This window comes from Artemia franciscana, chromosome 14 (genome assembly GCF_032884065.1).
Source record: "Artemia franciscana chromosome 14, ASM3288406v1, whole genome shotgun sequence".
Lineage (NCBI taxonomy): Eukaryota > Metazoa > Arthropoda > Branchiopoda > Anostraca > Artemiidae > Artemia > Artemia franciscana.
In genome coordinates, this window is record NC_088876.1 from 23,047,207 (window position 1) to 23,119,295 (window position 72,089).

The 72,089-nt window shown below is 35.3% G+C and overlaps 1 long non-coding RNA gene across 3 annotated transcripts; it reads left to right on the forward strand.

The window, feature by feature from the left end:
- The first annotated feature begins 707 nt into the window (after positions 1-707).
- On the forward strand, positions 708-50,571 carry LOC136035832 (uncharacterized). 3 transcript variants are annotated; one of them, XR_010619527.1, is made up of 4 exons: positions 708-856; positions 32,389-32,633; positions 45,950-46,285; positions 49,926-50,571. It is a non-coding gene; the product is annotated as an uncharacterized LOC136035832 (long non-coding RNA). The 3 variants fall into 3 exon arrangements; XR_010619525.1 differs by having other exon boundaries at positions 32,389-32,629; XR_010619526.1 differs by lacking the exon at positions 708-856 and adding an exon at positions 26,592-27,079 and having other exon boundaries at positions 32,389-32,629.
- The last annotated feature ends 21,518 nt before the right edge of the window (positions 50,572-72,089 follow it).

Genomic DNA, 72,089 nt, shown 5'->3' on the forward strand with positions numbered 1-72,089 from the left:
TAACTTTCCAAAAAATTTTCTTTCTGGGAAATTTCGTTTTTAAATTAGCATGTGTTCACCAGCCATATTTTGAAAAAAAAAACTTAGTCACATGCAAATAGTTATACAAATGCAACTTTTACCATTGTTTTAGATTTCAATTTTTTTAATTTTTATGACCCTTTTTGATTTCTTCAATTATTCTGTAAAAATTTTACATATTAGCTGGAATAGCCTATTAATATTTTATATTTAGCTGGAATAGCCTAGCTGCAAATTCGATGCAAATATTAAGACAGAAACAAATGGTTTTACCTATATAGATATTGTACTTTCAGGGGTTGGGTATTTCGGGGGTATTTTTAAGGGGCCACGGTAAGATGAGATATATGCTAATATGTAATCCCGGGAGAAGTACTTTGCTCTAATCTGAGATATCATTCAGTTGTTATTTATACAAACAAAAGCCAGAACTTCATTCATGTGTGCTATTACTCATGTTTGATTATACTTCTTTGATGCTATATAATTATATTTCGGTTGACTAAATTATTTTTACTGTTCCATTCCCATAAAAGCCTGACGGGTTTCAACCCAAAGAATCATTAGTCCTGTGTAGATCCAAAGTCACGAAAGACATCGGCCCCAGAGACGCCTGCCTAAATGCTAGAAATTACTATTTTCCTATGAGCAGGTATCAGTAATTAGTGTTTGGTTGTAGGCTATAATGCAGACACAACTCAAGTTTTATAAGAAGTATTGATACTGATCAACTCGAGTGAAAACAGTCTCAATTTATGTTTTTAATCATCGACAGTTCCTATGAAAAAATCTGTACCGGAAAAGGTGAACTGAATAAAAGGATTTTACAAGAAGTGTAAGTATTTATTAAATTAATCATATGTTAAAATAAGTATTTTTGACAACTTTGTTAAGACTAAAAGAATTAATGACTTTTTGTAACTGGATATAAATTGTCTAATAATTTCAAGAAGTCAATGGAGTAAAAAGTAGCGATTGAATAAGCTTGTGTTGTTATACACAATGCAAACAAAATAATACTTACATTGTTACATGTTTGGACCAAGTATCTAATCTGCTTATATTTGTCAATTCACATGCTTGCTAAGAATAAAGTTTTAGTTTAGCCTAGTGACTATTAAAAATTTCATTGTTGCAGGGCTAAACAGTCTGTGGTAACGAACAACAAGCAAAGAAGAACCCGTGGAAATAGTAAACAGAATTAAAAAAAAAAGTTTTTTAAAACAGAATGCATATCATTTTATGATTTGTCGAAACATGTAAAAATGCAAGCAAGGAGCGAAATTAAAACTTAAAACGAACAGAAATTACTCCGCGTATAAAAGGGGTTGTCCCCTCTGCGACGCCTCGCCCTTTACGCAAAAGTTTGACTCGGTCACAACTCTACTTTTCTAAACAATAAGAAAACTTTAGTATAAAGAGCGGGGCGTTGCGGAGGGGACAACCCCTTTCATACACGGAATAATTTCTGTTCGTTTTAAGTTTTAATGTCGCTCCTTACATGCAGTTAAAATTTCTTTTTTTTATTTAATTTCTGAACGTTTTTGAATTAATGCATGTTTTGGTTTTGGCTCACCGCGCATGAATAATTAAAACGAAATTTGTATATTAGTTTTTTTTGCTAAATGGCTTTCTCATATTTTTGATTGGATGATTTTGAAAAAAAACGGTTGGGGAAGGGGGCCTAATTGCCCTCCAATTTTTGGTTACTTAAAAATGCAACTAGATTTTCTTTTTTTCGTACGAACGTTTTTGTCAGTAATAAAAGTACGAACCTTACGAATTAATTTACGTAACGAACTTCTATATTTGTGTTTTTATTACGTATATGAAGGGGTTCGCCCCCTCGTCAGAACCTCATTGTTTACACTAAGGCTTGAATTTTATCCCACATCTTTAAGAATTACCCCTGAATCACAAAGGCCGAAGAATAAATAGTTAACATTAATAAAATACTTTAGCGTAGAGAGCAAAGGATTGTGGAGGAGACGAACCCCCTTATATACGGTATTAAATGAAGAAAACAAGTTTTTTCAACTGAAAGTAAGGAGCAACATGAAAACCTGTAACGAATAGAAATTACTCCGTATATGAAAGGGGCTCTTACCTCCTCAACGCCCGACTCTTTACGCTAAAATTTTACCCTTTCTCATAATTCTACCTTTTAAAGCAATAAAAAAACTTTAGCGTAAAGAGCAAGGCGTTGAAAAGGTAACAGCCCCTTTCATATACGGAGTAATTTCTGTTCGTTTTAAGTTTTTATGTCGCTCCTTACTTTCAGTTAAAAAAACTTGTTTTTTTATTTAATTTCTGAACTTTTTTGAATTGATGCATGTTTTGATTTTGGCTTTTCGCACAAGAATAATTAAAACAAAATTTGTATATTAATTTTGTTTTGGCTAAATGGCTTTCTCATAGTTTTGATAGGACAATTTTGATAAAAAAGTGGTGGGGAAGGAGGCCTAGTTGCCCTCCAGTTTTTTGGTTACTTAAAAAGGTAGCTAGAACTTTTGATTTTTTTACGAACGTTTTTGTTAGCAACAAATATACGTAAATTACGAATTAAGTTACATGACGAGCTTCTATATTCGTATATTTTCCTCACTTATATGAGAGGGTTCGCTCCCTTGTCAATACCTTGCTTTTTACACTAAAGCTTAAATTTTACCCCAATTCTTTAAAAATGACCCCTGAATCACAAAGGTCCAGAACAAATAGTTGAAAATATAAAAATTGCTTTGGCGTAAAGAGCGAGGTATTTAGGAGGAGATGAACTTCCTCGTATGCATAATAATTTCTGTTCGTTTTAAGTTTTAATGCTGCTCCTTACATCCAGTTGAAAAAAACTTTTTCACATTTTTTTTTTCATTGTTTTTTTTTCAAGAATGCTAGAATGCTCTCCCTTAATGCAAATTCTCTTCCCCCATGATAAATTCTCCATGGAAAGATCGTCCCACGTACCTCTAGTCCCCTAGGGACTCTGGGGGAGTAAGTCACCCCCAAAGACATAGCTATTAGGTTTTTTCGTATATGCTGAACAAAATGGCTATCTGAAAATTTTGATCTGTTGACTTTGGAAAAAAATGAGCGTGGAAGAGGGCCTAGGTGCTCACAAATTCTTTGATCACTTAAAAAGGGCACTAGAACTTATAATTTCCTTTAGAATGAGCCCTTTGACGACATTCTAGGACCACTGGGTTTATACGGTCACCCCCTGGGGAAAAGAAAAAAATAAAAATAAACACGCACCCGTGATCGGTCTTCTGGCAAAAAAAATTTACAAAATTCGACATTTTTGTAGATAGGGAGTTTGAAACTTCTAGTGGAGGGTCCTCTGATACGCTGAATGTGATGGTGTAATTTTCGTTAAGATAATATGACATTTAGTGGATGTTTCCCCCTATTTTCCAAAATAAGGCAAATTTTCTCAGGATCTTAACTTTTGATTGGTGAGAATAAATTTGATCAAGCTTAAATATTTCTAATCAGCCTAAAAATTCAATTCTTTTGATGTATTTAATAGTATCAAAATTCCGTTTTTTAAAGTTTTGGTTACTATTGAACCGGGTCCTTCCTTAATTAAACAAAAAAAAACAAGTTTTTTAAATGAAAGGGGCTTTTCCTTCTCAACGTCCCACTCTTTACGCTACTAAAGTTTGACTCTTTCTCTTAACTCTACTTTTTAAACAGTGGAAAACTTTAGCGTAAAGAGCGGGGCGTTGAGAAGGAAAAGCTCCTTTCATATACGGAGTAATTTTTTCATATACAAAAATTACTCCGTTTATGAAAGGGGCTTTTCCTTCTCAACGCCCCACTCTTTACGCTACTAAAGTTTGACTCTTTCTCTTAACTCTACTTTTTAAACAGTGGAAAACTTTAGCGTAAAGAGCGGGGCGTTGAGAAAGAAAAGCCCCTTTCATATACGGAGTAATTTCTGTTCGTTTTAAGTTCTAATGTCGCTCCTTACTTTCATTTAAAAAACTTGTTTTTTTGTTTAATTTCTGGACGTTTTTGAATTAATGCATGTTTTGATCTTGACTCTCCGAAATTAAATAATTAAAACGAAATTTGCAGATTAATTTTTTTTTGGCTAAATGGCTTTCTTATAGTTTTAATCGGAAGATTTTGAGAAAAAAGAAGCGAGGGAGGAGGCCTAGTTGCCCTCCAGTATTTTGATTACTTAAAAAGGCAACTATAACTTTTAATTTTTTTACGAACGTTTCATAAGTAAAAAATATACGTATCTTACGAATTAACTTACGTAACGAACTTCTATATTCGTATGTTTTTATTGCGTGTATGAGGGGGCTCACCCCTCGTCGATACCTCGCTCTTTAAACTAAAGCTTAAATCTTGTCCCAATTCTTTAAGAATGGCCCATGAATCACAAAGGCCGTAGAATAAATAGTTGAAATTACTAAAAATAAATTAGCGTAAAGAGCGAGGTATTACGAGGAGGTAAACCCCTCATATGCGTAATCATTTTTGTCCTTGTTTTCAGTAGAAAAAACTTTTCATATTTATTTTTTCATTGTTTTTTTTTATAATGCTAGAAAATCATGCGCCCCCTTCATTGAAAGTCTCTTCCCCCATGATAAGTTCCTCCATGGAAAGATCCATCCACGTACCCCCCCCCCCAAACCAAAAAAAAATCCCCCTGAAAATGTTTGTACACTTCCCAGTAACCATTACTACATTTAAACACAGGTCAAAGTTTGTAACTTGCAGCCCCTTCCACGGGGACTACGGGGGAGTATGTCGTCCCCAAAGATTGTTATTAGGTTTTTCAACTATGGTGAATAAAATGGCTATCTCAGAATTTTGATCCGGTGACTTTGGGGAAAACGAGCTTGGGAGGAGGCCTAGGTGCCCACCAATTTTTTTGGTCACTTAAAAAGGGCACTAGAACTTTTAATTTCTGTTAGAATGAGCCCTTTTGCGACATTATAGGACCACTGAGTCGATACGATCACCCCTGGGAAAAAAAACAACAAAAAAAAACAAAAAAACAAGAAAACAAATAAACACGCATCCGTGATTTTTCTTCTGGCAAAAAATGCGAAATTCCACATTTTTTTAGATAGTAGCTTGAAACTTGTACAATTAGGTTCTCTGATACGCTGAATCTGATGGTGTGATTTTCGTTAAGATTGTATGACTTTTAGGGGGTGTTTCTTCCTATTTTCTAAAATGAGGCAAATTTTCTCAGGCTCGTGACTTTTGATGGGTGATACTGATCTTGATGAAACTTATATATTTAAAATCGTCATCAAAATGCGATTCTTTTTTCTTTGCGAACTGTTTGATACAGTTCGTTACCACGAACTGTTTGATATTTTATGTTCGTTTTAAGTTTTATTGCTACTCATTACTTCAAGCTAAAAATTATGTTTTATTTATTTTCTCATTGTTTTTTTAAATAATACTAGAAAATCCTGCGCACTCTTGATGGAAATTCTCTTCCCTCATGATAAATTCCTCCATGGAAAGATCCTCCCACGTAACCCTCTCTCCTGACCCACTCCCACCCCAACGCTAAAAAATCCCCCTGAAAACATCTGTACACTTCATAATAACCATTACTACATGTAGACAATGGTCAAAGTTTGTAACTTGTAGCCCCTCCCCCTGGAACTGTCGGGGATTAATTCGTCCCCAAAGACATAGATATTAGATTTTCGACTAAGCTTAACAGAATTGCTATCTCAAAAATTTTAATGGGTGAATTTGGAAAAAAACTGAGCGTGGTAGGGGGGCCTAGTTGCCTTCTCTCTCTCTCTCTTAATCGAGCTGTTTAAGCTTTAGTATTAATAAATGGACAATGAATTAGTTCCTGAAGTGCGTTTACAGTGACAAATTAAAGCATCGATCTTTAAATATTATGGTCGACGTGTATGAAACCAAATATGCGCCTAAGAAACAATCATTTTCTAACAAACAAAACGACTAGAAAATTTAATAAAAGCCAATATGTTTTTGTGAAATAATTGTTTTTATTCGGCAATTAAAAAAAAACGAATTCTCAAATTAAAGTAAAGGATGACATTCAAAATTAAAACTTACAGAAACTATTTCAAATATATGAGGACCCCCCCATTCAAACTTCTTCTCTGTCCCTCTAATGTTGGACTATTCCTTCAAGAACGACTGCTTAAACATTAGTAAACTCAAAATTGAATTTTTATTAAAAATTAACTTGCAATCCTTCATTTCTTTTCTTGAGTAAAAAATCTGAAAAGTCAACTACAAATAATCTTGTAATTAGCCCTTAAATAAACTAGCCAAAGAACAGAAATAAATTTTTTGAAAAAGCTGCAAAAAATATATTTTTTATGTAAAAGTAAAGAAAAATAGCGAAAAGTAAGAGAGAAAGTAAAGAGAGAAATTAAAATAAAGGAACCAGAATGAGGTCATGCAATTAGTCCAACTCAAATAAACAGAAAGAAATTACACACAAAACAAGCGAAAACACAAATAGATTAGAAAGTTAAATTTGGAAAGGAACAAAAGCTTAGACGAGTAAAGGCTGGGATAGCAAGACATTCCAACCTTCTAAAAGCATACTATCGTGTCATTTCCTCTTCACTAAGACGATGAATACTCAGCAAAATTTCCTGCATTATCATAGCATTCAAATGTTAAATATATCTTAAACTTTCAGGAATTTGTCTTTGACATCATTATATTTTAAACACTACATTAAGTTTATTCCGTCCGTTACAATAAATTTCCATTAACATTTTTTTATTTTTATATAATTTCTTTTCAAATGCAAGGAAAACAAATGTAATTTTATATAATTTCTTTTCAAATGCAGGGGAAACAAATTGCTTCCATAAACTGAACAGATTACTTCAAGAAACTGCTGATGCTTGCTTTCAAAAGTTATATATAGGCATCAGTTTTTATACTTTTGAAATGATTCGTACTAAAATGATTTTTTTTCTCTACCCTTGATTAGCATTGAGACATTATTATTAGAAGAGGTTCTTTTGAAAGTACTAAGAAAAACTTTAGCGTAAAGAGCGAGTCATTGATGAGGGGGCGAAACCCCCCCCCCCCTCATATACGTAATAATTTCTGTTTTGTTTTAAGTTCTAATGGTTCTCATTACTTTCAGTTGAAGAAATTTGTTTTTTTTAGTTTAATTTCTGATCGTTTTTTAAATAATGCTGGAAAATACGGCGCCACCTTCTTGAAAAATTCCCTTCCCCTAAAAAAAATTCCTCCATGGAAAAATCCTCTTGCGTAATCTTCTCCTCCTGACCCCCCACCCCCATCAAAAAAGAATCTCCATACAAACGTCTGTATACTTCCCAATAACCAAAGCTATAAGTAAACAATGGACAAAATTCACGACTTGCAACCCTTCCCCTGTGGGCTTAGGGGGATTAAGTTATCCTCAAAGACATATCTATTAGGTTTTTCGACTATGCCGAACAAAATGGTTATCTCAAAATTTTGGTCGGGTGAATTTGGGGGGAAAATGAGCATTTGAGGGGGCCTAGTTGCCCTCCAATTTTTAATTTATTGAGTGGCTGGTGGTAACGAACTGCAAGTAAGCAGCAACTTTTGTTACCTGTGCTTAAACCAAAAATAAGTTTTAAATGTAATACAGGCCGATGTATTATATAAATTGGATTTTCAGGCTGATTCCAAATATATAAAAGATACCAATCAAAAGTTACAGGCCCAAGAAAATATCCTCAATTTTGGAAAAGGAGAAAAGCAGCGAGTAAATCGTAAGTGATTTGTTTTAAACTGAACCATCAAAATTAAGCATACAAGATTGCAGAGGTTTCAAGCATCTATCTACAAAAAAGTGAACTTTTGCATTTTTTATACGACATTTTTTTTTGTTTGCCCCCCCCCCCCCCCAGGGGTGATGGTATCGAATTAATTATTCAAAAGCTAGGAAAGAAGGCTATTTGGAAAGAAAAATGAATGTTTTACTGACATTTTTATTGCCAGATAATATTTTGGAGAAAAAGAATAGTATTTTCTACCATTTTGTGGCATAAAACGACACAAAAAGGTGGTCAAAAAACCATCAAATGAAAATTTATGGGTAATCAATTTACATTTATCAAAATATCAATATATCGAGGTTTATAGTTTCAGAGACAGTAATAATTTATGATCGCTCATTCGTACTAGAAATTGATTTCTGGCACAGAAATCAGCCTGTATTAACATGCCTAGTGGTACACAGATGGAAAAGTTAGGAGCCTTCCTTGGAAATTTCTACTGAGGTGAAGGCTTGGCTGTTGCTTTCAGGAGCTTTTTTCACCACATTTAAGTGGTAATATTTATCATTATAAATTTATATACAATATTTAACGTCCTGCTATTTCCCTTTCCCTCCTCTACTGGTGTCCGTGTGGGAAATTACTACGCAGTTTTCAAAAAACTGCCTTCAAAACCGTAGAAATTGTCAGTATAAACGTTCTTTTCTATTTTAAAACCCCCATCCTCCTAATAAATATCCGAGGGGTGTATTTTCAAACGATGAACAACAGTCTCGAATCATTGTTTTACAGATCTTAGATTTGAATCTAAAAATAGGAATTGAAAGAAGGATTTGCCACCCATTATATCTAACAGAGTCTCAGGTCAAAGAAGCTCATAGTAACTAACCACCAGTAAAGAGCAACCCTATGTTAATAGAAACAAAACTCTAAAAAATTTTGATTCTAGAAAATGCAACAATAAAATCTATTTTTCATGCTGATTTTGAGAGATGTAAACTATATGTCTTCTGTTGCGCCCTGGGTGACCTCTATATTAGCAAACCATCCCCCTCGTCTCCTAAATTGTCCAGGTCAAATCCAACAAAATTTTCTTTTACTCACAACGTTTTCCATTTATTTAAATATTACTTTTATTACTTTAGCCTCTGCAAAACTATTAATTTTATCGTATAATTATCTTGTTAAGAATGGTGGAAAACATGGTGGAAAACGGAAAATTTCAGATTCAATTTTCTTATACTTAAAATTACAAAATGATTGTAACTGTTATAACTCTTAAAAGTTTTAGAACTGATAAATTTGAAAACTTGAGATTTTGCAAATCTAAAATTTTTGTGCCCGGAGCAGGTGTTGAAATTACAGATGGAACTATCACAATTTTTAGAAATAGGAAATAATTCCTCAATTTAAGAAATAGGAAATAAACTTACTCAGATAAGAGTACCATCTTAATCAAAAACCTACAGTGAAAACCAACATGCATGAGAGACCTGAAGGTGCAGTAAGATATATATATATATATATATATATATATATATATATATATATATACATATATATATATATACATATATATATATATATATATATATATATATATATATATATATATATATATATATATATATATATATATATTTATATATATATATATATATATATATATATATATATATATATATATGTGTGTGTACATATATATATATGTATATATATATATATATATATATATATATATATATATATATATACATATATATATGTATATATATATATATATATATATATACATATATATATATATATATATATATATATATACATATTATGTATATATATATATATTATGTATATATATATATATATATATATATATATATATATATATATATATATATATATATATATATATAGATGTATACATATATATATATATATATATATATATATATACATATATATATATATATATATATATATATATATATATATATATATATATATATATATATATATATATATATATATATATATATATATATATATATATATATATATATATATATATATATATATATATAGAGAGAGAAAATAGACAGGGTATCAGGTAGAAATATGGTGTTTTTGCTAGGAGATTTTGCTAGGAGGTTGGTAGAAATAAGGATAGATGGTATTTTAGCCTAGGTAAATTTGGTGTAGGAAAAGAAAACAGTAATGGCTATAGGCTTTTGCAATTTTGTAGATAGAACAACCTAGTTATAATCAATACGGTGTTTGGTCACAAAATGGCCCATAAGTTGACATGGTATTCACGTGATGGTAAGACAGCAAACCTTATTGTTTATGTTATTGTAAACAGAAGACTAGCAGGATCAATACAAGATACTAGGGTGTATAGGAGTGCCGTTATTGATGTTAAAAGTAAAGATCACCATCTAGTAGTGTCTAAGGTTAATTTAAAGCTGAAATTTCGGAAGGGTAACTCCCTCCCGGAAAGTTATGATGTTGGTAGACTTCAGGATGAAAATTTGAGAAAAAAAATTCCAGGAACAGTTGAGTACTAAACTTGAGGGTTTAAAATTTGACAATGTGGAAGATGGATGGAATAATTTCAGAAAAACAATTTGTGAAGTTGCTGATGATGTCCTAGGGAAGAGTGCTAAGACTGCAACTAGGAATATTAGTGAAAAAGCATTAGGTTTAATAGAGAGTAGAAGGGGTTTGTATAAGAACTATCTGAGTGATAGGTCGTATGAAAACAAAAGGAATGTAAAGAAAGTGGTGAAAGCATTAAAATATGAACTAAGGAGATATGAAGTGGAGGCGATGGATAAAATTGCTGAGGATCTGGAAGATGCGGCTAGACGGCATAATAGTAAAATATTATACTGGCATGTTAATAAATTGAAAGAGAGTAGCCAATTCGGACTAGTCCCAGTTAAAGGTAGAAATGGGGCCACAATTAGTGATAAGGAAAAAGTTAAAGAAAGATGGGTGGAACATTTTGAGAATGTGCTAAACCAAGATGCAGTTGCAGGAAAAGATATAGATGAAAATGAAAAAGTTTGTGATACCTTGGATGTGAAGGAAGATTTGTTTAGTGAGGAAGAATTAGCGACAGTACTAAAAGGGTTAAAAAATAATAAGGCCCCAGGTGCTGACAGTAGGATTAATGGGTTTCTTGAATATGTTGGCTCTGAGGTTAGGAATAAGCTACTGAAGATTATGAACATGGTTTTTGAAAAAGGGGAAGTACCCAATGATTTTAGGAAAACCTTAATTAAACCACTGTATAAGAAAGGTGACAAGAGTGAGTGTCGTAATTATCGAGGCATTAGTCTGGTCTCTGTAGGTAGCAAATTACTGAGTAATATGATACTTTTTAGACTGAGACATGCTGTAGACAAAGTTTTAAGGGAAGAACAATGCGGTTTTAGAAAAGGTAGAGGATGTGTCGACCATGCTTTCACTCTTAGGTTAATAATTGAGAAGTCCCTTTGTTGTCAAACACCTTTGGTCCTTAGTTTTATCGATTATGAGCAAGCTTTCGATTCTGTTGATAGAACAGCGTTAACAAAGGTCTTATCGTTATATGGTATACCAGAAAAATACATTAAAGTGATTTGCGCTATGTACGAGAATAATACTGCTGCGGTTAAGGTAGGAAATGAGGTTAGCAACTGCTTTTGTATTAAATCAGGAGTTAAGCAGGGTTGTGTTCTATCCCCCTTTATATGGATTATTTTGATGGACTTCGTCTTAAGGAGCACACGAAAGGCAATTGGAGACCATGGAATCAAATGGGGAGGAAGAACGCTCCTGGACTTAGATTATGCTGATGATTTAAGCATATTAGATGAAAGTGTGAGCAAAATGAATGAATTTTTAGAGGTTTTACGAGTTCAGGGTGCTAAAATAGGCTTGAAAATTAATGTTAAGAAGACTAAGTCACTAAGGCTAGGAATAAGTGAAGATTAACATGTGACATTAGGTAACGAAAAGATTGATCAGGTTGGGAGCTTCAGTTACCTTGGTAGTATTATTAGTAAAGATGTTAAAAGTAGAATAGCTAAAGCTCAGGGTGTTTTTTCACAGTTAAAAAAAGTTTGGAAGAATAGAAAGATAAGTCTACATACCAAGATTAGAATATTGGAAGCCACAGTGATGACAGTGGTCAAATATGGCTCTGAAGCATGGGCACTCCCAAAAGCAGATGAAAAATTTACTAGATGTTTTCCAGAGAAATTGCCTACGGATTGTTCTGGGAACCCGGCTGACTGACCGTATTTCAAACAGTAGGTTGTACTAAAAGTGTGGTTCAATCCCGCTTTCTGGGGCTATAATGAAAGAAAGGTTGAGATGGCTAGGCCACGTTCTACGGATGAAGGATGGCAGATTACCGAAGATTGTCCTTTTTGGCCAACCGTCTGGGGCTACACGGAAAGCAGGTCGTCCTTGTTTGGGTTGGGGGATGTCAAAAATAAAGATTTAAAGGAAATGGGAACTTCCTGGGAGGTTGTAAAGAGGGAGGCTTTAAATAGATTAGGTTGGAGGAGGAGCTTGCGTGGCTGTGTTGGCCTCAGGCGGCTTGGTGCTGCAGTGAGTTATTAGTAGTAGTAGTAGTAGTATATATATACATGTATAAATATATATATATATATATATATATATATATATATATATATATATATATATATATATATATATATATATATATATATATATATATATATATATATATCAAACAGTTCGTGGTAACGAACTGTAGTAAGGAGCGACTCGGTTCAATAGTAAACGAAACTCTAAAAAACGAAACTTCGATGCTAAAAGATATATCAAAAGAATCAGATTTTCATTCTGATTTTAAATATATAAGTTTCATCGAATTTAGTCTTTGTCATCAAAAGTTAAGAGCCTGAGAAAATTTGCCTTATTTTGGAAAATAGGGGGAAACACCCCCTAAAAGTCATAGGATCTTAACAAAAATCACACCATTGCATTCAGCGTATCAGAGAACCCTATAGAAAAAATTGTCCCCTCCGCAATCCCTCGCTCTTTACGCTAAAGTTTGACTCTTTGCCACAATTCTGCTTTAAAAAAAAAATTAAAAGCTTTAGCGTAAAGAGCGAGGGATTGCGGAGGGGACAACCCATTTCATATACGGATTAATTTCTGTTCGTTTTAAGTTTTAATGTCGCTCCTTACTTTCAGTTAAAAAAAACTAGTTTTTTTTATGTAATATATATATATATATATATATATATATATATATATATATATATATATATATATATATATATATATATATATATATATATATATACCTATATATATATAGGGCGACATAACTGTATAGAGTGACACTCAAACTTAAACCAGATAAAAATTTATGCTTACATCAGAGGGGCTGTCCCCTCCTCAACTGCTCCACTCTTTACAGTAATGTTTAACTTTCTCCTCATATTGTAAGAACGACTACTTAACCACATGACCTGTTTCTTTCGAATAAGAAATATTTTTAAAACACTATACAGCTTTCTTCCTCCTACCAGGAAATAAATATTGCCCAACGTACTCTAAGAATTCCAGGCTAATCTCTTCTTACGCTGTTTCTTTCTACCAAAAAACCTGATGGATTAGTGCTTCCCAGTCCAGAAAATATGCAGGTTTTTGTAATGGGAGTTAAAGTCATCGTTGTTTGGATATATATCTTTGAAAACTTTCCAGATGCCATCAACCATTAATGCCATTAGCCATCAGAACCAGGCTGGAACAAGCCAGAGTTGGGCCTGTAGCAAATGTTACCAAAAGACTCTATGCTTTGTATGATAGTAAAACCGAATGTAACTGTTACAAATAAAATTTTCTTGATTTAGTCTGATCGATTTTAGAGGTAACACTAGAAAAACGGAGGGAGGGTAGATTCGAACCATCTAAAAAGTCAGATTTTGTGGCAAATTATTGGAACCCATAATTTTTCATCTTGAGATAACTAGGACAAAAGTATATACGGCCCCTAGGTGTAAAGTGATAGATTTAGGGAGCAATTCCGTCAGCAGTTGCATCAGTGCTAGCATACCTACTGATTTATCGTGATACCTCACAATTTTCTTTAAAATATCTCGCTCAAAATCTGATCTTTTGATCTATCGATACGTGTTAATATTGTGATTGTTGTCGATCCCAATCGAAATTGGGTTAATGAAATCCGGAACCATTCACATAATTTGGTAAAACTAGCGTCGGTTCTTCGGCACCTGGATCGGGCAGCTTCGGATCTAAAGTTGGGCAGCTGCTGGCTGATTTTAGTACCAAAAGAACTTGATGGTAATTAAAAACATTGATGCCGATTGTTAATTTCAACGCTTGGGAAAACGCAGAGCAGCACAGATGGCATGGGGATATATCACTTGGTGTTGGGTGTCAAAGGGATCATCATTTGCTAAAACCCTTACGCTAAGTAAACAGAGGTACATAATGCATATGGAAAAAGTCACGGATATATTTCTATTGATGTTTTGGCTCCCCACCCCACCCCCTAGAATCAAAATACAAAACCACCAGAATCAAAAATGTATTTTGGTAGCAAGTAAGGATGGCTCCTACGCCTCATGTACAGGAAGGTATTATAATTTCAATTACCACACTTATTGGTTTTCAATACGTACTAAATTAGCTAAATGCTATCCCAACTTTTTCCCCAACTTTTTTACATTTTTTTTCAACATTTTGATTGCAAATTTACCAAGCTGCTAACCAGAGTTCAAATCCGAACGCTTGCCAAACTGGGTACATAAGGTCAGATTTTACTGGGAACAATTTTATTTTGACTTGAAATAGACTAGCTTAAACTTCTATAACCCAAATTGGAGGCCTTAAACCAAATTGAATTTCCAATTTTTAAAAGAAATCAATGAATGTCATTGGAATTTAAAGCACAGAGAAAATGATATCTATGAGGGATCTACCCAAAGCCCCCAACAAGGCCCGACTCTATACGTTAAAGTTCTATTGAAGTTTTTATAAGTTCGATAAATTCGTTCGATATTACCAATAAGTTCGATATAAGTTCGATATACCAATTCGATATTGGTAACTACAAACTTCTTATTTGCCTTTCAATACATTTGGACTGAAAATTTTATTCTGTTTTTAGACTTTTTGTGAATTATTTTTTTGTTCCTTTGCTCTTAGGTTGCAGTAGCTGTTGATTAGATTTTTAAGCTTAGTTTCAAAACTGAAAGATGCCTAAGTGACTCGACCCCTCTAGCCGCAAGTTCTATAGATCATAAGAATAATCAACCCATTAATCGATTCAAGTCACTTTTTGTATGCCAACGACATTCTTCGTTTAGCTGATAATCTTGGGGTGCTCCAGAACACCATTGATGTTGTTTGCTCCAGACGGATTGAAATCGGTCTTTTAGTTCCTACTTCCAAAACCGAGTTTCCGCCTCTGGAACGGAGACTGTCTTCACAGATACAATCAATGTTTGTCAAGATACAATCTCATCTTCCTGTTCGCTTAGGTATTTTGGCCTTTCATTTGGAGAATCGATCCGCTAAACGGCTTATAATTGATTCTTTGAAAGAAAAACTAAAACAATCTTACGGGCTTCTCCCAAGGCAAAGCGCCACTTTGATAAGAAAACCCTCGGTTGGCTGTCTAACGTGTTTTTCGCATCACATGTGTTGTTTTGACACAATTTTAGAAGCTTTTCCCCGCCTTTAATAAAAATCTAGCTCCATTGTTGTCCCTTAGGCTCTACAAGTATTTTCTCAGTATCCCTATTTTGACCCATAATAGTTACAAGTTCCGACGGTATATATATATATATATATATATATATATATATATATATATATATATATATATATATAAATATATATATATATATATATATATATATATATATATATATATATATATATATATATATATATATATATATATATATATATATATACATATATATGTATATTTCTAGATTATATTAGATTATATTTTTATTAGACGCTATATTAGATTATATTTTTGTTTCTTGTCAAGTGCCTAGTGTCGTAATTTGTTAGATTTCTTTGTATTTGATGTTGTTTAATAAAAGTTAAGTTGCCAATAATTGTACATTATTTTTGTCAGTGTCCTTTTCGGTTTTCTTTTCATAGTCCTCTTAGTGCGTCTTACGTATAAAGTGTTTTAGTGCGAACTAAGGGTAACAACAAATTATTATCATCAAACAGTTTGCGGTAACGAACCGTAAGTAAGGAGCGACCTGGCTCAATAGTAATTGAAATTCTAAGAAACTGAAATTTTGATACCAATAGATACATCAAATAAATCAAATATTTGCCTTATTTTTGAAAAGGGGGGAATTACCCCCTAAAAGTCATTGAATCTTAATGAAAACAAGATCTACGCTGAATGGGCAACGTGAGGTGTCGTGGCAACCTTTGTCCGGCTTCGCTGAGAAAAGTGCTGGGAGAGCAACACTTTGGTTTTGTTTCCTCACTTCGATTAAACACTGAAGTTGTTAATCTGTGAGGATGTTAAAATTAATACTAGGTACACCAACTCGCAAAAGTTACAAACCCCTCATTGCAAATAGCAAAAGTTGCAAACCCCTCAAATGATTGTAGCCTAGCATCCGATTATTACTTACATGTCCCCTACATGTCTTACCACTGGAACCGAATCGGTCTTACCATCAAATTAAATAAAAAAAGATTAATGGAAAGTAAGGAGCGGCATTAAAACTTAAAACGATCAGAAATTACTTCGTATATGAAAGGGGCTGCTTCCTCATCAACGCCCCGCTCTTTACGCTAAAGTTTGACTCTTTATCTTAACTCTACTTTTTAAAACAGTAAAATACTTTAGCGTAAAGAGCGGGGCGTTGATGAGGAAGCAGTCCCTTTCATATGCGAAATAATTTCTGTTCGTTTTAAGTTTTAATGCCGCTCCTTACTTTCCGTTAAAAAAAACTTGTTTTTTTTTTCTGAACGTTCTGAATCGATGCATGTTTTGATTTTGACTCTCCGAAGATGAATAATTAAAACGAAATTTGCATATTTATTTTTTGCTAAATGGCTTTCTCATTGTTTTGATCAAATGATTTTGAGAAAAAAGGAGCGGGGGAGGAGGCCTAGTTGCCCCCCAATTTTTGGTTACTTAAAAAGGCAACTAGAACTTTTAATTTTTTACGAATGTTTTTATTAGTTAAAGATATACGTAATTTACAAATTAGCTTACGTAACGAACTTCTTTATTCTCATGTTTTTATTACGTATATGAGGGGGCTCACCCCCTCGTCAGTACCTCGCTCTATATACTAAAGCTTAAATTTTATCCCAATTTCTTGAGAATGACCCCTGAATCACAAAAGCCGTAGAATAAACAGTTGAAATTACTAAAAATACTTTAGCGTAAAGAGCGGGGTATTGGGAGGAGGTAAGCCCATCATATACGTAATAATTTCTGTTCGTTTTAAGTTTTAATGCTTCTCCTTACTTTCAGTGGAAAAAATTTTCATATTTATTTTTTAATTGTTTTTTTTTAAATAATGCTAGAAAATCCTATGCTCCCTTCATGAAAATTTTCTTCCCCCATGACAAATTCCTCCAAGGAAAGTTCCCCCAACATATGCCCCTCTTCTCGACACCCCCAACCTAAAAATACCCCTGAAAACGTCTGTACACTTCCAAATAACCATTACTATATGTAAGCACTGGTCAAAGTTTGTAACTTGTAGCCCCTCCCACGGGGACTGTGGGGGAGTAAGTCGTCCCCAAAGAAATAGTTATAAGGTTTCTCGACTACGCTGAATAAAATGGCTATCTCAGAATTTTGATCCGGTGACTTTGGGAAAATAATTAGTGTGGGAGGGTGCCTATGTGCCCTCCAATTTTTTTGGTCACTAAAAAGGACACTAGAACTTTTCATTTCTGTTAGAATGAGCCCTCTTGCAAGATTCTAGGACCATTGGGTCGATACGATCATATCTGGAAAAAAAACAAATAAACACGCATCCTCGATGCGTGTCCCGCTTCTGGCAAAAAATACAAAATTCCACATTTTTGTAGATAGGAGCTTAAAACTTTTACAATAGGTTTTTCTGATACGCTGAATCTGATGGTGTGATTTTTGTTAAGATTCTATGACTTTTAGAGGTTGTTTCTCCCTATTTACTAAAATAAGGCAAATTTCTTCAGGCTCGTAACTTTTGATGGGTGAGACTAAACTTAATCAAACTTATGTATTTAAAATCAGCGTTAAAATGCAATTCTTTTGATGTAGCTATTAGTATAAAAATTCCATTTTTTGAGTTTTGGTTACTATTGAGCCGGGTCGCTCCTTACTACAGTTCGTTACCACGAACTGTTTGATACACCAGAAACAAACAATAGGTAAACCAACTAGCAAAAGTGCAAGCCTCTAACTGCCGAAGATGATTATGAGATAACAGCCGACTGTTACTTAAAACTACTCTTTATGTCTCACAATTGTAATCAGCCTATTTTTGGTTGTACCTTACTACTGAAGTTGTCAACCCCTTTAAACTTTCAAACTGGTATATCTCATGAAGGTTTTTCTAAATGGATGACATATACTTTGATCAGCTCATCAAGAGCTATCGACTGCTATAGAAAAAAAATTCTATCAATCTTAGTTCAAAAGTTGACTTTTTTGCCGTAGGCCAAGTTTCTAACGTCATCACTTAGAAAGAAGCAAAGGATAAACTTTAATTTCTTTTGCAATGAGATGGATTGTAAATTTTAAGATGCATGTCTAATACCATTTTCGTATCGGCCTATTTTTGGTTTCAGTGTGTACCTTACTACTGAAGTTGTCAACCCCTTTAAACTTTCAAACTGATATATCTCATGCAGGAATTTTTCTACCAAAAAACGGATGACATATACTTTGATCTGCTCATCAAGAGCTTTTTACTTCCAAAAAAAAAATATCTGTCTTAGTTCAAAAGTTGACTTTTTCGTCATAGGCCAAGTTTCTAACGGCATCACTTAGAAAGGAGCAAAGGATAAACTCTAATTTCTTTAGAGGTGAGAGAACTTTTAAAATTTAAGAGGCATGTCTGACACCATTTCTCTACCGCAATCTGAAGTGCGAAAACCGAATGATAAATTCAGCTGAAATCATGAACAGAAATGGGTAGAAACAATAGATTTTTGACCCCAGGCAAGAGTTCTACGAAGCTTTCCAAAATTCAAAGTCATATTCACCAAACCGGCCTAAGATCCACACTTTCCGTAAAAACTGCATGGGTTATGCCCTTGTCACTTTCTAGGAATAAGCTGGAAAAAAAACACGACGAAACTAAAGTGTTGCTCTCGCAGCACAATCAGATTCAGCGTATCATAGAACCCTACTTCTGAGGTTTCAAGCTCCTATCTGCAGAAATGGTAGAATCTTGTATTTTTGGCCTGAACAAAGATCACAGATGCGTGTTTTTTTGTTTTGCTGTTGTTTTTTTCTTCCCTGGGGTGATCATGTCGACCCCGTGGTCCTCTAGAACACCGAAAGAGGGCTTATTAGAACGGAAATTATTAGTTCTAGTGCCCTTTTAAAGTGACCAAAGACACTTAATGGCAACTAGGCCCCCTCCCGCGCTCTTTTTTCCCAAATTCACCCGATTACAATTTTTAAATAGGAATTTTGTTCAACCATGTCGAAAAATCTACTAACTATGTATTTGAGGATGACTTAATCCCCCACAGTTCCCGGGGGAAGGGCTGCAAGATGTGAAAATGCCCATTGTTTACATATAGTGTTGATTACTGGGAAGTATACAGGTGTTTTCAGGGGGATTTTTTTCTGGCAGGGAAGGTGGGGTAGGGGGAGGCGTTGTGGGAGGATCTATCAATGGAGGAATTTTTCATGGGAAAAGGAAATTTCCATGAAGGGGCACCGAATTCCCCAGCATTATTTAAAAAACGATCATAAATAAAATAAAAAAACAAGTTTTTTTCAACTGAAAGTAAGGATCAACATTAAAACTTAAAACGAAAAGAAATCATTACGTATATGAGGAGGTTCGCCCCTTCGTCAATTCCTCACTCTATACACTGAAGTTTTTTTGTACTTTCAAAATAGCTATTATTCTAATTAGGCCCTTTATGATTCAGGGCCATTCTTAATGATATTGAACGCAATTCGAACTTTAGTGTTAAGAGCGAGGTATTGACGAGGGAGCGAGCCCTCTCACATAAGTAATAATTTCTGTTCGAATTAAGTTTTAATGTTGTTCCTTACTTTCAGTTCAAAAAAACTTGTTTTTATCGAATATTATGAAGGGGGCTTTTCCTCCTCAACGCCCCGTTCTTTACGCTAAAGTTTGACTCTATCTTTTAACTCTATTTTTAAAACAGTAAGAAACTTTAGCGTAAAGAGCACGGCGTTGAAGAGGAAAAGCCCCTTTCATATACGGAGTAATTTGTGTTCCTTTTAAGTTTTAATGTTGCTCCTTGCTTTCATTTAAAAAAAACTTGTCTTTTATTTAATTTCTGGACGTTTCTGAATTAATGCATGCTTTGATCTTGGCTCTCCGCACATAAATAATTAAAACGAAATTTGTACATTAATTAATTGCAATTAATCAGAAGATTTTGAGAAAAATGAGCGAGGGAGGAGGCCTAGTTGCCCTCCAATTTTTTGATTACTTAAAAAAGCAACTAGAACTTTTAATTTTTTAAAAAGGATTTCATTGGTAAAAAATATACGTAACTTGTGAATTAACTTACGTAACGAACTTCTATATTCGTATGTTTTTATTGAGTATATGAGGGGGTTCAACCCTCGTCGATACCTCGCTCTTTACATTAAAGCTTAAATTTTTTCCCAATTCCTTAAGAATGACCTCTGAATCACAAAGGCCGTAGAATAAATAGTTGAAATAACTAAAAATACTTTAGCCTAAAGAGTGAGGTATAACGAGGAGGTAAACCCCTCATATGCGCAATAATTTTTGTTCGTTTTAAGTTTTAATGCTGCTCCTTACTTTCAGTAGAAAAAGCTTTTCATATTTATTTTGTCATTGTTTTTCAAATAATTCTAGAAAGTTCTGCGCCCCCTTCATTGAAATTCTCTTCCCCCATGAGAAGTTTCTCCATGGAAATATCCTACCACGTAGCCCCTCCCCCTCAACTCTCCCCCCTAAACCAAAGAATTCCCCTGGAAACTTCTGTAAACTTCCCAATAACCATTACTGTTTGCGAACACAGGTCAAAGTTTGTAACTTGCAGCCCCTCCCACGGGGACTGCGACATAGTTATTAGGTTTTTTTACTATGGTTAATAAAATGGCTATCTTGGAATTTTGATCCGGTGACTTTGGGGAAAAATTAACGCGTGAGGGGGCCTAAGGGCCCTCCAATTTTCTGGTAACTTAAAAAGGGCACTAGAGCTTTTAATTTCCGTTAGAATGAGCCCTCTCACGGCATTCTAGGACCACTGAGTCAATACGATAACCCCTGGGAAAAAAAAACAAACAAAAAAAACAAATAAACACGCATCCGTGATCTGTCTTTTGGCAAAAAATGCGAAATTCCACATTTTTATAGATAGGAGCTTGAAACTTCTACAATTAAGTTCTCTGATACGCTGAATCTGTTGGTGTGATTTTCGTTAAAATTGTATGACTTTTAGAGGGTGTTTCCCCTATTTTCTAAAACGAGGCACATTTTCTCTGGCTCGTAACTTTTGATGGGTATAACTGATCTTGATGAAACATATATTTTTAATCAGCATTAAAATGCAATTTTTTTGATGTAACTATTGGTATCAAAATTCCGTTTTTTAGAGTTTCGGTTAATATTGAGCCGGGTCGCTCCTTACTACAGTTCGTTACCACGAACTGTTTGACTGTGTTAGACCCTAATTTCATTTGCTTTCAGGGCTAGAAAAGTCTTAGAAAGAGTTTCATAAATTTCAGGGGTATTATCAAGTTCCACAATTGCTTTTTTGATAGCAGGCGTGGATGCATCTTTCGTTTTAGGTTGTATTCTTTAAGATTCGCATCTATTAACCTAAATTCATCGTGACTACCGTAACAAAAGACCAGATAAGTGGCCTTTCCGTGCGAATCCTTTCCTGTTTTCATAATTTTCACGGGCCATATAGTTCTTGAATTTAGCTAGCGCAACATCAAACTGCTTGAAACGCTGCATCATTAACAATATCTCATTTTTAGAAGTCGATAAACAGAGCAGAAAGACTTACCTTTAAGTGAGAACCGAGCCTCCCTATTGCATTCAAGTGTATTCCAATCCAACCTGTTTAAAGTCGGCCTAAAAGACTTTTCTGCGTATCACTGAACAGTGCACTTTCCCAAAGAGGGCCTACAATTTGCCAATTCCACAATAAATAATCCTCCAAAAAATTTCAGTCCCAATTTGCAAAACTTATTTCAGTAATTGCAAGTTACTTCGTTACAGCACATTTAATTCAAAGCTTTTTTTTCAATTTGTTATGCATAAATTTTCTTAGGGGCATTTTGCTGGTGTTTATACTTTATTTGAGTATTCGAAAAAGTATCGTTTACGATGTTTACTGTTTACAATGTAATTGTTTACAGTGTAGTTTGAAATTTGAAAAATTATTTTGAAAAAAACAACAAAGTTCCTCCTAAATTTCAAGAAATACATATTCCACCGGCTACATTTTTGCTAATTCGCATTAATAAGGATTCATTTGAAAAATGTTGCTTTTGTAACCAAAACGTCATATAAATGGCAAAAAATGAGTATCTTGCCATCACAAATTCTTATGATTGTTTTCGGCTTACTTCATACTAACCCCAAAAATGTGATCTCAATAAATTTTCAAGATTCTGAGGTTTCAAGTTTTATTCAAATTCAACTCGTAATTTCCTATATTTCTTACATACCTTCCTTTTTTGTGCTTGCTACACTTGGCTGACGTTTCAAGTACCAGTTGGCTACGTATATTGAAGTCTGAAATGCTTTCAGTAAAGCGCTACGTGATCTGAAAGACAAAATCATACTATTCCTTAAGAAGAAACATTTAAGCTACATTTTGCCATTTAGCATAATTTTTTATGTTCCTTCGAATGGTCTTCATGGGGACCCTTTGTTGCTTAACAACGAAAATTCAGTTTTATCCTACTCAACACGTTAGCACTTTTCCTGAGAGCGACTTATAACAAAATTAAATTAAAAAAAAAACAAGTTTTTTTAACGGAAAGTAAGGAGCGACATTAAAACTTAAAACTTATTAAAACTTAAAACCTAATAAAACTTAAACAGAAATTACTTCGTATATGAAAGGGCTGCTTCCTCATCAACGCCCCGCTCTTTACGCTAAAGTTTGACTCTTTCTCTTAACTCTACTTTTTTTAAACAGTAAAAAACTTTAGAGTAAAAAGCGGGGCGTTGATGAGGAAGCAGCCCCTTTCATATACGAAGTAATTTTTGTTCGTTTTAAGTTTTAATGTCGCTCCTTACTTTCCGTTAAAAAAACTTGTTTTTATTTTGTTTTTTTTTTATTTAATTTCTGAACGTTTTTGAATTAATGCATGTTTTGATTTTGGCTCTCCGCAGATGAATAATTAAAACGAAATTTGCATATTTACTTTTTTTGGCTAAATGGCTTTCTCATAGTTTTGATCGAATGATTTTGAGAAAAAAAGAGCGGGGGAGGAGGCCTAGTTGCCCTCCGATTTTTTGGTTACTTAAAAAGGCAACTAGAACTTTTAATGTTTTACGAATGTTTTTATAAGATATACATAACTTACAAATTAGCTTACGTAACGAACTTCTGTATTCTCATGTTATTATTACGTATAAGAAGGGGTTCACCCCCTCTTCAGTAGGCTACCTCGCTTTTTACACTAAAGCTTAAATTTTTCCCAATTTCTTAAGAATGACCCCTGAATCACAAAAGCCGTAGAACAAATAGTTGGAATTACTAAAAATGATTTAGCATAAAGAGCGAGATATTAGGAGGAGGTGATCCCATCATATGCGTAATAATTTCTGTTCGTTTTAAGATTTAATGCTTCTCCTTGCTTTCAGTTGAAAAAACTTTTTCATATTTATTTTTTCATTGTTTTTTTTTTAATAGTGCTAGAAAATCCTGCGCTCCATACATGAAATTTTTTTCCTCGATGACAAATTCCTCCAAGGGAAGTTCCCCTAACATATCCTCCTCTTTTCAACCCCCCTCCCCGCAACCTAAAAATCCTCCTGAAAACGTCTGTACACTTCCAAATGACCATTACTATATGTAAGCACTGGTCAAAGTTTGCAACTTGTGGCCCCTCCCACGGGGACTGTGGGGAGTAAGTTGTCCCCAAAGACATAGTTATAAGGTTTTTGACTACGCTGAATAAAATGGCTATTTCGGAATTTTGATTTGGTGACTTTGCAAAAATAATTAGGGTGGGAGGGGGCCTAGGTGCCCTCCAATTTTTTTGGTCACTTAAAAAGCGCACTAGAACTTTTCATTTCCTTTAGAATGAGTCCTCTCGTAAGATTCTAGGACTACTGGGTCGACACGATCACCCCTGGGAAAAAAAAAACCAAATAAACACGCATCCATGATCTGCCTTCTGGCAAAAAATACAAAATTCTACATTTTTGTAGATAGGAGCTTGAAACTTCTACAATAGGGTTTTCTAATACGCTGAATCTGATGGTGTGATTTTTGTTAAGATTCTATGACTTTTAGGGGTTGTTTCTCCCTATTTTCTAAAATAAGGCAAATTTTCTCAGGCTCTTAACTTTTGATGGGTAAGACTAAACATGGTTAAACTTATATATTTAAATTCAGCATTAAAATGCGATTCTTTTGATGCAGCTATTGATATCAAAATTCCATTTTTTAGAGTTTTGGTTACTATTGACCCGGGTCGCTCCTTACTACAGTTCGTTACCACGAACTGTTTGATCAGAGACCATGTAGGGCTATGGAAAACAGTTTTTATTTTGAGCTATGTGGTTTTATTTCTCATATAAAAAATCACCATTATAACCAGAATTCTAGAAAAGAACAAATGAATGTGATTGAAAATTCGATGTGCTTATGCTGCTTAAATTGGATAAATAAAAAAAAACAGTTTTTTTAACTGAAAGTAAGGAGCGACATTAAAACTTAAAACGAACACAAATTACCCCATATATGAAATGGGTTGTCCCCTCCGCAATCCCTCGCTCTTTACGCCAAAGTTTTTAATTTTTTTAAAAAGTAGAACAGTGGCAAAGAGTCAAACTTTAGCGTAAAGAGTGAGAGATTGCGGAGGGGGCAACCCATTTCATATACGGAGTAATTTCTGTTCGTTTTAAGTTTTAATGTCGCTCCTTACTTTCAATTAAAAAAACTAGTTGTTTTTTTTATTTAATTTCTTAACGTTTTTGAATTAATGCATGTTTGATTTTGGCTCTCCGCGCATAAATTATTAAAATGAAATTTGCATATTAATTCTTTTTTGGCTAAATGGCTTTCTCTTAGTTTTGATAAGACGATTTTGAGAAATAAGGGGTGGGGAAGGAGCCCTGTTGCCCTCCAATTTTTCGGCTACTTAAAAAGGCAACTAGAACTTTTAATTTTTAAAGAACGTTTTTATTAGTAAAAAATATACGTAGCTTAAGAATTAACTTAAGTAACAAACTTTTATATTCTTATATTTTTATTACGTATATGAGGGGGTTTGTCCCCTCGTTGATACCTCGCTCTTTACACTAAATCTTAAGTTTTGTCCCAATTCTTTAAGAATAATCCCTGGATCAGAAAGGTCGTAGAATAAATAGTTTAAATTACTAAAAATACTTTAGCATAAAGAGCGAGGTATTTATCTTCTCCTAAATACCTCGTTCTTTATGCTAAAGTATTTTTAGATTCCTTATATGCGTAATAATCTCTGTTCGTTTCAAGTTTTAATGCTACTCCTTACTTTCAATTGAAAAAACTTTTTCATGTTTATTTTTTCATTATTTTTTTTTATAGTAATGCTAGAAAATCTCACGCCCTTTTCATTGAATTTCTCTTCCCCCATGACATATTCCTCCAAGGAAAGATCCTCCCACATAGCCCCCTCCCCTCAAACCCGCCCCAAACCAAAAGAATCCCACTGAAAACGTCTGTACGCTTCCCAATAACCATTACTGTATGTAAACACTGGTCAAAGTTTGTAACTTGCAGCCCCTCCCCCAGGGACTGTGGGGGAGTAAGTCATTCCCAAGGACATAGTTTTTATGGTTTTCGACTATGCGGAACAAAATGGCTATCTCAAAATTTTGATCCGTTAACTTTAGGAAAAAATGAGCGTGGGAGGGGGCCTAGGTGCCCTCCAATTTTTTGGTCACTTAAAAAGGGCACTAGAACTTTTTCATTTCCGTTAGAATGAGTCCTCTTACGACATTCTAGGACCACTTGGTCGATGCGATGACCCCTGAAAAAAAAAAAAAAAAAAAAAAAAAAACACGCACCCGTGATGTCTTCTGGCAAGAAGTACGAAATTCCACATTTTTGTAGATAGGAGCTTGAAATTTTTCTATAGGGTTTTCTGATACGCTGAATGCAATGGTGTGATTTTCGTTAATATTCTATGACTTTTAGGGGGTGTTTCCCCCTATTTCCAAAATGAGGCAAATTTTCTCAGGCTCGTAACTTTTGATGACAGAGACTAAATTTGATTAAACTTATATATTTAAAATCAGCATGAAAATCCGATTCTTTGATGTATTTTTTAGCAACAAAATTCCATTTTTGGAGTTTCGTTTACTATTGAGCCGGGTCGCTCCTTACTACAGTTCGTTACCACGAACTGTTTGATAGTATTGAAAATGTATGGAATAATGTTCGGAAAATAGTTTTGAATTACCAGATGGTGTCTTACAGAGGAGAGCTAAGAGTGTAACTAGGGATATATTGAAAAACAATTTTTAATCTGGTAGAGACAGAGAGGGGCTTGCATAAGAAAATTAGATTTATATATGGTATGAAAAAAAAGAGAGAAGTGTAGGGAAAGAAGTGAATGGATTAATATAATAAATCAAAAATATGTGAACTTTTGATGTGGATGAAAAGATGTGGCTGTGGATAAAATGCTGAAAGTCTGGAAGATGCAGCTAGACGGCATAATAGTAAAATATTGTTGGCTATTTTTGTGATTAAATAATTGTACGATTATAATTAAATAATTTGTACGATTATTTAGTTCTAGGTCGTAGTTGGAAACTTCGAAATTGAATGCTTTGGCAACAATTTTCAAAAATTTTAAGGGATGGAGCTCAAGAAAAATCAAGATAGATCAGCTGAGAACTTACTAAAAGGTTAAAGATATTTGCTAATCATTTGATTTTTTTGGGGGGGGGCTAGTGCAGGTTAAAAAATATAAATCCTTGCCTAGTCGAATCTGAAAGCCATAATATTATAACTTTTAAAACAATTCAAACTTTCGAAAATTCCGTCACTTTTCACAAAGATCATAATAAAATTGAAGCTTCTCTATTAACTCTTCCTGGATGAAATCATCCCAAGTTCATACCGAGGACAACATTTTTTTATATATTGTTTATATAATTTTTTATATATATTTTATATATTTTTGCTAATCATTTTATTTTTTATATTGTAGTATTGTATTGTAGTTCTGTATTGTAGTATTGTATTGTAGTTATTGTATTGTAGATAGTATGTGTATTGTAGTATTGTATTGTAGTATTGTATTGCAGTTATTGTATTGTAGATAGTATGTGTATTGTAGTATCGTATTGTAGTATTGTATTGTAGTGTATTGTAGTATTTTATATTGTAGTTCTTTTATTTTCAGGTAATATCTTCGAAGTGAAATGCTCGTACCGTAACCTACCCTGTGCTTCCGAGCTTATGTTGTTTAGAATCAGAAGCTCGTCAGTACAGGTATCTTACGGACAGCTTATATTCGGCTCTGTTATAAAATGGCAAACTCCAATGAAAAAATATTGAATGCATTTTTCTTGACAGGATTCCTTTTATATTTCACAATTTCTTTTTTTCAGTATACTTTTAAAAGACAAAACACTTTTTTCAAATGAAAATAAGAAGCGACATTAAAAATTGAGGCAAATAAAGTATTCTTATGTCTGAAGAAGTCAGTGGCTCTTGATGTCTTCTGCTTTTACACTAAATTTTAGATTGTACTTTCTATTCTATTAAGAACTCAATCAGTGTTTAAAATAAATTAATTGCGAAGTTTTCAAAAACAGATGCTTCAAAGTATTATAAATAGCAAAATTAAGCATAAATAAACAAGGGCTGACGTAAAATTTAACTAGAGCAATCACAGATTGCTATCAATTAAAACATGAGACTTAATTTGAAGAGATTGTAAAATATATCAAACTTAGAAGCCACAGAAATTAGGAAAGTAACAGCAGGGCTCCCACCTCGTTGAACTTTCTAAAGGCTATTCTAATTGGAAGCGGGACTGGGGTATTATAAGGTGGCAGCGGTGAAAAATGAGGTGACTTTATAAAGGTGAACTTTCTAAAGGGTATAGTGGGAGCTGCCCTTTAAATGAAAGTAAACTTGATTTTGAACTTTTTTTTTATTCTAATAGCACTAAAAATAAAAAACTGCTTAAACCTTCACAAAAAAATTCTATTTCTTATTGATTAGGAAAAATTTCCAAAAAGGAAGCGTTTAAAAAAAAGAGATGTTTTGTTTTTGATAATGCGCTGTTGATGCTCTTGTCTCAAATGGCTTAGGGGGAGAGCTGAAGACTTATCCAAGGGTGGGGGCACAGAATTTGAATCCCCCGGATGTTTTTGACTGACTCATAAAAACGTAGCAAAAATGTATACAAACAATTTCTCTACACATTCTTTAATTTTTTTTTGTAACAAACTTCTCGAAAAATATTCTGGATACGCCCTTTGAGGGGGGGGGGTTCTTATTTTGTTTTTTAATATTCGTCTTTTTTTAAAATTTTACTTGATTATTCATTTTAATTTCTATTCGTTCTAATATTCATTTATCGAAGCCTAATATATGTTATCTTTATGCTTGAAGTGGCTAATGATTTTAATTTACGTCTGTTGTGGGTTTCTCTTGTTTATACCTGATAATTTCTGTTCGAATTAATTTGAAGCAAAAAAGAAGCTTTCACAGTAATTTTTTTAGACCACACTTCCTTTCCATTTACAACTGAAAAGAAAATCTACCAAAAAATGGGTATTTTTTTTATAAGACTATTAAAATAAAACAGAAACTTTACTTATCAACTGAAAAAATAGCTTAAGGTAGTTCTCACTGAAACGTGCGACTATGATACTAGTACTATTAAGGCTAAGAGTATGAAAGTGAAAAGATATTTGAAGTAAATAAAAACACACTCTTATTATTATTATTATTATTTTTTTACCCACACTTTACAAAGGTATAATACGTAGAGTAACACAAAGAAAAATATATAAAAATACAATGCAAATCAAATAGAAATCACAAGGAAACTAGATAGAGAGCAACACATAAAAAATAAAGACACTCAAACAAAAGAGAAAAAACATAAAAGGAGGGGAAAAGAGAAGAAGAAAAAACTCACAATTAACAGAATCTAACAATGCAGTAATGTAGAGAAATGTGGACGCAAGCTGTCTGTATTCTTATGAATATTTAATTTTTAACTCACTCTTTATAATAAAAAAACTGGGTATAGCAAAAGAGGGAAAAGAAAAAATAAACAAACAACAAAAGGAAAAATAACTTATGGCTGGAAAAAATAGCCTGATAAGGTGACGGTGCGGAGAAATACAAATACAAGATACGAATGCAGACATAGGCTAATAGAAATACCAAGCCATCGGAGAGAATCTACGAGAGGGATAGTAAAGCCAATACAACGAAGGGGAGTCCTAGAATTCTTTTAAAAGAAAGAAAATCATATTTGTCAACACTGAGACAAAATCTTATGTCTGAAAAAAGAAGTAGTAACACAAAAAACCATGTTAGATAGACGAGTTTTAGTACGGCCCATGCACATACAAATTGTTAAAAGGTTGAATCTCAAAATGGATTTGGGTAAAAAGTTTGAATTTTCCGAGAATGCTTAAAGGGAAGATCAATTGACCAAAAGGTAATATGTGCATGCTACTACTACTGCTACTTTAACTGTTACTATTACTACTATTACTAATGCTACTGAACTGCTCCAACAACTACTTCAGTTGCAAATACTTGCAAGGCTAAGAATATTAAAATGAAATTTTTAGGAAATATATGAATATACAGGGTATCAAATGGGCATATCAGCAACGTCATGGCAACGGCTAATTATATAAAATTGAAACTTCCAGGACTTTATGAGGATATGTTGAACTGACCAAAAGGCATTGTGTTAATACAACTGCTGCTAGTACTAATGCTGTTAATACTGCTAGTGGTACTACTAGTATTAGTACTACTACTTTGACTACTATTACCACTGTGTCTAAGGGTATGAAGGTGGAATTTTCAGGGAAAAAACCTTTCAGGGCTTGCTTTGAGGGATGTTGAACTAACCTAAAGACAATATTTGCATCCTATTGCTACTACTTCTACTCATACTAATACTACTACTTCTGCTGTTACTGCTATTACTACTGCTACTAACACTATTGCTACTAAAACTAAGGCTGCTACTATTAATTCTACTGCTACTACTGTAACTACTCGTACTACTGGCACTTCTACTACTGCTGCTAAAGCTAAGGGTATTATGTCGGAAATTTGGGGAATATTGAAACAGTATTAAACTAAATCGAACCACACTATGCGTATACAGGTTGTCATGGGGACGCATGATCAATTTTTCAGGAATGGTTTATGGTATTAAGTCGAAATTTTCAGCGTATGTTGAGGGGGATGTTGAAGAAAACAAAAGGTTATATGTTTTGGCTGCTGCGAATGCTGTTACTGCTACTAAAATTATTGCTACTACGCGAGCAATATCTCACAGCAATATCTCAAGAACGGCTTACGTCATTAATTTGGACCTTTTAGGATTAGTTGTGGTGGATTTTGAACAAGCCAGATGTTGCTCTGTGTGTACTATTGGTACTACTAATACGGTTGCGTAACTAATGACGCTAAAGGTATTAAAGAAAACTTTAGGGAAGGTTTAGGGGGAGTTTGAATTAAACAAAAAAACTATGCGCATGCAGGCTTTCTAAAGGGCATATAAGCAATATCATATGCGGCGTAGTGCCATCATAGATTGCAATATCATTAAATCTTTTAAAGGAACTAATCCAAACGGCAATTAAATGATTCTAGTGGCATTTTTAAGAGTCAAAACTGCTTGGAGGGCAAGTAGTCCTCTTTCCAAGTCAATTAATTTTCCAATACATCCAGTCAAAATTTTGGGCTAGCCCTTTTGTAAAGCATAGTTGAACTGTCCAGCAACTATGTCTCTACGGATATTAGGTATGTCGACCCCACACAGCTATGCAATTTGACTAAAACCAAACCAAAGCAAATGTGTGTATGATGTTTGCTAACAAGACAACTCAGCAATATCCCAAGAAATAACTTAGGTTGAAATTTTGAGGTTGAAATTATAAGAACACTAATTAAGTTGAAACTTCGAGCACTACTGTTGTTGCTACTTCTGCTCTTACAGTTTAATTAAATCAAAAGAGTGTAAGTTTATCCAGGTTCTCAAAGAAACTAGATACGATTTTCTGGGAAAGGTATTAAGTTCTACTTTTCAGGTTAACTTGAAGTTTAAAGCTAAACTAAGCAACACTTCTTGTGTTTGCTGATATTTCCTGAAAGACGTTGAGATGTTGAAATTTTCTGATCGTCTTTATTATTTTAAGAATGTCTGTGTTTCGTATGTTTTTAATTGAACTAATTAGAGTCCTATTTAGTTTACATTCCCCTTCAACTGTATTTTCACTAATACAATTCAACATATTTTTTCTAATTTCATTATTTTTCCAAGACTTAGTAGTACCCGAACACAATTATGGATTATTTTCATTTTTTCAAACATCATATTATGTAGTACGCGGAGTCACGCCAATAACCACTGGCATTCAGCCGAAAACATTTCGGAGGCCTGCCACTACAATCGCTTTGGCACACCGGCCCTCTCCCATAATGGCTGGTGGTGGCGAGTGGCCGGGAATTTATAGCACCGAATTATCTTCTGGTATTACTTTCAGCTGGAAAGCAAAGGAAAATTTATTATTTAATTGTATATGCAAAGATTTTTGATTCCCCTCAATTTTTTTTGAATTTACTCTTCTACTGCAGACTTAAGATGGTCTTTTTTTTATTTGCTCTTTGCTTTATCTATTAAGACACTATCTATTATCTATTTTATTAGCTTCTTTTATTATTTAATTTTGGATTATCTTGTTTATTTTATTATTGTACTACTATTTATTATCTAGTTTGTCTATTAAGATACAAAATGCATCCGCAATTTCTTGCAAAAATAAGTAAAGAGCGCAAAATAAACGAAAATATGCTTTAGAATTGTAAAACTTAATTGATGTTGGTATTTTTATCGGAAAAAGTTTCTTCAGTAGTTTTTCCTTTTATTTAAATCAATTTTACTTATTTTACTTATGCTGCCACAAAAACAACGCTGATACATTTTGGCAGTCATTTTCAGGATTGTTTGGACAATACAACTAAAAGAATAAATAGCCTTTAAAAAATGAACTCCTACGCCTCCCGTTGAGAAATTGTATCATCACCACAGAAGTAACATATTATTGGCGATGATTGACAGGTTGAAAAATGCTTGTCCCATCCATGTCATTCTTGGCAGAATTTCGTCTCCTCTTATATTGGTGTCAACCTTAACTGTGAGCGTATTCAACAGTCTATTGGAAAGGATTTATAATCAATTGGTCAGTAAGTCTTATTGTTTTATTTAATCATCATTGATATCTTGATTATTCTTTCATCTTGACAAGTTAATTTATTTACACTTTGAAAGGACCTGTTACAAAATACTAGCCACAGCAAGTATGAGGCCCACTAAAACTCGCAATATGAACCGCCAAACTTCGTTGAAAAGGATACAATATTATCATGAAATGTTGCAGTAACATTTGTTTCAACTTATCTTTATAGTTAGACAAATGGAATGCCAATAAAAACAGAGATATTCATTTTAATTCTGAAATGGGATCAGTGCTGCAACAAGTACTGCAAATTTTTACTTAAGTATCAACTATTAAGTACTCATTGTTTTTAAACTTAAATATCAAATAATAAGTACTTTCCAAATTCTTACTTAAGTATCAACTATCAAGTACTTGCCAAAATTGTACTTAAGTAGTACTTCAAGTATTTATTCTAAGTACTTATATTCTATATATATATATATATATATATATATATATATATATATATATATATATATATAAATATATAAGAGCCAAGAGCTCATAGGGCATGAGCTCTAACAAAATTATAAGAATCAATAGATTAATTTAAAAGAAAAATCAGAGGCTTAATGCCGGTCGGGATTTAAAATAAGAGCTCTGAGACACAAAGTACTTTTAAATATCAAAATTCATTAAGATCCGATCACCCACTCGCAAGTTAAAAATACCTCCTTTTTACTAATTTTCTAAAACACCAATTTTCATCATCCTAGCACGTCCAGAAGCACCGAACTCACCAAAGCAGTGGACCCTCCTAACTCCCCAAAGAGAGTGGATCCAGTCCGGTTTCGTCAATTATATATCTACGACATTTGCTTATTCTACCCACCAAATTCCATCCCGATCTCTCCGCTCTAAGTGTTTTCCAAGATTTCCGATTTCCCCCTCCAACTCTCCCCCAACTTCACCAGAACTGGTCTGGTTTAAAATAAGAGCTCTGAGACATGAGTTCTTTCTAAATATCAAGTTCAAAAATACCTCACGAACGGTCACCCGCTCTTAAGTTAAAAATACCTCAATTTTTGTAATTTTTCCAAATTAACACCCCTTCCAACTCCCCCAAGGAGAGCAAATCCATTTCGATTATGTCAATCACGTATCTAGGACTTGTGCTTATCCTTCTCATCAGACCTGATCTCTCCACTTTTAGCGTTTGCCGAGACTTCCGCCCCCCTCCAAATCCCCTCAATTACACTGGATCCCGTCAGGATTTAAAACATGAGATCTGAGTTACGAGGTCCTTCTAAATATGAAATTTCATCCGATGAAATTCAAGATCTGATCACTCCTTCGTAAGTTAAAAATATCTCATTTTTTCTAATTTTTCAGAACTAACCCTCCCCCAACTCCCCAAAAGAGAGCGAATCCGTTCTAGTTATGTCAATCACTTATCTAGAACTTGTGCATAGTTTTCCCATTAAGTTTCATCCCGATCCCCCCACAATGAGATTTTCCAAGATTTTAGGTTTCCCCCTCCAACTCCTCCAATGTCACCTAATCCGGTTGGAATTTAAGATGAGAGCTCAGAGACATGATATCCTTCTAAATATCAAATTTAATTAAGATCCGATCACCCGTTTGTAAGGTAAAAATAGCTCATTTTTTTCTAATTTTTCCGAATTAACCGTCCCCTCAATCCCCCACAGATGGTCGAATCGGGGAAACAATCATTTCTAGTTTAATCTGGTTTGATCCTTTATACGCCTGCCAAATTTCATCGTCCTAGCTTACCTGAGAGTGCCTAAACTAGAAAAACCGGGACCGACAGACCGACAGAATTCGCTATCACTATATGTCACTTGGCAAATACCAAGTGCCATACAAAGTAATTTTTCTCTGGGGATAGAATATTCGGTTGAAGGTTGGCTTCAGTATGACTTATTTTGGAAAAAGTGTTATTTCCTGGCTTTGGGCAAGCCATGGGTAGAAGCAGTTATAGGCCCTACTAAATTGAAGGAAAACTCGGCTTTCTTAAAACTAGAAATCCTCGCCCCCTCGCCCTATTTCATATAGGGTTTGTGATATCAGAGCTCGATTTGAGCCCTGATCCTAGTCATCTTTGGTCTAGCTTTCATTTGGATCTGTTGCTCCATTTGCATGTTATACTAAATTAAACAAAAAGTTTGACTTTTTTCAGCACTTAAAACCCACTTCCCCTCGTGCTATTTGAGCTAGGGTTTTCATCTCAACAATTAATGCCTGTCATGGTCTTAGGCATCTTTGGTTCAATTTTCATTGAGATCCATCACTCCCCTCGCAAGTTATACTGAATTAAATGAAAAACCTAACTTTTTCTAGCACTTAAAGCCTCCTTCCCCTAATTAAGCTAGAGTCTTCATCTCCAAACATTATGTGTCTTATGGTTTTGGCATCTTTGGCTTAACTTTCATTGAGATCCATTATTTCATTTGCAAGTTAAACTGAGTTAAACAAAAAACTCAACTTTTTTAGCACTTAAAGCCCCCCCCCCTAATTAAGCTTGGGTCTCCATCCCAGAACTCAATGTATATCATACCCTTAGGCATCTTTATTCAATTTTCATCGAAATTCATCTCTCCATTTGCAAGTTACACTGAATTAAATGGAAAACTCAAATTTTTTTAACACTTAAAGCCCCCTCGCCCTAATTAAACTCAATTTTAATCCAAATAGTTCAATTTTAATACAAATCTGACAGGCGATTCTCCTGCTATACTCGATTACATAGACGGGCAGACAGACAGACAGATCTCAAAAACCTATCTTGTTGGATATTTTCCACTATCCAAATAGGTGATGATGCCTGGATGATGATATGCTATTCTCTTCCTTTTTTGGATCTAATGAGCCAACATGGCTACCTAAGACGTTGCAAAATCTGTCCGTCCGTCTGTCTGTCTGTCCGCCCGTCTGTGTAATCAAGTATAGGGGGAGAACCGCTGGTCGGATTTGGATGAAAATTTGGATGGCCAGATTTGGTGCCAAGGATCACGAGACACATCAAGTTGAAATATTAAGACCCTAGCTCAAATAAAACAGGAGGGAGAGGGCTTTACCTCCCAAAAATAGTTTTTCTTATTTAATTCAGAGTAACTTGCGAATGGAGTGATGGATCTGAATGAAAAGTGAACCAAAAAGGCCTAAGACTATGAAACATATCAAGTTTAGAGATAAAGACCCTAGCTCAAATATAATAAGGGGAAGTTGGTTTTAATTCCTGAAAAAATTTAAGTTTTCTGTTTAATTAGGTATAACTTGCAAGTGGAGTAACGGATTCGAGTGAAAATTAGATCAAAGATGCCTAAGATCAGGGCTCATATCAAGTTCTGGTACCACAAACCCTATCTCAAATAGGGCGATGGGGAGAGGGTTACAAGTTTTAAGAAAGCTGAGTTTTCCTTGAATTTAGTAGGTGCTATAACTTATGAATGTAGTGACAAAACTTAAGTCAGATTCGCCTGAATACCTGAATTTGCTGGAATGAATTTGACAAAATACCACTGCATTGGATCCAGCTAGAATTCCCTAGACTTGTTTTTTTGCAGAAAACATTTAGATGGGCAAAGATTCATAGCTTCAGTAGTCTTACCAATAATATGGTCCTGAAGATGATGAAATGGTAAAAATCTGGTCCAGTTGACAAGATGACAAAACTTAAACACTAATGTCAGAAATATAAGCCCAAATGGACTACAGTAAGCAACATTTAGCACAAAAACAAAGGATTTTAGCTCACTGTCGACCAGTGAACTGTGAAATAGCTTCAATTTTTTATTATATAACTTTGAAATAAAATTAAACCAAGTGTTAATCATACTATAATTTTTTCGTCAAAAACAAATACCTTATTTCACATCCAAAAATAGGGTATGGTGCTATATCTGAGTTTACTCTAAATCTAAAGGTGATGTTTTATTGTACATTGCCAAAGCACACACACACAAAATTTTTGTGTCGAAGGTGAAGTATTTGAAAAACAAGTACATTAACAGTATATTATGTAATAAGTATTTCGTAATCTTACTTAAGTATCAAGTAATAAGTACACCCTAGAGTTTTTTTTAAGTACAAGTACAAGTAATGGAAAATTTTACTTAAGTAGTACTTCAAGTAAAAGAACTTCAAGTAAGTGACAGCACTGGATGTGATTATACCAAGGCATGATATAGAAAACAGAATCCCTCGGACAGTATTACTTTGTGAAAATGAGTTCTTATTTAGATTTTATGTGGGGGGACTTCATTGTTACTAATTACTAGTTTCGGCGCAATGGTTCTCCTGTCCTCTTGTGTTTAACATTTTTCGAAGTTATTCCATTATTCATTCATTTCCATTTTTTGTTAATTAAAAGAGGGCCTTTCCGAAGCCAAGAGCGGGGGGTTATGGGGGCTGCAGCCCCCCACAACAAAAAACCTGTACAAAAAGGTCTTTAAAAGCGGGGGATTTGGGGGGCGGCAGCCCCTCAACTGCCTCTCCTAATTCCTGTACGTTTTAAGGTTCGACTTTGGGACGCAGCCTCTTTAACTCTTTAAGAAAACGAAGTTTTTTTCATATTATTTCTGTACGTCTTTTTACAATCCATGGTGGATGTAATTTAATAATAATTTTCCATGTTTATTTTCTCGCTTTCTGTATCAATAAATTCAAACTGACAAAATTATCTAATTTTGATAATTTTAATAGCTTAGCAGCTTAATTAAAAATTTAGCAGCTAGTAGTTTTTACCCACCCGCCTCCGGTTTATGGGCCCAGCGCGCTTCCGCTGCGCCAAGCTGCTGTTATGCTTGTTATCAAACAAGTTATTACAATAGAAAATTTCACCAACGGCTTCAATTAGGAAATCAATTTAAATGGTTCTTTTAACTTGCTTCCATCAAGCCTTACCCCCGCTTCAGTATAAATTCTTGTGAACATTCCAGTATGTAATTCTGATCACATGTTTCCATGTTTATTTTCTCCCTTTCTGTATCAATAAATTCAAACTGACAAAGTTACCTAATTTTACAAATTTTAAAAAATTAGCAGCTAGCGGTTTCGATCCACCGACCTCTGGATTATGGGCCCAGCACGCTTCCGCTGCGCCAAGCTGCTGTTAGTGTAAGAATTTTTCAAACAAGTGATGTTATTACAAGAGAAAATTTTACCTTCAATGGGGAAATGGGTTTTTCTAAGCTAGAAAATCGGGGGGTTAAGATTTTCCGACGAAACTTTCCAGGAAAATTACTCAGAGAATTCCGGAGAAAATACTAAAGAAATAAGTTTTCAATAACAATGCCCTTTAAGGCTATTTCAGAAAATCTAGAAGGGATTAGGAGGACGTGAGCCCCCCTTGGCCCCACACCTCAATATTCACTAGTGGCCATGCTGTTTGTTAAACCCTAAATGTAGCATTATTCGTCAGTCTCTGATAATACTTTCAAAATTTTTTGTAAAGCTACCATCACATGTCTGCTACTGATCCCAGGTTTAATCTAGTGTCTGTGGTAAGACCAATTTCGTTCCAGTGGTAAGACATGTAGGGGAATTGTAAGTAATAATCGGCTGTTGGGCTACACTCATCTTTAGCGATGAAGGGTTTGCAACTTTTGCTAGTTGGTATACTCATTCATTTCTTTCCGGTGGACTTGATGTCTATCACGGGAGAGGGACTTGTAAGTAAGAATCGGTTCATTGTGGGCGGGAAATTTGTGCAAATTGGTGCACATTGTATTCGATCTCTATAAACATGACGGTAATTCGTACCGATGGTCTAGCACTCACTGTAACCAGTAATTATGTGTTTACGCAACCGGTACACACGACAACGTAAAACAATGAAAACGATGAGGGGTTTATAACTTTTGCTAGTTGGTGCACCCATACTCACCGTAACATAGAATTAAGTGTTTACGCGACGGGTACAAACGATAACGTGAAACAATGAGGCAGTTTCGTAATAATTAATAGAGTTTCATCTATGGTATTTTGAGCCTGAAATGTTATTGATAGCTTTATAATACGAACTAGATTATATAGGATATTGTTCCAAGTCTTGATCCGTCACGATGTCTACGATTGAAAAGGATATAGTTCAACTGGCTGCAAAGTCAATTTTGTCCCTTCTTTCGGTATTATAGCTCGTGATGAGCTGACCAAAGTATATGTCATCCATTTTTTGGTACAAAAATTCCTTCATGAGATATACCAGTTTGATAATTTCAAGGGGTTGACAACTTCAGTAGTAAGGTACACACTGAAACCAAAAATAGGCCGATACCAATTGTGAGACATGTAGGGTACTTGTAAGGAAAGGTCGGCTGTTAGCTCACAATCATCTTCGGCAATAAGGGGTTTGCAAATTTTGCTATTTGGTGTACCTATTATTTGTTTCCAGTGTATTTGATGGTAAGACCGAATTGGTTCCAGTGGTAAGACATGTAGGGGACTTGTAAGTAATAATCGTCTGTTAGGCTACAATCATCTTCAGTGAAGAGGGGTTTGTAACTTTTGTTAGTTGGTGTTGCCTTCCCATACTCACTGTAACCTAGAATTAAGTGTTTACGCAATGGGTACAAACGATAACGTAAAACAACGAGGTGGTTTCGTAATAATTAATAGAGTGTCATTTATGGTATTTTGATCCTGAAAAGTTATGGATAGCTTTATAATACCAACTAGATCATATATGATATTGTTTCAAGTTTTCATCCGTCACGATGTCTACGATTGATAAGGATAACCAACAACTGGTTGCAAAGTCAATTCAGTCCCTTCTTTCGGTATTATCGATTGCTCGTGATGAGCTGATAAAAAATATGTCATAGTAGTTTCTTCATAAATAATAGTGTCATTTATGGTATTTTGATCCTGAAAAGTTACAGATAGCTTTATAATACCAACTGGATTATACAAGGTATTGTTCTTAGCTTTCATCCGTCACGATGTCTACGATTGAAAAAGATAAAGTTCAACTGGATGCAAAGTCAATTTAGTCCCTTTTTCGATATTCTTTTGTTATTGTTGTTTTTTCAACGCTGAGGAATAGCGTTTGATCATGTGATTACTGATCGCGTTCTTCTTTGAACATAGCGTTTTAAAAGCTTCGATAGGCTGACAACTTCAGCGTTTAACCGATAGCAAAGAAACCAAACCAAAGCGTTGTTCTCGCAACACTTCATTCGGTGAAGCTGGACAAAAGTTGCTGCAACACTTCACGTTGCTTAGGCAACGTTGGTCTAGTTTAACTTATATATGGTCAGTGTACAAGAAAATCTTTTTCAGATGACATGAGTGAAGACTCAAAGAAAAAGCAACGGAGCATTGGTGACTCCTTTTTGAAAACCTCAACAAGACTCCGGACCTCAGCCTCAATACCTCAAACCTCTGAAGCAGTTAATGTCGATTCATGATGCAGTACCAGTGGAAGCTTGGGAAAAGTCCCTGGTGAAAAACAAAAAACCAAGCGGAGATATCAGGGACCAAAGAAAGGAAGGATCACCCAAAACCAACATGTTCGATATTGTCGGTGAAAATCGAAGCAAATCTATACCTCTGGCTGTGCATAGTACCAAAAGAGTGGCAGCAAAAAGACGAAGCTTCGTATGCTCGTGGGAACAATATGAAAAGCTGAAACATTTTGTGGTAAGATCACCACATGACGGCAAGACAGCATGGTGCAAATTCTGCTGTAAAACTCTGAATGGGTCAAAATACAATATGATTGTACACAGCCAGAGGGAATCTCACAGAGAGAACGTAAAGATTGACGGAAGTCAGATGCCGCTTAACCCCCTTTTTGAGTCTACATATCAGAGAAGGCAGGCCGTCTCTTTGTGCGAACTGCGCTTTGTGGCATGGTTTGCTGCTGAGGATATACCTTTTAATAAAGCTGATTCCTTAACACCATTTCTAAAGGCGTCTGTTCCAGACTCAAGTATTCTTCGTCAGGTGAAGCTTAAAAGAACAAAAGTAAAGGGAGTGATTCATGACCTTATGGCTCCGCAGGAGCGTCAGACGTTAGCGGACCTTCTTACTAGAGCCCATTATTCACTCATAGTGGACGAGACAACAGACAAGAGTTCAGCAAAAGCGCTTGTCATGGTCGCAAAGTACAAGCTTCATGCAACTCTTTTAGTGAAAGAGGAGTTCTTAGGCCTGGTAGAAGTGACTGATGCCTCAAGTGAGGGACAGAAAAAGTAAATAAAAACTTATCTCAAAGACATTGGAGTTCCCGTCTCCAATCTGATAGTGATTGCATATGATAATGCGTCTGTAAACACCAGGGTTCATCGTGGACTAGGTGCGTTGTTTCAGGAATCTTTACCACATCTTTTTACGCTTGGATGCACAAGCCATTCACTTACGTTATGTGCTAGCTATGCATCCAAGTTTCTTCCGGACGGATTGGAGCTCCTCCTGAAAGATCTTATAAACTATGTTGCAGGGAGCCCAAAAAGAATCGCACAGCTCAACCAGATACAGGAATTCCTCTAGTCTACGCATTACAAATTGTTGCAGATTGACCATGCCCGATGGCTTTCTCTAGAGGCAGCTATCAGACGATTTTTGGAAGTGTGGTCACCCCTGGCTACCTTTTTTGTGAAACAGTACAAGGAACCCTCTCCAGACAAGACTTCAAAAGATAAGGTATCCAAGATTCTAGCCTACATGAAAGAACCTGCAACGAAGGCATATCTGTACTTTCTGGATTTTGTGCTTGGTAAGGTAAATACCTTGAACACACAGTTCCAGTCTGGGGACACAATGATCCACACTTTGATACCAAGCTTCAGATCGACATTGAAAGCGAACATGATGTGCTTCGTGAAACTAGAAATCCTGAACAGAAGTGATGCTTTTGATTTGCATCTTGATCCCCGAAACTACAAAGATGCGAAAGATGTGTTGTGTGGTCCCAACACAGAAGCTTATCTGAATGAAGAAGAAGCATCAGGGAAAGCTGCTGAACAGTTTAGGATGACGTGCTTGGGATTCTACCTTGAACTGGTGAAGCAGATGAGAAATCGGGTCAATCATAAAGATAATACGTTACAAGATCTTGAGTACTTAAACCCGAAAGTTGCCGTGAATGGAACTGTTGAAACAATTAGTCCTTTGACCAACAAGATTTAGAAACCTCCGGGGGAAAAGTCGGAGCGAGATAGAGTCTGCTAGAGACACTCTCGAAAACCATTGGCTAAGCCTGTCATATTTCAAAGAAGAAATGATCCTGAAGTCTGGTGGTGAAGAGCTAGTGTCCTCACTATCTTATTTTTCGAAGCTCTTGTTAGATGTGAAGAATCCCGACGGCACTCCCAAATTCTTTGAACTATCAAACTTTATGTTGAACTTATGCGCGTTACCTCACTCAAGTGCTGGTGCCGAAAGACAGTTTTCTCAACTAACAAATATTAAAACTAAGCTGCAAAATCGGTTGGAAGTGAAAACTGTGGATTCCCTCATGCATGTAAAGCAGATGGTTACTCACAGCGCTGCGTCGGTGGATCGGTTGCAGATTCCTGCAATATTACTTAACAACTTTTCGAGGTGGTACTGCAAGGCTGACAACAAGGATGAGCAAATAGAAAATGAATATGAACCTGACCAATATGACTGACCAATCAGAAAACCAAATAACTGAAATCAGATTGCAGTAGCCGAAGTTTTTTTTTCTCCAAAATGGTTAACCACTAGAAATTGATTTTTTTTTTTTTTTTCAAAAACGAAAGCTGAAGCTTTGAGCAGATTTCTTGTACAGGAATTCTGCATCCTTCATACTCTCACATTTCTTGTAATTTTCTCCTTTCTTTCTTGAAAAACTTGGCCTTTTCTGAACCCAGGGTGCACCTCTGTATAACGCTTCTGAATTGGAATCCCATTCATTCTGTATGTGTTCACTTTTCGTAAGCCTTCATAACATAGAATGTACCGTATGTGAAATCCAGCACATTCTTTCCCTTATAAAAGTCTCTTCATGCTGTCTAGGTTTTTCGGTTCGGTCCATCGTGAGCCGCGAAGATGGCAAAGGCCTAGCGCAAAATATTTTCGATTTGCTTAAACATTTGTTGTGCACCATTCTGCTTTTGGTGAAAAGGATTGTGATTAAATTATCCTTTCCATTGTCTTTTACAGACACCGTCGACCTCTTCTCAGAAGAAAGAGAGTGGGCAGAGAGAAACGGATTTTCCTCGAAAAACCATAGCTATTATTGACACCAAAAAGCTTTTTTCTTTGGGTTTCTGTGCTTTTTCTTTTTCATTTCAACATTTCTTTGTTTTTGAAGAATAGATTAGCTTTATACAGAACAAGTGATATTTGTCTTGTCATTATTTCTCTCCCTATCAAGTTTGATCTCTTAGTTAATTGATCTCATGAATACATTAATGTTTGGATGAAATAACGCTGTGGTTTTGTATTTTTGCAAGAGCAGCATTACCCAACGCGTTGGCGAAAGCCAGGTGAAAAGGATATGAAGCACGTTCCAAGCCAAGCGCGTTTCACTCGCTTTTCGATACCAGTCTGCGGGAAATCGTCGACAAAATTTTTCAGAAGATCTGATATGCTACTGGAGGAAAAGAGGGCGCGAGAGCAATTAAGCCATGTCGGCAGCGACCGACATCGTATCTGTGGTCTGCTGGCGAAAGTCTTTAAAGCCCTGTCTTCATTATGGCGTTTTCCGCCCGTGACGGCTGGGGCGGCTCATAGTGAAGATAGGTTTTATCGCCGTTTTTGTTTTCTCGCCGTACAGAGTAGACATTTTGGCTGAAACCGTAAAAACTAAACAACAAATGTTGTCATTCATCTTAGTTGTACTCCAACTTTTCTTTACGTTCCTGTAACACCGCAAACGCAGCACAAATGATTCAGAATCTTGTGCAGTTTTATTTAAGAATTAACGACGCTTCTTGACTACTGTGGTTTCTACGTCGGCCCTGCAGTGCATTCCTGCAGCGTGATTCGATCTTTGGGTCCCGTATTACCAAGCTAAGGTCAAATCCACTGCGCCACCACAGGACATCTTCTGCGGTTCCTGAAATAAGACTGCGGTTTCGAATTTTTTGCCAAAAACGACGAAAATGAAAACTATCGTCCAAAAAGCGGCAAAGCCGGCTCTAGTGCCGGAAAACGCCATAATAAAAACATGGCTTTCCTGAGTTTTCGGAAGAAGAATAAATAGTACAACTGAAAGCGAGAGAACCCGAGAAATTGTACAGAATACTTTTTCTTCTTCGCGTATTAGGCGATTTGAGGTTTTACATGGGATTTTACTTATTTGAAGAACCGCTTTGCTTTTGCTTAAAAAAAAGAACGTAGGCCTACATCTGGCCCTGGAGTTGCGAGAAAACCATTTAAAGCCTTTTTTCTCAACTTTTAAAGTATATTGGCTAATTTTCAAGGAGGACACTAAAAGTGTCCCTTTTTTGCTGAATTTGACACTTTAATCCCAAAAAGTTTTGGCAACCCTGTTGCCAGCACTACACTGGGCTTGTCGATTTAAGGATAAGTTGAACTTCTTGACATTAAGTAGAATTGCAAGATCACACGTTTTCTACGTTTCTAGTTAGCTTCTGTAAACTTCAGCGACTACCTGCTATGACCCGTACAGGTATCGGAAGTAAAAAAAAAGCATTTGAGATAATATTTTCTTACATTTGTTTTTGCTATGATAGCCCAGAATACAGACTCTGGTGACTCAGAATATAGACTAATCGAGACGATTGTTTTTTTTATGTGATAAACGTATACGAGAAAGTATTTGAGGAGCTCGGTCATTTTCCTGATTTAGAAAATAGCGCAGGACGAGTGCTTGTTGCCCTCCCATCATTTTGATTCTTGAAAAGATGTGTTACAATTTCTGTTGTCCAATTTCAATGACCTTTTACAGTTTTAGGGACATTAGTGATATTTCTGGGTTGTAGGTGCATTATTTTGCCAACGATGCTGCATCATATATATATATATATATATATATATATATATATATATATATATATATATATATATATATATATATATATATATATACAGGGCATAACTTCAAGATTTCAGGAAAGCTAAGGGTATTAAGATGACAGTTTCAGAGGAGGCAAAGGAGACGTTGAACTAGTTCAAAAGAAACTTTTTGAATTCAAAAGGTTAAAATGATGTTGATCTCGTAGAACACGTACCCAAGAAATCATAGCCAAGCTTCACTTCTTCCCTTAGAAAAAAACTGAGTGAGAATTATAGTCCATGAATTAACAGACAGAGATGAGCCAAGCCTCTTGGTATTTTCGATGCCATATAGCTCTTCTTTAGAGACTTTGTGCTTGGGGTGGGTTTCCGCTGGGATAGTGGGTGTCCGCTATTGAAAGAATTGGTATACGTATATCTTTTTATTTATCTTACTTTCTCTTTGCCTATTGAATTTTTCATTTGGAGATGCTCCGGGAGAATTGTCCATGAGAAATTTTCAGCATGTTTGGTTTTCTAGATATAATTTCCACGGAAAGGGGATTTCCGAAGTGACTGAAAAAATAATTATAAGTCCTTTCAAATGAAAGTATGCTAAGAATAACTTTTCAGGCTGCATCTTGTGCAATAACATTCTACGGAAGGGAGGATTTCAGCGAGGATAGAATTGTCCGGAAGGAATTTTACAAGGTGGGAATTTTACGTGGGAAGAACTTTTCAAGGAGGAGTTTTCCATGAGGGGAAGAACTTTTTTGTGGGATTTACAGCTATTGTTTAAAAAAAAAAATCAGAAATCAAATAAGAAAATAACAATTTTGAAGTCTTACACATATAATTAAATTATGCTTCAAAGGTTTTTAAATGGTAATTTTCACAGAAACTTAGGGTTTAAGGACTGTTTCCCTTTTCATGAATAAGGATCTGTGGTGGACGTCACAGCGTAGAAGTACTAAGTATAAACTTCAGTGAGACTTCAAAAATCTTACAATCGTAAAACACACGAAACTTCAAAAATCGATTATTAACAAAAAATCAACTTGTGTTTTGTTAGTTTGAAAATATCGGATTTCACTTAATTTAAATTATACTCTACGACAATTTTCCACCAAGTAAATGAACTGTTTTTATGATTGCTGGAACGCTACAACTATTAATTCTTTCATGAAAGTGCTTACATCGTTCACTTAGACAATAAAAAGGTGTTCCCTTTAAATACTGGAGTATCGAGAATCACTATGAAGGCTGCTGTATGCTTTACAAACTTAATACAGGTCTTTGAACAAACCTTGGTTAGTTTAAACTTAATATCTTTTCAGTAGTATTCAGCCTTTTATTCGTCTCATTCTTTACATAAACATTCATTTTCAGTAAGCATAAAGAGAAATAGCAGGAGCTTCGTTCAAATTAGCTCTCCAAAGCTACATAGATATGCACTTGGCGTAGGAATCATATCAAGAGACCTTTGGATCCTCTAAGAAATCTGCAAAACAAAAACGACGGTTTATTCCATCAAAACATAATAGATTCCTTGGAAACTGATGAATTTTACAGACACTAGTAAGGAGCCCTACCGTTGTAGAGAAATGGGCAGTTTATACTTCACAGAGGGCTATAATACATACAACCAGTCTTGGTACAGATATGAAGAGTCTGATCAGAAAAGTTCATGGTATAGCCAGAATCAAACGAATACAGGGATACAAGGTATTTATGTATTTAATTATCATGATACTACCCCTACTATAACAGTGGTTGCTAGTACTACCACTAAGACTAAGGGTAAGAAGGTGAAAATTTTGGGGAATTTAGAGGAGAATTTGAACCGAAAGAGACTATTCGCTTGCAAGTTAACGAAAGGGCGTATCAGTAATACCTTATGAACGGCTTGGGTTGAAACTTTCAGGGTATGTTGAGATGAATGTTGAACTAACCAAAAGCTACAATTTGCCTGTACTATTACTGCTACGATTACTGCAACTAGTAAGGCTTATGGTAATAAGGTGAAACTTTCAGGGAATATTTAAGTGGAAGTTCCACAAAGTCAAATCAGAGTATATGGATTCAGGTTGTCAAAAAAAGATATAAGCAATGTCTTAGGAACGGCTTAGAGTACTAAGCTGAAACTTACAGGGTATTTCGACGGAGATGTTGAACTAACCTAAAGGCTCAATATGCATGTAATCACTATTGCTGTATTTCTACAGCTACAGCTTCTATTGTGATGAGACTATGGGTAGTAAGATTAAACTCGCAGAACACATTTAGGAGAATTCTGATCTAAATCAAAGCACATTGTGTGCGTTCAGGTTGCCAAAAGTATTTATGAAATGAACAATATCTTATAAACACCATAGAGTATTAAGTTGAAGCTTTCAGGGCATGTTGAGAGAGATGTTGAACTAACCAAAAGTCACTTTGTTTATACCGTTACCACTACTACTGCTGCTGCTTCTGCTACTACTGCTATTATTAGTGAGGCTAGGAGTAAGAAGATAAAACTTTCACAGGAAGTTGAGTGGGGTGTTGAACTAAATCGAAACACACCCTGTGCACAGGTTGTCAAAAAGGGGTATCATCAATATTACAAGATTACACTAGGATATTAAGTTGAAACCTTAAGGGCATATTAATTATACTGATTATACTGCTACTACTACTGTTACTACTAATACCACTACATCTACTACTATTGCCACTAATAGTAATACTACTAATACTATTACTTCTACTACTATTACTGATAATAATTAACGAAATCAAAAAATTAAAGGGCACCCAGGTTTTCAAAAATTATCCAGGTTGTCAAGATATCTGGGCGGAACATCTTAGGACAAAATAGTGCATAAAGCAGAAATGTTTACTAAAACTTAATGACTCTCAAGACTAAATCAAAAGGATTATGTCTGTGTGGGTTGTCTATAATACGTCTCAGCATTATCTCAAGATAGTTTGCCGAAATCTTCAGTAAAACTAAGTAAAAAAGGTGTATGTGCATCCAGGTTGTCAAAATAGCATAGATGCAATGTCCCAGGATCAGATTAGATATCAAGTTTTAGTTTTCACGGGAAGTTAAATCGTAAAACTACATGAAAATATACTACATGCGTCCATAGTTCAAAAGCGCATATACCCTTAAAAAAAAATTAGATTTTTGTATAAAATATATATAGGAGGCCAGAGTCTAGATACGTGAAAAAAGAGGCCTAAAATATTTAAAATATTCTTTTCTTCGCCAGTGAAAAAATATCTGTCAGTTAAAACAGAAGATAAATGACTTTTAAAATACTTTTTTACAAAAGAAGTTTTCAAAGAGAAGCAAAGAACTACATTAAACTGAAGATGGAAGAGCAAAAGTCAAATAATTTTCTCAAGAGTACAGCTACCCAGAACATCTTAGGACAGAAAAGGGTATAACGCAGAATTTTTATGAAAATTTTTTTTCTTAAAACTAAATCAAAGGGCATTATGTCTCTGTTGGTTGTCCATGAGACGTCTCGGTAAAATCTCAATAAAGCTTGTTGAAAGCTTTAGCGTTACTGATATTATTATAAAACTAGATCAAAGAGGTGTATGTGGATTCAGTTTATCACATTAGCGTAGATGCAATGTCTCAGAGCTAGAATAGGATAAAAAGTTTTAGTTTTCATGTTGTTTTAAGATTTATTTATGCATTTATAGTAGTACCTGTTGTATGTTGTTTTCTATGATTGCTTATTTAATTTCAGTTCGTTTTGGGTTTAATTTATTCTTTTATAGTGATTTATGGTCGTCTTCAGTTTGAATTATTATAGGCTTTTATTTCTGCGGATCTCAAGGTAAATATGGCCTTTATTTTGTTTGAGCCACTTCTTTTTTTGATAAGTTTCTTTTAATTAATTTATGCAAAAAATCAACATTTATCTCTAGTGCCCAGAGGCTACAGCCTGTAAAGGGTCAAGCATCTTAAAAATAGTAATAAAAACAAGGCAATTCAAATGAAGATCAAGAGAAAAGTAAGAAAATAATCTATATATATAAAAATAAGTTTTTGTCTGTTGACTGACGTCATGTTTGTGTGTCGACTGACGTCATGTTTGTCGACTGATGTTATTATAAGGATTGAGATGTATGTCGTCATGAAGTTGTTTGTCGACTGACGTCATGTTCGTCGACTGACGAAATTACAGACCGGGACACCGGGACACAAATGACGACCGGGACACTCAAAGAGAAATTACAGAGTGGGACACCGGGACACAAATAACGACTGGGACGCAGGGAATATAAATGACAACCGGGACACAGGGACACAACTACAACGGGGACGCCGGGGGGCACAGGGGGGATATATAACTGACGACCGGGACGCAGGGAATGTTCGATTAGCAATCACCATCAACAGAGCTCAAGGGCAATCATTATAATAATGAGGTATAGATCTGAATACGGATTGTTTTTCCCATAGACAATTATGTGTTGCATGTTCAAGAGTCGGTAAACCTGACAATCTATTTATATGCACAGACAATGGGACAGCGAAGAATGTTGTATATTCACTAGTTTTACAAACATATATATATCTGTCTATATTCATAAGTGGGACACAGGGACACAACTACAATGGCGCGTAACTAATATGGCGCGAAAAAAGCTAAAAAAGAAAAAACCTAAAAAGAAAAAAACTTTAAAAAGAGGAAAAAAATAAAAAAGGTAAAAAACTAAAAAGAAAAAAACACCGGGACACAAATGACGACCGGGACACAGGGAATATAAATGACGACCGGGACACAGGGACACAACTACAACGGGGACGCCGGGGGGCACAGGGGGATATATAAATGACGACGGGGACACAGGGAATGTTCGATTAGCAATCACCATCAACAAAGCTCAAGGGCAATCATTAGTATAATGAGGTATAGATCTGAATACGGATTGTTTTTCCCATGGACAATTATATATGGCATGTTCAAGACTCGGTAAACCTGAAAATCTATTTATATGGACAGACAATGGGACAGCGAAGAATTTTGTATATTCGTAAGTTTTACGTAGTTAAAAACATATATATATTTATCTATATTCACAGGTGGGACACAGGGACACAACTACAATGGCGCGTAACTAATATGGCGCGTAACGTCTTACGCGCGCGGGGGGACTTGGGGGGTGCGAAGCGCCCCCACCAACTAGGTGTTGGGGTGGCGTGAAGCGCCACCCCAACAGCTAGTATAATAATAAAAAAAATAGATAAACTACAATACTCGAAAACTAACAACAAGTGTTTTTTTAATTATTCTTATTAGTCTTTGAAAAGAAATACGACAGTAATCGGTGTTTTAGCATTTATTTTTACTATTTTAAGGAGACAAGTTGCCCCATAAAAGATCCCGAACAGCATATACAACCAGCCAACTTTTGGAATTAGAGAAAGAGTTTCGTTTCAGTCCATATATCACCCGCCCACGGCGATTAGAGATGGCGCTGTCACTTCAACTTACTGAAAAACAAATTAAAATTTGGTTTCAAAATAGAAGAATGAAGTTAAAAAAGGAGAAAGAGATGGTTGAAAAATTTAAAAATACTGAATTGAAAGAAAGTTATGAACAGAAGAGAAATTCAGATACATTGTTAAACAAGAAGTCAAACTTTATCATGATTGGTACAGGAACTGAAAGTGTTATAAATACTATGTTAAATGAACAGACAACACAAGATTCATGTGTGCCAGCAAACCAGTATTGTTCTTACAATCATCATTGTCAAAATCTTGTTTCAAATAGCTATCCTTATGAGTCATACCAGCGTTTTGAATATTATTCCGACCAGGATTTTGATCCCCGGATAAGATGTGAATATTACAGTTAATATTTTATTTCAACCAAAATGATTTTGGAACAATTACTTTTACCATTTTCTTTGACAATCATTGAGTTTCAAACCAGCTTCAAAAGTTCAGACAAATTTTTTAGATGCTATTATTCTATTTTTTTTTATTAAATAAATAGTGAGCTCTACGAATATTTTTTCGTACGGAAGGAAACATTAAAAAAAAACCTTGGAAGGGGCTCTCCGGTTGGAAATTGGGAGTTCTGGTACCCAATTTTGGATATAAGAGTGATATAAGGGCAACCAGTCCCTGATACTTCCTTTTATTGCTTTCCTTTCCTTTTATTGCAACCAGCCTCCTGGATGAAGATATACAATTAAATCAAAAGGCACTAAATGCATGCAGATTGTCATAAAGGCTCATCAGCAATATCTTGGGAATGGCTAAGCATTAAGTTTGAACTCTCAGGGGTTTTACAACTACTAATTTAATTACTATTACTGCTACTACAACTACCCCATAAGCTTTGGAGTAAACTACTCTTCAATTTTTTTTTGGGGGGGGTCATACCATAGAGGGCCAGGGGCCAATTCTCACACGTTCTGGCCTAACATACCGTTAATTTTTGGGGAGCAGTCGGGTCATGAGAGGCCAGGGGTAAGCTTCCATAAGTTTGGAATAAAATATCATCATTATTTTTGTTTTGGGAGAGGGCATAGAGGGACAGAGGTTAGCTCCGATAAGTTTTGGAATAAAATGCCGTTAATAATTTCGTTTTTTGGGAGGAGGTCAGATCATGGAGGGCCAGAAGTCAGCTCCCACAAGTTTTGGAATGAGGTATCGTTAATTATTTTTCATTCGTGGGGGGTGGTCTATCGAGGGGAGGGGTCAGATCCCATACGTTTTAAGTCATATATCATTAAATTTTTGGAGGAAGGAATGGAGGGCTAGGAATCAGCTTAAGCAAGAAGTAGAACAACAGGGAATTTTTTTATATAAGACAGTGGAACGCAACCTTAAATGTTTCGACCCTATATCCAAGGGCCGTCCTCAGCAAAGCAAATGAAGCAAAAATGAATATAAAAGAAGTCACATTAAAATACAATCTTCAAAACTAAAATATTTTCAAAACAGCCCTAGCATCATTACTTCAAGACAAGTTCAACAGGAACTTCCGCTGGGGCCAATCCCAAGGCCTTTTCCCTGGTTCTAGGGATTGTGTCAACCCCGAAGGCATTTTTATATGATTCTTCGATTATTTTGAACAAAGTGGCTATCTCAAAAGTTAAGGTCAGATGTATTTGGGGAAAATAGATCGGAGGGAGGGCTATTTGCCCTCTGATCAATTTTAACTCTTTAAAAGGGGAGTGGAACTTCCTATCTCAATAAACTGAGCCTCCATCAAAGTGAGGGCTAGTTGCTCTCTGATCACTTTTGACTTTTAAAAACAGAACTAGAAATTCCGATTTCCAATCAAGTGAGCCCTCTTTGAAGTTTATACGACCTTTCCTTCCATAAAAACCCCCGGGACACAACTTATACCACTTGTCCCCGGGCTTTAAGGGATTGTGTAGACCCTTGAGTTTTGTTCTCTGGTTTTTGAACTATTTTTCGTAAAATGGTCTTGCCAAAATCTCTATCGAGCACATTTTGGGAAACAGGGAAGAGGGGGGCGGTAGTTTCCCCACCAACCACTTTTGACTGAAAGGGGCTCTAAAACTTTCGACTTCCAACCAAATGAGCTCCACCCGACGTTTTTACGACCAGCCCTTTCATATGAAATGCCTCTGAGAAAAAATAACAATAGTAATTGATAAAATATTGAAGCCTTATGGCCTTTACTTACCCTCCGATCACTTTAGACTCCTAATAATAGAACTAGAATTTGTAATTTCTATTCAAATGAACTCTATCTGAATTTTTTACGCCCACTCCTTTCATAAGAACCTTATACCTCCCGGGTATATACTTACCCCAAGCTTTTGCGGGATAGTACTAACTCCAAAGCTTTGTTAGGTAATGTTTGGTCTATTTTGAACAAAAACGCTATCTAAGACATTCGAGTAGATGGATTTTGGGAAAAGAGGGTGGGGGGCTAGTTGCCCTCCTGTCACTTTTAACTATCAAAAAGGGAACTAGTACTTCCAATTCTCAATTGAATAAGCCCCTTCATAGTTTATACGACCAACCATTCCATAAAAATCTTATATTTTCTCGGGGTATAACTTACAGAACCTGCCCCTGGGTTGTGGGGGGGAGGCTGTGTCAATCCCTGAGTCCTTTTTATATGAACTTTGGTCAATTTTGACGCTAAAAATCTGATCGAATGCATTTGGGGAAAACAGGGTATGAGGTGGGGGGGTTCTATTTGCACTTCGATCCCTTTTGACTATTAAAAGGGAAACTTGAACTTTCAATTTCTAGTCATTTAAGCCCCTTCCAAAACTTATCTGACCACTACTTCCATAAAAAACCTTATATGCCTCCTGGCCCTAACTTACAACTTTTACCCCTGGGCTCTGCGGGGTTATAGTGTTGTAAGATATCTCCTGGGGACATATTGGGTTGTTATAAAAAGGATGGTCGTAAAAACTTCAGAACGAGTTCATTGGATTGATAATCAGGAGTTCTAGTACGCTTTTTAAGAGTCAAAGTGATCAAAGGGCAGCTACCCCGTCAAACGTCGGATTTTCCCAAAATCTCATTCAGTAAAAATTTTGAGATAGCCATTCCATTTTAAAAAGTCCAAAGATCATATAACAAGGCTTTTGTGGTTGAAACAACCCCCAAAGCCTGGGAGTAATGGTTTTTAAGTTTTCCTCCGGGTGTATTTAAGGCTTTTATAGAGGGGATGGTTGTATAGACTTTAGAGGAGGCTCGTTTTGTTGATAATTAGAAGTTGTAGTTCCATTTTAAGAGTCAAAAGTTATGGGGGGCAACAAGCCCACCTGACTACCCCTCTTTTCATCAAACGCATCTTATTGAATTTATAAAATGCCCATTTTGATAAAAAAAAGGGGGCGGGGGAGGAGGCCTAGTTGCCCTCCAATGTTTCTTCACTTGAAAATGCAACTAGATTTTTTTACGAACGTTTTTGTTAGTAATAAACATACGTATGTTACGAATTAACTTACGTAACGAACTTCTATATTTTTGTACTTTTGTTACGTGTATGAGGGGGTTTGCCCGGTCGTCAATACCTTGCTCTTTACACTAAAGCTTAAATTTTTTCCCAAATCTTTAAGAATGACCCCTGAATCACAAAGGCCGTAGAAAAAATAGTTGAAATGTCTAAAAAATAGTTTAGCCTAAAGAGCAAGGTATTTTGGGAGGAGACGAACCCCCTTATATACGTAATGTATATGCTCATTTTGAGTTTTAATGCTGCTCATTACTTCCAGTTGAAAAAAATTGTTTATTTTCTCATTGTTTTTTTTTTTTTAAATAATGCTAGAAAATCCTGCGCCCCCTTGATGGAAATTCTTGAGGACTCATTAAGTCCTCCCCAAACACATAGTTATTAGATTTTCGATGAAGCTGAACAGAACGGCGATCTCAAAGTTTTGATCCAGCGACTTTGGGGAAAACATCTGCGTGGGAGGGGGCCTTGGTGCCTTCCAATTTTTTCGGTCACTTAAAAAGCGCACTAGAGCTTTTAATTTCCATTAAAATGAGACCTCTCTCGACATTCTAGGAGCACTGGGTGGGTACGATCACCCCTGGAAAAAAAACTAAAAAAAAAACAAAACAAAAAACAAATATACACACATCCGTGATCTGTCTTCTGGCAACAAATACAAAATTCCACATTATTGTAGATAGGAGTTTGAAACCTCTACTGTGGGGTTCTCTGATACGCTGAATTCAATGGTATGATTTTGAAAGTTTCACCTTCATATCATTAGGTATAGTTGTAATAGTAGCCACAATAGTAGTATTGGTATTTAACTAAATACAATTACCTATGGCTATGATATCGTCGATATGTCCTTTTGATAACCTATATATTTAAATGCTTTTCAAATTTTTTACCTTAATGCTCAAGTAGCTGCCATAGAAGTAGCTGCCATAGAAGTAGTTGTTAGAGCAACAGTAAAAGTTGTGTTAGAACTAGTAAATGCAGTGATATTAGTATTAGTAGTAGCGCACCCATATTGCCTTTTGGTCAATTGATCTTCCCCTTTAAGCGTTCTTTGAAAGTTCTAACTTAATGCAGAAATCAATTCTTAAGGTTTGATGATGCTCTTTTGACAATCTAAATGCACATTGTGTCATTTGTTAGTTTGAATTTGCCATGAACATTGTCTCTGATTTTACCGTCATAAGCTTAGCCTTAATAGTACTTGTATTACCGTAGCTGCGGCGGTAGCAGGAGAAGTAGTTCCAGTGGTAGTGTTGTATTACTATATAGTAGTGACAGTAGTAGCCATAGTATTCATGGCGGTGGTAGCATGTACACCCTGCTCTTTCATCTAAGTACATCCCTCTCATGATGCCCAGGAAGTTTCACCTTGACGAGGCAAGCCGTTACGCAAATATTGCTGATGCGCCCTTTCTAACTCCTTTTGACGCCCTTTTTACCTTAATACTCTAATTCTTACAACTTCTAGCGATTGAAGTAGTAGTTGGAGTAGTTTAGCAGCAGTAGTAGCATTAGTAAAAGCAGTGGTATTAGTATTACTTGTAATATGCATATATTACATTTTCATCAGTTGATATTTCCGTTTAATTATTCTCTGAAAGTTCCAGCTTAATACCCATATCCATTCTTGAGATATACCCTTTTGAAAATTTGGATGAACATTGTCTGTTTTGATTTAATTCATCTTGCCCCTCAACATTTTTTTATAAGTTTATTCTAATATCTTCAGCAAAATCAAACAGTTTGTGGTAACGAACTGTAGTGAGGAACGACCCGGCTCAATAGTAACCGAAACCCTAAAAATACGGAGCTTTGATGCCAATATTTACATCAAAAGAATTACATTTTAATGCTTATTTTAATATATAAGTTTCATCGAGTTTAGTCTTACCCATCAAAAGTTACGAGCCTGAGAAAATGTGTCTTATTTTAGAAAATAGGGGAAAACACTCCCTAAAAGTCATAGAATTTTAACAAAAATGACTTCAAACAGAGACAAGCAATTATTTAAAGAAGATACAATATTTCTTCCAACAACCCAAGTGATGTAAAAGAAAATAGGTTTACTAGTCTAATTCAGCACTAATGCTAGTCTAATCCAGGTGAATATCAGAAGCTCTGTGAAAGTGACAGGGTTAGTTCGGAGTTGGAAAGGACAAGAGTAGGACCTCTGGTAGCTTCTTTGTGTTCTTACTTTACTGAGCTATTTTCTAGAATCTAATTCTCCTCTCCGTTTAACGAAACCCCAATTTTAGCTATTTTTGAGACATGAACGGACTACTTTTATCACTATTTTGTTTCCCTGAGATAATTTTAAATTACCCCCCATTTACACTTTCTTCCGTAAGCTTATTTGCTCTTTTCACATGTTTTTTTCTCTTCTTACCAAGAATTAGAGATTATTAAAACGTAGAACATGTTGGTCACAAAAAAAATTATCCGCCTTCTGATTACCACGGGATACAAGATTTGTATCCCGAATGTAAATTGTAAACAGATTGTTTGTCCAAGTCTTTGGCATGTATACTTTCCGAACAGACCAGCCCAAGAGGAACGTGGCATTCTCGTATCATTAAAATTTTACGAAAGTAAGAGAGTGGACGAAAATTCAGTAGTCGTTAGTAAAGAAAAGAGAATTATGCTCCTAGAAGATTCAGAATATTGACACGGCCGATTGGAATCGTTACCTCCACTTTCCTTCAAGTCTTTTGAGTTTTGTCAAAGTAATCCTGATTTTCTCCACTTTCCTCCACTCCTCCCACTTTCTCCACTTTCTCCTCCACCTCCACTTTCCTTCAAGTCTTTTAAGTTTTGTCAAAGTAATCCTGATTTTCCCCACTTTCCTCCACTTCTCCACTCCACCTCCACTTTCTTCTTTCTCCTCCCACTTTCTCCTCCACCTCCACTTTCCTTGAAGTCTTTTAAGTTTTGTCAAATTAATCCTGATTTCCTCCACTTTCCTCCACTCCTCCACTTTCTCGTTTCTCCTCCCACTTTCTCCACTTTCTCCTCCACCTCCACTTTCCTTCAAGTCTTTTAAGTTTTGTCAAAGTAATCCTGATTTTGCGGTATAGGAAACTATTGATTAATCACCGCCAACCTTGATGATAGATTGAAAAGAAAAGAATGACATATCATTACTTCCAATTTCTCCTTATCATATCCCTCTCTAGCCGTAGTTAATCTAATTATCCATTTTCTTCCTAGTGGTAACCCGACCCTTCAAACCCTTCAACTATGCAAAGAAGAGAATTGCCACCAGTGGCATGAAGCTCAACAAATCGCAAGATTTTATCCTGAAACACAACTAAATACAGCATTTTACTCAGAAAGCAAAATTGATTACAACATTTTATTTTTAAGACAATTTTGCATATAGAAAAAATTGGTTTGTTTATTCTAAGTCTAGATGCGTTTTATGTTTTCCTAGGTCAGTGCACTACACTACCACTATAACTAGTTAGGGGAATAAACATGCTGTTTAGTAACAGTGCAATCATTCAGACTTTATTTTACGAATTGATCACTTCTTCGAAATCTGGCCATTTTACAAAGTGGTGGCAGCTAGATTAAGGATTACGACGTTCCCTATAAGTGAGAAGATAATTATTCTTTAAAATTTAATCTAAAACATTTGTAGTACACCTTACAGGTTTCTTTTTTTTTTTTTTTTTTTTTTTTTTTTTTTTTTTTTTTTTTTTTTTTTTTTTTTTTACTTTGACTTTGACATTTACAAAGGATAAAAACCGTCACATTTACGAATTTTAAGATATACGGTGTCTGGAGACTTCTAGTTAAAAAAAGATAAGTCATTGTTGCTTGTTTTACTTTTTAGTCGCTTTAAGGTACAGTTTATCTTTATAAACCTTTTCAGTCCATTTCCCTCGAATAACTAATCATGATTTGTCAGAACGGTTTGGCGTTTATTTAAAAGTATCTTCTTGTCTTCCTTATTCTTGTCTTCAAGGGGAATCTGATATTGAACGTTGAAAACACGATTCTTGAGACTTTGCGTCAAGACTCATTGCAATGTTGATATTAGTACATCCAAAACGGATTGATCAAAAATGGGAAATTTGGATGTGATGATATGGCCTGGAACAAGCGTTTTTGTGATAAATTTGATATGCATCATAAAAGACAAATTCTTGAGCGATTCTCCCAGACACCACTACTAGGCGACACAAGCAAGCTTCTATTTCCCTGACAGGGATGGAGAAAGGAACTTATTAAACAGCAGACGCCCCAGAACATCTCACAATACGACAGCAGCTTCAACCTTTTATACTTTGCGTGTCCTCATCAGGTTATTCACCATTTCATGCTAGATTAAAAAATTAAACTTCCGCAAGGACTGTTTACTCAATGTCGACTGAAGAAAACTGGATCTTCAGATTAAGGGATCCTAAAAAGGTGTTTAAATAATCGTAATTCCACTTCTAGTTTATTTTGTTAGTCTTGCATCTTCACATACTTACTTCGAAGTTTTAGTAACTTTTACTATACAAGTTTTAGTACTTTTTATGAAATACTGAAAAAAATTTATGAAATTATTTAACATATTTTTGTGAATATATTTTTTATGAAACTTCTTATGAATTTAGAAAATACAAGTTTTAGTATTTTCTTATGGTCTCTTTTCAAGCTTAAAGCTATGGTTCACTATTCAAGTTGAAGTGAATGAACTTTGTCAATTTTCTTTAAAAACATTGAAACCAACAAAAGAAAATATAATGAAACTGCTATCATAGTTGTACAGATTAGTACAACCTAGTAAAAGGGAACTCATAACCCTTAGCAACCAATAGTATAAAACTTGTTTTTTAAAAATCTCTAACGGGGAACATTTTCATTTAAAATTGTGTCAGGATAAATACAGTTATAAAGATTCATTGCCCAGGAAAGTTTTCAAGAACTTTGAAAGATATTGCACACCATCAAAAGGGAGGCTAATCGATGTAAGCAATAGGTAAAATTATAGCAGTTCATATAACTGACTTACCAATAAAGTAAACATACCTTTCGATGCCTTTTTTTATGTTTTTTACGAATATAGTAATCACTTCTACCGCAAATTCAAACTTAAGCACTTTTTGAGCTATTAAAAATGACAAATTTTCATAAGATTATGACAGTTCATATAAGTGACTTACCAATAAAGTGAACATACCGCTTGATGCCTTTTTTATGTTCTTTACGAATATAATAATCGCTTCTGTCGCAAATTCGAATTTAAGCGATTTTTAAGCTCTTAAAAATGACAAATTTTCAATTAAAGTACGACTTATCGCTCGTTTTCCACAAAATAATACTACGTTTTCTCAGCGCCATCTTTTCCATCGTTTTCGAAAAAAAATGCTACATTTTCTCAGTGCAAAAATTATTTATAATTTTATAAATAAAAATTAAATTATAGTAGTTTGGGTTAGGTTAAAAGTGCTTAAATTTGAATTCAAGGTAGAAGCGGTTATTATATTCGTAAAGAGCATAAAAAAGGTATCGAGAGGTACATTCACTTTAATGGGAAGCCAGTTATATGAACTGCTATAATTTTACCAAGCAATCTAGTTTGGAATCATCATGGTTAAAAAGTTTTGGCTGCAAATTTAAATTTTCCCCTCCTGAAAACCAAAAAAAAATCACTTTTTCGTATATTATTATATTAATGCAACTGAATCGAAAAATATGTTTGTCATTCCTGCTAAACTTAGATGTTCAACGATATAAATTAAAATACTGGCAGTGCCATAACAGTTTTTAACTGTTTCTAAAATACGTCACGATGTGCACTAAAAGTCTTAAATTAAAAACACAAAAACGATCAGGCAAGAATAACATCTCTCACACCGTCTTTTTTAGTTTCAAGGCCCTCCTTTGGTTTTTATGGCACTTGGTATTAACCAAGTGACATATAGCAATCGCCAATTCTGTCGGTCTGTCTGTCTGTCTGTCTGTCGGTCCCGGTTTTACTACTTTAGGCACTTCCAGGTAAGCTAGGACAATGAAATTTGGCAGGCGTATTAGGGACGAGACCAGCTTAACTTAGAAATAGTCTTTTTCCCAATTTGACCATCTGGGGGGGGGAGTGGGGGGCCGGTTAATTCGGAAAAAATAGAAAAAATGAAGTATTTTTAACTTATGAATGGGTGATGGGATCTTAATGAAATTTGATGTTTGGAATGATATTGTGTCTCAGAGCTCTTATTTTAAATCCCGACCGGATCTGATGACATTGGGGGGAGCTGGAGGGGGGGGAACCTAAAATCTTGGAAAACACTTAGAGTGGAGGGATCGGGATGAAACTTGATGGGAAAAATAAGCAGAAGTCCCGGATACATGATTGACATAATCGGAACGGATCTGCTCTCTTTGGGGTAGTTGGGGGAGGGAGGGGGGGTAATTCTGAAAAATTAAAAAAAATGAGGTATTTTTAGCTTACGAACGGGTGATCGAATCTCAATGAAATTTAATGTTTAGAAGGATATCGTGTCTTAGAGCTCTTATTTTAAATCCCGACCGGATCTGGTGACATTGGGGGGGGAGTTGGGAGGGGGAAACCTAAAACTTGAAAAACACTTAGAGTGGAGGAATCGGGATGAAACTTGGTGGGAAGAATAAACACAAGTGCTAGGTACATGATTGACATAAATGGAACGGATCCGCTCTCTTTGGGATAGTTGGGGGGGGGGTTATTTCTGAAAAATTAGAAAAAATTATGTATTTTTAACTTACGAACAGGTGATCGGATCTCAATGAAATTTGATATTTAGAAGGATATCGTGGCTCAGAGCTCTTATTTTAAACCAGGACAGATCTGGTGACATTGGGGGGGGGGGTTGGGAGGGGGAAACCTAAAACTTGAAAAACACTTAGAGGGATGGAGGGATCGGGATGAAACTTGGTGGAAAAAATAATCACGAGTCCTGGATACATGATTGACATAACCGGAACGGATCCGCTCTCTTTGGGGTAGTTGGGGGAGGGGTTAATTCTGAAAAATTAGAAAAAATGAGGTATGTTTAACTTACGAACGGGTTATCGAATCTCAATGAAATTTGATATCTAGAAGGATATCGTGTCTCAAAGCTCTTGTTTTAAGTCCTGACTGGATCTGGTGACGTTGGGGGAAGTTTGGGGTGGGGGAACCTAAAATCATGGAAAACGCTTAGATTGGAGGGATCGGGACGAAACTTGGTGGGAAAAATAAGCAGAAGTCTTACATATGTGATTTACATAATTGGAACGGATCCGATCTATTGGGGGGGGGGTTAATTCTGAAAAATAAGAAAAAATGACGTATTTTTAACTTACGAAGGAGCGATCGGATCTTCATGAAACTTTATATTTAGAAGGACCTCGTAACTCAGATCTCTTATTTTAAATCTCAATCGGATTAAGCGTAATTGGGAGGGGGCAGTTGGGGAGGGACCGGAAATCTTAGAAAATACATAAAGTGGTGAGATCAGGATGAAACTGGATGGGAAAAATAAAAACCTGTCTAAGATACGTGACTGACATAACCGGACCGGATCTGCTCTCTTTGGTGGAATTGGAGGGGGGGGGGGGGGTAATTTTGAAAATTGAGGTATTTGTAACTTACGAAAGGGTGACCAGATCTTAATGAAATTTGATATTTAGAAGGATCTTGTGCTTTAAATTTCTTATTTTAAATTCCGACCAGATCCTTTGACGTTGGGGGGAGTTGGAGGGGGAAACCGGAATTCTTGGAAAACGTGAAAATTGGGGTATTTTTATCTTACGAATAGATGATGGGATCTTAATGAAATTTGATTTTTAGAAGGAATTCATGTCTCAGAGCTCTTGTTTTAAATCCCGACCAGATCGTTTGACATTGGGGGGAATTGGAGGGGGAAATCTTGGAAAAACACTTGGAGTGTAAGAATCGGGATGAAGCTTGGTGGATAGAATAAACAAATGTCCTTGATACGTGATTGACAGAATCGTACTGGATTCGCTCTCTTTGGGGGAGTTGGGGGAGGGGTTCAGTGATTTGGCGAGTTTGGTGCTTCTGGACGTGCTAGGACGATGAAAATTGATAGGTGTGTCAGGGAGCTGCACAATTTGACTTGATAAAGTCGTCTTCCCAGATTTGACCATCTGGGGGGCTAAAGGGAGAGGAAAAATTAGAAAAAATTAGGTATTAATAACTTACGAGTGGGTGATCGGATCTTAATGAATTTTTATATTTAGAAGGACATCGTGACTCAGAGCTCTTATTTTAAATCCTGACCGGCATTAAGCCTCGTATTTTCCTTTTTGAATCAATCTATTGATTCATAGAATTTTGTTAGAGCTCATACCATATGATCTCTAGGCTCTTAGCTCTTCTCGCCTCGTCACTTGTTTAATAAATGGTTGGAAGTTGGAATTATGCTGCCATACGTAAATTATTATAATAAGTCATTAAAATTACTAAATTATTTTTTTTTATTATTTAAAAAATGTATTATTATCATTTTTCTTGCTAAAAGTATTAAAAATTTTATTATTAAACAAATATTCATTTATTGTTTTCTTTAAAAAAGTTATTGATAATGAAAATAGTGATTTATTGTTGATAATCGAAAATGAATAATGAAGTAGTAGACTTTAATTGGTTGTATACTTCACTAATAGTTAATGTTTCGCTTAATTGTTTATGTTTTCAACAAAAAATTGTTTAATTTTTTCAGTTTACGCAGACATTGGAGTTTGAACAGACAGAAGTCTGCATTGATAGAAACAATATCCAAAAAGTTAAAAAAATTTCGGCCAAATGTTTCATCATTACATAACGGCTATTACATAACATTACATAACGGCATCTTTAGACATAGTTGCCTCACTTTTTAAACACTAGGTTATTTTTAATTCCATATTTTTTATGCATATTTATTAGAAATGTGTTTCATTTCTTACCTTTTTTTCAGAACTAGCTGGCTACTATAAGATGTAAAGAATTATTTTGTGACTGATTTAAAATATATTATCATATATTTGTGCTTTTAGAAATTCGCCTTGATACTGTTATTATCCTGGAGGGTCTCACAGTACGGACCTTGTATCACAATCTTCTGGATTTGAAAGTCAGGGTAGCATCACAAGGGATCCATTGTAATATCCTAGTTTTAAAATCCTTAATTGAAGGATTAGAATCCTCATTTTTATAAGTTCCACTTTTGTAAGTGAAAAAAAAAACCATTTCAAATAAAAAAATTGCCTAGTGAAAAAAATCACCTAAATTTCGTTGATGATACGCTGAAAGTCTCTTTTTTTTTATTCAGCAGCAATATAACCGAATAGTAACCGAAACTCTAAAAGATGGAATTTTGATACCAATAATTACATCAAAAGAATCGCATTTTAATGCTGATTTTAAATATATAAGTTTCATCAAGATTAGTCTTACTTATCAGAAGTTACGAGCCTGAGAAAATTTGCCTCATTTTAGAAAATAGGAGGAAACACCCCTTAAAAGTCATCCGATCTGAACGAAAATCACACCATCAGATTCAGCGTATCAGAGTACCCTATCATAAAAGTTTCAAGCCCCTATCTACAAAAATGTGGAATTTCGCATTTTTTGCCAGAACACAAATCACGGATGCGTGTTTGTTTGTTTTTTTGTGTTTTTTTCACCAGTGCAGATTGTATTGACTCAGTGGTCCTAGAATGTCGTGAAAGGTAAAGGTAAAGGATACGGCATTAGACTTTACAGTCCCTACCGGCGGTGCTGATCTCCGTTTCTTGGCCCTTCAGCCAGGAAGTACAATGGGGGGTTGGGGGCTCATTCTAACGGAAATTAAACGCTCTAGTGACCTTTTTAAGTGATCAAAAAATTGGAGGGCGCCTAGGCCACCTCCCACGCTAATTGTTTTCCCAAAGTCAACGGATCAAAATTCTGAGATAGCCATTTTATTCACCATAGTCGAAAAACCTAATAACTATGTCTTTGGGGACGACTTACCACCCCGCAGTCCCCGTGGGAGGGGCTGCAAGTTACAAACTTTGACCTGTGTTTACGTATAGTAATGGTTACTGGGAAGTGTAAAAACATTTTCAGGGGGATTTTTTGGTTGGGGGGGAGAGTTGAGGGGAGGGGTTACGTGGGAGGATCTTTCCATGGAGGAACTTCTCTTGGGGGAAGAGACTTTCAATGGAAGGGGCGCAGGCTTTTCTAGCATTATTTAAAAAAAACAATGCAAAAATAAATATGAAAAGTTTATCTACTGAAAGTGAGGAGCAGCATTAAAACTGAAAATGAACAGACATTATAACACATATGAGGGGTTTACCTCCTCGTAATACCTCGCTCTTTACGCTAAAGTATTTTTAGTAATTACAACTACTTATTCTACGGCCTTTGTGATTCAGGGGTCATTCTTAAGGAATTGGGACAAAATTTAAGCTTTTGTGTAAAGAGCGAGGTATCGACGAGGGGTGAGCCCCCTCATATATGCAATAAAACATACGAATACACAAGTTCGCTACGTAAGTTAATTCGTAAGTTACGTATATTTTTTACTTATGAAAACGTTCGTAAAAAATTTAAAGTTAATGCCTTTTTAAGTAATCAAAAAATTGGAGGGCAACAAGGCCTCCTCCCTGGCTCCTTTTTTTCAAAATCTTCCGATTAAAACTATGAAAAGCAATTTAGCCAAAAAAAATCAATATGCAAATTCCGTGTTAATTATTTATGTGCGGAGATCCAAGATCAAAACATGCATTAACTCAAAAACGTCCAGAAATTTAAAAAAAAACAAGTTTTTTTCTAAATGAAAATAAGGAGCGGCATTAAAACTTAAAATGAACAGAAATTATTCCGTATATGAAAGGGGCTTTTCCTCCTCAACGCCCCGCTCTTTACGCTAAAGTTTTTACTGTTTTAAGAGTTAAGAGAAAGAGTCAAATTTAAGTAAAAGCCAATGCCTACATTTACGTCCTTAGTGTAATTTCATCCTTGAGAACACTATCGCACAGCGGCCGATGCAATCTTAAATAAGAATTTTTTATGGCACTTGGTAATAACCAAGCGACATATAGCAATCGCAAATTCTGTCGGTCTGTCGGTCCCGGTTTTACTACTTTAGGCACTTCCAGGTAAGCTAGGATGATGAAATTTGGCAGGCGTATCAGGGACCGGATCGGCTTTTTCCGATTTGACCATCTGTGGGGGAGTGGGGGCCCGTTAATTCGGAAAAATGAAAAAAATTGAAGTATTTTTAACTTACGAACGGTTGATCAGATCTTGATGAAATTTGATGTTTGGAAGGATATCGTGTCTGAGAGCTGTTATTTTAAATCCCGACCGGATCTGGTGACATTGGGGGGAGTTAGGAGGGGGAAACCTAAAATCTTGAAAAACACTTAGAGTGGAGGGATCGGGATGAAACTTGGCGGGAAAAATAAGCATAAGTCCTAGATACATGATTGACATAACCGGAACGGATCCGCTCTCTTTGGGGTAGTTGGGGGGGAGGGGGTAATTCTGAAAAATTAGAAAAAATGAGGTATTTTTAACTTACGAACGGGAGATCGGATCTCAATGAAATTTGATGTTTAGAAGGATATTGTGTCTCAGAGCTCTTATTTTAAATCTCGACCGGATCTGGCGACATTGGGGGGGGGGAGTTGGGGAGGGAAACCTAATATCTTGGAAAACACTTGAAAATTGGTGGGAAAAACAAGCAGAAGTCTTAGATACGTGATTTACAAAATTAGAACGGATCCGCTCTATTGGAGGGGGGGTTAATTATGAAAAATTAGAAAAAGTGGCACATTTTTAACTTACAAAGGAGTGATCGGATCTTCATGAAACTGCATATTTAGAAGGACCTCGTAACTCAGATCTCTTACTTTAAATCTCAACTGCATCCTGCGTCATTGGGGTGGGCAGTGGGGGGGGACCAGAAACCTTTGAAAATACTTAAAGCGGAGAGATCAGGATGAAACTGGATGGGAAGAATAAAAACCTGTCTAAGTTGCGTGACTGACATAACTGGACCGGATCTGCTCTCTTTTGCGGAGTTGGCGGGTGGGGGGGGGGGTAATTTTGAAAATTGAGGTATTTGTAACTTACGTAAGAGTGACCAGATCTTAATGAAATTTGATATTTAGAAGGATCTTGTGCTTTAAAGCTCTAATTTTAAATTCCAACCAGATCATGTGACATTGGGGGGAGTTGGAGGGGGAAACCGGAATTCTTGGAAAACGTGAAAATTGGGGTATTTTAATCTTACGAATAGGTGATCGGATCTCAATGAAATTTGACATTTAGAAGGAATTCATGTCTCAGAGCTCTTATTTCAAATTCCGACAAGATCTTTTGACATTGGGGGGAGTTGGGGGGGGGGATTTTGGAAAACACTTGGAGTGGAGGAATCGGGATGAAGTTTGGTGGATAGAATAAGCAAATGTCCTTGATACGTGATTGACGTAACCGTACTGGATTCACTCTCTTTGGGGGAGTTGGGGGGTTCAGTGATTTGGCGAGTTTGGTGTTTCTGGACGTGCTAGGACGATGAAAATTGGTAGGCGTGTCAGGAAGCTGTACAAACTGACTTGATAAAGTCGTTTTCCAAGTTTTGACGATCTGGGGGGCTAAAGGGAGAAGAGAAATTAGAAAAAATTAGGTATTTATAACTTACGAGTGGGTGATCGGATCTTAATGAATTTTGATATTTAGAAGGACATCGTGACTCAGAGCTCTTATTTTAAATCCTGACCGGCATTAAGCCTCTGACTTTCCTTTTAAATCAATCCATTGATTCTTAGAATTTTGTTAGAGCTCATACCATATGAGCTCTTGGCTTGTAGCTCTTCTTGCCTCGTCACAAGTGCCATATGAAGCTCTTAGCTCTTGTTATTAATTCCCTGAATGGATAGGCTTTTCCATATCAACAGTGTATCTTTCTTCAAATGTCTCTTTCTTCTCATTCAGTATTCATTCAGTATTCATTCAGACTTCGTCCAGTTAAGACCAGTGTTGAAAAAGGATTATATTTTGAATAGTGATTTAAGTGTTACGCAATAGAGTTAACTTATACTTTTTGTAAAAGTACAGGATCTAATTACTCAGTGACGAAGAAATTAAATCTTTTTTGGATACTTTTTCTGGATATTTTTAATGAGAAACAGACGAAGGTTGGCACGTCTATAAATAAGAAAGGCAATTAAAAGGTAACATTTAACATTAAAAAGTAACTACGCTAAAGTTTGACTCTTTCTCTTAACTCTACTTTTTAAATCAGTAAAAAACTTTAGCGTAAAGAGTGGGGCGTTGATGAGGAAGCATCTCCTTTCATATACGAAGTAATTTCTGTTCGTTTTAAGTTTTAATGTCGCTCCTTACTTCCCGTTAAAAAACTTGTTTTTTTTTTAATTTCTGAACGTTTTTGAATCAAAGCATGTTTTGACTTTGGCTCTCCGCAGATGAATAATTAAAACGAAATTTGCATATTTTTTTTTTTTGCTAAATGACTTTCTCATAGTTTTGATCGAATCATTTTGATAAAAAAAGGAGCGAGGGAGGAGGCCTAGTTGCCCTCCGTTTTTTGGTTACTTAAAAAGGCAACTAGAACTATTAATTTTTTTACGAATGTTATTATTAGTAAAAGATATATGTAACTTACAAATTAGCTTACGCAGCAGACTTCTGTATTCTCATGTTTTTATTACGTATACATAGGGGTTCACCCCCTCGTCAGAACCTCGCTCTTAACGCTAAAGCTTAAATTTTGTTTCAATTTCTTAAGAATGACCCCTGAATCACAAAAGCCGTAGAATAAATAGTTGAAATTACTAAAAATACTTTAGCTTTAAAAAGAGCGAGGTATTAGGAGGAGGTGAGCCCATCATATGCGTAATAATTTCTGTTCGTTTTAAAATTTAATGCTTCTCCTTGCTTTAAGTTGAAAAAACTTTTTCATATTTATTTTTTCATTGTATTTTTTTAAATAATGCTAGATAATCCTGCACTCCCTTCATGAAAATTTTTTCCCCCCATGACAAATTTCTCCAAGGAAAGTTTCCCCAACAACTTCCCCTCTTCTCAACTTCTCTCCCCCCCCCAACATAAAAAACCCCTAAAAACGTCTGTACACTTCCAAATAACCATTACTATATGTAAGCACTGGTCAAAGTTTGTAACTTGTGGCCCCTCCCACGGGGACTGTGGGGGAGTAAGTTGTCCCCAAAGACATACTTTTAAGGTTTTTTGCCTACGCTGAATAAAATGGCTATCTCAGAATTTTGATCTGGTGACTTTGGGAAAATAATTAGCGTGGGAGGGGGACTACGTACCCTCCAATTTTTTCGGTCACTTAAAAGGGGCACTAGAACTTTTCATTTTCGTTAGAATGAGCCCTCTCGCAAGATTCTAAGACCACGTGATTCGTGATCCGCATCTGCCTTCTGGCAAAAAATACATAATTCTACATTTTTGTAGATAGGAGCTTGAAACTTGTACAATAGGGTTCTCTGATACGCTGAATCTAGTGGTATGATTTTTTTTTAAGATTCTATGACTTTTAGGGGTTGTTTTCCCCTATTTTCTAAAATAAGGCAAATTTTCTCAGGCTCGTAACTTTTGATGGGTGAGACTAAACTTGATTAAACTTATATATTTAAAATCAGAATTAAAATGCGATTCTTTTGATGTGGCTATTGATATCAAAAATTTTTAGAGTTTCGGTTACTATTGAGCCGGGTCGCTCCTTACTACAGTTCGTTACCACAAACTGTTTGATACTGTTCAAAAGAAAAACGGATCACACTACGCTGTTTTCTGTTACGGCACGCATGAGGTATTGACGGTTCAAGAATCTCAGCTTGAACCATACCAAGAAAATTTTGTTGAGGCTGTGAAGAAAAAAAAAGGGAGTAGCAAATGCATTCAGCGAAATTACCACTTTCCCGGATATTTACTTAGATAAGTTAAACTTGGATCGGGCTTCTCTTGCCTCCGTTGTGAGGCAACGTCCTTGTCCATTATTCAAGCCTTATTTCACGTTCATATTAAATCTTCCATGTCATTAAATTAATAATTAGGTTAATTTATAGCAAACAGTATTACTGGCTTTTGTATAAAGTGAATACACCACTTGATGCCTTTTTTACTGGAAATTCATCGCTTCTACTGGAAATTCAGATTTAAGCACTTTTTGACCTCTTAAAAATGACCTAAATATGGGGCATAAAAAAAGCTTAAAACATTGGTCTCAGACTTTAAAACATAGGATTCAAACTTACTGTTTCATTATAAATCTATTTTTTTAATGTTATATTATCCAGTGATTTTCCGCAATTAAATTGCATAAATGAATTATATCAATGTTATGGCGTTTTCTTCTTCCTTGACATCAAATTTTAAATGAAAGCATCCGTTTTTGGTCAAAAACATGAAAGCCGACTATTATGAACGCCAGTTATACTGTTTGATATAAATTTAAATATATTAAATACAGCAATGGTTAGTTTACATTTTTAATATTACTATGCTTTACCCCCACCCCCCTGATGTGCAAATATATAGCCCAAATTTGTTTCTAAACTATTACAGATTTGTGATGTCAAATATCCTATTATTTTGTAAAAACAACTGAAAACCCATGCTTTAAATGAAATTTCGGCAACAAGGAAGAAGAAAACGCCATAACATTGATAAAATTTATTTATCCAATTTAATTGTCGAAAATCAGTGCTTTTGGATAATATAACATTAAAAAAAATTGATTTTTAATGAAACAGTAAGTTTGAGACCAATGTTTTAAGCCTTTTTTATATCCCATATTTAGGTCATTTTTAAGAGGTCAAAAATTGCTTAAATATGAATTTCCGGTAGAAGCGATTATTATATTTGTAAAGAGCATAAAAAAGGCATCGAGTGGTATATTCACTTTATACGAAAGCCAGTAATGCTGTTTGCTATAAATTTACCAATAATTAAATTGTCATTAATAATTGTCATGTTATTAAAATAGAAATTAAATCCGGGTGATAAGCAATGCATTCTTCTTATAGTTTCTCATTCATTACTTTTTTTTATACAAAAGCTCAGGTAAGATTTAAAGTAAATTCGTATAGAAATTCGTAACTTTATTATATTATGTTATTTATATATCCCTCTATTTTAAAGTGGAGACAGATTTTCTAGTCAAAACAAAATGATAGAATATAGAAATGATACATCTACGAACGTTTCACCTGAATGTTTACCAAATATTACTTATTCAAACGTTTCAACTCACTTTTAAATCGATTATATATAGCTAAAATAAAAAAAACAAGTTTTTTTAAATGAAAGTAAGGAGCGACATTAAAACTTAAAACGAACAGAAATTACTCCGTATATGAAAGGGGCTTTTCCTCCTCGAAACCCCGCTCCTTACGCTAAAGTTTTTTATTGTTTTAAAAAGTAGAGTTGCGAGAAAGAATCAAACTTTAGCGCAAGGAGCGGGGTTTCGAGGAGGAAAAGCCCCTTTCATATACGGAATAATTTCTGTTCGTTTTAAGTTTTAATGTCGCTCCTTACTTTCATTTAAAAAAACTTGTTTTTTTTATTTAATTTCTGAAAGTTTTTGAATTAATGCATGTCTGATTTTGGCTCTCCGTACATAAATTACTAAAATGAAATTTGCATATTAATTCTTTTTTTGGCTAAATGGCTTTCTCTTAGTTTTGATCAGACGATTTTGAGAAATAAGGGGTGGGGAAGGAGGTCTAGTTGCCTTCCAATTTTTCGGTTACTCAAAAAGGCAACTAGATCTTTTAATTTTTAACGAACGTTTTTATTAGTAAAAAAAAAACGTAACTTAAGAATTAACTTACGTAACAAACGTACATAACTTACGTAACTTACGTTACGTTTTATCCCAATTCTTTAAGAATGACCCCTGAATCAGAAAGGCCGTAGAATAAATAGTTGAAATTATTTAAACATTTTTTAGCATAAAGAGCGAAGTATTTATCTCCTCCTAAATACCTCGCTCTTTATGCTAAAGCATTTTTAGAACCCTTCATATGCGTAATAATCTCTGTTCGTTTTAACTTTTAATGCTTCTCCTTACTTTCAATTGAAAAAACTTTTTCATGTTTATATTTCATTGTTTTTTTTTATAGTAATGCTAGAAAGTCCTGCGCCCTTTTCATTGAATTTCTCTTCCCCCATGAAATACTCCTCCAAGGAAAGATCCTCCCATATAGCCCCCTCCCCTGAACCCCACACCCAAACCAAAAAAATCCCCCTGATAACATCAGTACACTTCCCAGTAACCATTACTGTATGTAAACATTGGTCAAAGTTTGTAACTTGCAGCCCCTCCCCCAGGGACTGTTGGGGGTAAGTCATCCCCAAAGACATAGTTATTATGGTTTTCGACTATGCGGAACAAAATGGCTATCTCAAAATTTTGATTCGTTGACTTTGGGAAAAAATGAGCGTGGGAGGGGGCCTAGGTGCCCTCCAATTTTTTTGGTCACTTAAAAAGGGCACTAGAACTTTTCATTTCCGTTAGAATGAGTCCTCTTGCAAAACTCTAGGACCACTTGGTCGATACGATGACCCCTGGGAAAAAAAACAAAAAAAACAACAAAAAAAACAAACACGCACCCGTGATTTGTCTTCTGGCAAAAAATACGAAATTCCACATTTTTGTATATTGGACCTTGGAATTTTTTCTATAGGGTTCTCTGATACGCTGAATGCGATGGTGTAATTTTCGTTAAGATTCTATGACTTTTAGGGGGTGTTACCCCCTATTTTCCAAAATAAGGCAAATTTTCTCAGGCTCGTAACTTTTGATGACAAAGACTAAATTTGATGAAACTTATATATTTAAAATCAGCATAAAAATCCGATTCTTTTGATATATCTTTTAGTATCGAAATTCCGTTTTTTAGAGTTTCGTTTACTATTGAGCCGGGTCGCTCCTTACTACAGTTCGTTACCACGAACTGTTTGATTACTACTACTGCTGCAAACAACTCACCGCAGCACCAAGCCACCGGAGGCTAACACAGCTACGCACGCTCTTCCTGCATCCCAAGCTATTCAAAGGATCCTTCCTGAAACCCTCTCAGGATGGTCAACTCCTTTTAAATCTTTCTATATGACATACTACCACCCCAGACGAGGACGATCTGCTTTCTGTTTTGTCCAAGAAGGTTGGCCGAAAAGGCAGATCTTCGGCAGTCGGTCATCCTTCATCGACAGAACGTGCCCTAGCCATCTCAACCTTTCTTTCATTATAGCCTTAGAAAACTGGATTGAACCACACTTTTCGTACAGCTTACTGTATGAAATACGGTCAGTCAACCGGGTACCCAGAACAATCCGTAGGCAATTTCTCTGGAAAATATCTAGCAAATCTTCATCTGCTTTTTGGAGCGCCCATGCATCAGAGCCATGTTTGACCACTGTCTCCACCGTGCCTTCCAATATTCTAATCATGGTTTGCGGACTTATCTTCCTATTCTTTTTAACTGCGAATAACACCCTGAGCCTTTGCTATTCTACTTTTAACATCTTCACTGCTCCCACCGTCTTTATTGATAATTAA